This window comes from Medicago truncatula, chromosome 4 (assembly GCF_003473485.1).
Source record: "Medicago truncatula cultivar Jemalong A17 chromosome 4, MtrunA17r5.0-ANR, whole genome shotgun sequence".
Taxonomy (NCBI): domain Eukaryota; kingdom Viridiplantae; phylum Streptophyta; class Magnoliopsida; order Fabales; family Fabaceae; genus Medicago; species Medicago truncatula.
The window spans coordinates 1480640-1535945 of record NC_053045.1 but is presented as its reverse complement, the minus strand read 5'-3'; the positions used below and the strand labels follow the sequence as shown (position 1 = coordinate 1535945).

Here is a 55306-nt window from a genome sequence, read left to right as displayed (position 1 = left end):
TAACAACTTGGTCAAATAATTTCAATTTACTTTACTTGTTTTAGTAATCAACTAATAGGGGTATGAAGTAATTTGGTGAAAATGTGGAGGTATAAGGATTATCAATGGGGGTATGAAGTAAAATTTTCTTGTAGCAAGCATATGAGGGGGAAGGACCACAAAAGATAGCATCTCCCAACCAATATCAGCCCCCACACTTGTTTTAAAGGTTTAAAAGAAAAAACCTCTCATCTCATGTAAAAAAAAAATACAAATCTTATTTTATTTATTTTTCAAAGAACGAGTACTACAATGTTTTGAAGTACTAATATGATGAAAATGGACATCGTTATCTACATGTGGATAAATTCTACAAGCCTGTAAGTAACTAATTTACTCTTTCAAGCTAGTCACTAAAAGTCTACACATATATAGCTATTAGAAGCTAGTGACCTAGTGACACGTGAGAGTTCAATTTCAAGTCTTATACAATTTTCAACTCTTTAAGCCATTTGGTATGCAGAGGACATGGATCCTGCTTGCCTTGGGCAATAGCCTTCTCAGAAAGAGCATAAAACCAACCATTCCTCCATTTGAACTGCAAACATAACATAGATATTGATTAAAACATTAATATTTTTTTTTAACCATATAAATTCTTATTTATAACAATGCACTTAATTATAAATGAATATTGCAATTGGGCTTTATTTAATGAATGAAATGTGATGAATAGGATTATTCTTTGGTTAGGCTGCCAAGTGCTAAGAGGTCTCTTTACCCTCATCTGGGAATTATAAGACTGGCTTAGCCACCTACCTCACCGGATAAAGAACAAAATTCTCTCACAATCTTTTCTTCTTTGTGTCGACTAAAGATCCTAGATCATCATACAACTATGGCAGGTACACACACCTCTAATTTATTCTCAAATTATCAGTATGGTTATATGCAATATATTGAATCGACGTCTGCAATTTGCAAATATTATAAATGTTTCATCTTTACCTCCTTAACTGCCGTGGGAAAGTGAGCAACAGCTCGGGAGTACGCACACAAACGGTCTTCCATGGCTTGTTCAAACGTTAACCCCTTTTCACTAGCTGCTGCTGATGCTAGTTCTGCTATCAGGCTACATAACTGAAAGTGCAAACATCAGTTAGTTCAGTTCTGATTGTGTTTTTCATTATGTTCAATTTTCACAGTTGCAACATGGTTCATCTGTGTTCTGTAAAGCTTTTAGATTTTATCTAAAACGCATAGGTAATCAATTTTTAACACAGGCTCTTTAGATACAAGATCAAACTCTTCAAACAGAGACCAACAAATGAATAAATAGATTGAACTTTGAACATATTTCATTTTAACTTGGTTTCACCCAAAACATAGAACCTGCTACCTATTCATTTGTTCCTTACCCTTATTTGCACACAGGAATTGATAGAGTACAAAGTAAAAACCATTTAAAAATTAAAAATATGACCCATATAGCAATACTAAAATGATAAAGAACACTGAATTTTACTTTTGGACAAAAGAAGAAAAATGTACATAGTTACATGCATCTGACCATACATGATAACACTGACACAATGTTTGTGTGTGTGTGTTGTATATATATATATATAGAGAGAGAGAGAGAGAGGTAATACGTTGACAGTAGGAGTAACTCTCAGATGATTTACTCCGCTTAATAATTCATTATAAACATTGAATTTCCCTAATCCAACTCACTGATTGCAATCTCCAACTATCTTAAATACACAATTTCAATACATGCATGTGAATGTTATAAAATTTTCTTTAATCCAACCAAATGTTGATTGACAAAATAAGCACATATTAACTTTGAGAAAATGGCAATAGCAAAGCTTACTTACTTCAAGGTGGAATTCCTTTTCCACAACACCAACAGAAACCCCTCCATGACGCGCTCCAACAAGCATGACAGAACAAATCCATATGAGCTTCTCTAACATCTGCTTTTGAAATGCTTCTTTATCCAAAACCTGGCTTTCAAGACAGATCAGCACATGACTTATCTATTTCAAGTTAATTATGAAAAAATTCTCAACAAACACTGATAAAAAAAATTAACATTTATAAATGTAAATTCTTTAAATAATAGATTTTTTGTTAAAATAAATCCCTCTAATCTTAGGAAACCAACATCTAAGATAGAAAAATAACGGATGAGAATTATCAGAGTCAGAGAAAACACTCCTTTCATGCCGTCGCTAAATCAAAACCGCTGAATGAAGATTGGATGACTCCTAATTCAAGTTTATTTTTCAAATCTGATTTACAAATCTCAAATCATGAGCCAAATGATCTTCATCTAAAGATTCTGACTTAAATGGACCCCAATGATACTCGCGTAATCAAACCAGAAAAATTGTTAAGCAATTCATAAATACAATAACACATGAGAATTAAAACACTAATATCTCCCAAAAAGAAAAAAGAGACGTAAAATATGGTTTTATTAAAGAAACCAAAACAAGAAAACTTTGCAAATGGCAAGATATGATTAATTAAAAATGAATACTACCTTGCAAGAGAGGCCTCCAGCTTGCAATCTTTCAGAAACAGCCGAAGACCACTTGCCATAAGCAGCTGTCAATCCTTCAGGATTGGTATCAGTCTTACCATCAATAGGGGACTCTCCAAGTTTTGACACTGCGAAATATGCCAAGACTTGGTTCCCATCTTTCAAACCTTTGCTCTCAAGCCACGGTTCCAACATTCCATTCTGGAAAAACACCAAATCTGCCACACCAAACAATAGTAACAACTCATTAGTACTTTTTCCAACAATCAATAGTAAAAATTAAAACTAAATCCATAATTAGTTCCTCAAAAATCCCTCTCACTTTTATGTCATTAAAAATAATAAACGATCTCTTAACATTTAAGAAGTGCTAAATTGTAGTTTTGTCAAGTGTTGACACCAGAAAAGACACAAACATCAACACAGATAATAACTTGAAAAGGTGAAATTGATTTTCTACAATCACATGTGTCGATATTGTACAAATATCAAACACTCGTACAGAACTTCCATTTGAAGTGTACAGTTTGTAACATATCATGGAGTCAGGCCTTTTTAGATAACAGATTTGAGCTTATCTACATGTATAAGCACTTGTGAGACTGTTGGAAAGCTTATGACTTGTCTGTAAGCTGGTTTCAGCTTATTTTCAAAAGCTCTCTATGATTGGCGTAAGCTGGTTTGAGCTTATTTTCAAAAGCTCTCTAAGATTGCCAATGAAAACATCTTATAAGTTATAACTTTACAACGCATAAAACAATTTGACGATACGATAAAAAAATCATGTTATAAGCACTTAATTAAGATGTTTACCCTGAAGGTTGTGATACTTATGGAACTAATGGCTTTTTTGGATTGACTTATTTGCACTTATCTACTGGCATAAGCATGTGTGTGACTGTTTGATAGAGTTTACGAAAACAACTTATTACATATTCATAAACTGTTTTCAGCTTATTTCCATAAACTCTCCAAGATAGACCATGAAAACTGTTTATAGCTTAGGTTACATTTTTTTGTAACTCAATATCTTAAATCCGTTTAGATAAACAAGATAATTTGCACCTTATAGCATAAATGCTTGTGAATAAGCTAATTCTATAAGACATTATAAAATTAAGTCAAACTGTCTTTGTATACTGAATAAGGTATTCTGAAAAGAGGTAATAATAAGTTGTTTGTTTCCATAAGTTGTCGGAAACAGTGAAATAATGAGCATTTACACGTACCTTTCCATCTGGAAAGAGGAGTGGTTTGAAGAACAGAATCAAGATCATCATTTCTAGTACAAACCAAAATAGGACCTTCAAAATCAAGAGGAATTGAATCACCACGTTTGACAAGAAGGTCTTGACCATCTCCCATACCTTCTAAAGCCTTTCCAACTCTTCCACCGCCGACAATGACGGCCGGAGCAACTTTAGTGGTGGTTACAGTGGATGCCATGACGGAAGAGACTCTGAATCTGAATTTTGGAAGCGGTGTGGCGGTGGTTGTTGTAAGAGTGGAAGAAAAGCTAAAGAGAGAGAAAGACATTGCTAATAATGCTAGTGATTGCTGTTAACAGCAGCAATGATGATGAGGACATGTTATCTCTTTTTGTTGAGTTTGTTTTTATATCAATTTCGTTATCACTCAGTATCGCATTCATATCATATAAGCCACTCGTTCGTTCGTTCTTTCTCACTTTTACTATAGTATTTTGTTACGGGGAAGAACCGGTTCTATCTCTATTCTCTATCTTTTTGCATACTTCCTTCCTCCACGTTTTCATTTTTATATTCATGCATGCTTTTCTTTATTAAATTAATTAGTATTTTTCAACAATTTTTATACAACTCATTCTCTTACTCTTACTTTTCTTCTTCCTCTTCATTGTTTTTAATCAATGAAAAGATAGAAAAAAAAATTGTTACAAAAATTTTAAAATGTTTGAATCCACATTGAATTTTGACAAATAATATGATCAAATCTCATGGCAACACACAAGCTACATGTTGTAGCTTCATATGAATATCGCGTCCAACTTACATTGGACGTGAGATTTTACATGATAACGCATATCCAAATGTGAGTGTTGGAAAAAATTTCATTGGATTAAGGATCATCTTGATTGAGCATTTTGTTTTCCCTTTACACCCATGTAAATCGTAAGGTTATGCAAATTTCACGTAAGCTAGCTCCTAGCTAATAGCATTTCATTCACGTTATTTTACTAAATTTGTCTGAATACATCACTTAGTTGGGGACCATGCATGCATAAGGTTAAAGAGAAGGTTGTTGTGGTTCTCAAATTTCCACGCTTGTTGGATCTAAAAACGTGAATAAAAGGGTCAATTAACAAATATTTAGTGTAATTTGTAAAATATACGTTTCAAATCAATTTATCATTTTTTTGGATCTATTATAGGATACGATGATAAAGGGGTTAATTGTGTTTGTCAATATTCAGAGACAACGAATCAGACTCAGCAAGCATATTCCGCCGTCACTAATAAGGCCCGTCGTCCTCCACAAAAGACCACAATTTTTAGGAAAGAAATTCATTTCATTTTATTAGGTAAAATGTTTCAAATGCATAAAGGTGCACCATCTATAATATGAAAGTTAAGATTTAATAAGGTTGTCTGAACTAACTCGTGAGCGACCTCATTGACTTACCTCCTATTAAACTCAACATGAGAGCTCTACAAACTCTGTTGTAACAACCATCTATCTATAAGCTTGTTCAAAAAAAAAAAAACAACCATCTATAAGCAAAAATTATAAAACCAAACTCATTAAAGTCATTTACATCATAATTAACATGATCAACAACTCGTTTAGAATCAAAGGCGAAATCCACGTTGTTAAATTGAAGGTCTAACACTCATTGGAGAGCTGTGTGTGCAAGGGCTTTAGACTCCCAAATTTTTTGTTCTTTAAAATTGGCCTCCAGTTGAAATAATATAGACTTGTTCCATGTAATTGACAGAAAGTACTTAATAAGTCAAGATTCGTTATAATTTTTTTTTTATAATCATCATTATAATTTATAGTTATTGTAATTTATCTTCACCATCATTATTGGCTCAAGAAATAAAATTAAATAACTCAACCAAAAATTTTTTTTTTTTTTTATTTAAAGACCTCATCTAAACTTTCGCTTTAAGACTTAACATACTACACATTTATGCACATCCCGACCCTGAATATACTACACATTTCATTAAAAAAAATACATGAATTAACTTAAAAATAGGAACCAAAAGTAGTGATTGAAAATTTTACATGGACTAAAAGTCGAAGGAAAATTTTAGAGGAATTAAAACAAAAATTTTATATATTTATAGGGATAAAAACATATTTAACTCTTTTATAAATAACAACCACATATTTTTTAAAACAATAAACTTGTTAATAAAACGCATTAAAAATCATGTTTTTTTAATGGACCAGCCCGCAAACTCGTTTACCCCGCCGTAAGGCATGACGAGATGAAATTTTGAACTTTGTTACCTAAATCGACTCGGTCCATCTCGTCTTTTTTTTTTTTTGCAGGCTTAAGCGAAACATGTCTAAACAGGACGGGCGAGCCCAACAACTCGTTAACCCACCATAAAGCGGGACGAAATAGAATGTTTGACTTTGTCACCTAAATTGACTGAGTCCATCTCATCCTGCTTTTGGCGAACTTAGGCGCGAGACAGATCTAAATGGGACGAGCCGACCCACTTTGCTATTCCTATCTATAAATGATCAAAAATATAAAAAACAAATGCATATTACAATAAATATCAAGGACTTAAGATTAATTAACTAATTTTAATATTACGTAAAATTACAATTATAGTGTGTGTATATATAAATATAATGTGTGGATGTGAGACTGACTACTAGGCACCAGAGTGTCGGTATTCGTGCCTCTATCCGTTCGAATTTACGAATAATTATCCAAACTTAAAACCATCATGTGTATATTTTGCGGGTGTCCATTATTGGACTTGGGTCGAATTGTCATCTTTAGATTTTTAGAATGTTTACACATTTATTCATGATTTTTTAGGTTAAATATGTTTTTGGTCCTTATAAATATATCAACTTTTAATTTTAGTCCATGTAAAATTGTCCTTTGACTTTTAATCCATAGAACATTTTCAATCACAACTTTTTGTCTATATTTTTAAGTCAATGTGTGTGTATATATATATATATATATATATATATATATATATATATATATATATATATAACAAATGTATTATTTAACAAAATTGGGTAGAATATTGTAAAAATCTTTTAAAAAAATAGAATTTTTCAACAAAACATGAATTAAATATGAATTTCTAATCGCCAAAAATATAAAAATTCATATTCAATTCATATTTTGTTAAAAAATTCTTATAATATTATAAATTTTTATGCAACATTGTATTGAAAAATATGAATTATACGTACGAGTTTATTTTTATTTTTTTAAAAGGACATGTGATTTACTTTAAAAATAGAGCAAAAAAATTGAAGATAGAAAACTTTCGGAATTAAAAATTGAATAATTTTTTTTTTACTAAAACAAAATGTTAATATATATTTATTCGACAAAAAACACGTTAACCCTAATTTTTTTTTTAGAATTGCTGCTCCCACATATAGTATGGTTGTGCCACACGAGTAAAATACAAAAATGCCCTTCGGCAGTTAACTGCCGAAGTTTTGAGTAAACCGGCGGCAGCATACTACTGAGGTTTTCCTCGGTAGTTAACTGCCGAGGAAATCTGGACATAACCAGAACGCAGAACCAGAACCTCCCATTTACAAAAAAACATTCAAAATTCTCAAATTCTCTCCAATCTTCACCAAATCCATTTTCACGAATTGCAAGCAAATCAAGTGCACATTATCACAAGTAAGTTGTGTCAATCATTTTAATGTTAATGTTAATTTGTTTATGTTAAGTTTTTTAAAAAAATTGAGTAGTTTGCATGTGGTTAGGTTTTATAAATGAATTGACAATTTCATCATTGCATGTGTAGTTTATGTATTGATAAATGAATGTAGATGTTGCATATGTAGTTTAAATTATAATGTGGCTTTGAATGGTGGCAAATGAACACAATTTGAATATGTTTTATACTTTGCACACAAAGTGTTCGATAAAATGTCTCAATGACAATTTTATTGATTATTTAGTTAGTTTAGTTATGGAAATGATAGAAATGATGTTAATTATAGTTTGGTTAAGTTTATTTTGATTTTTTAGTTAGTTTAGGTTACACGAGAATTATGTTCATTTTAATGTTAATGTTAATTTGTTTATGTTTAGTTTAGGTTTAATGTGTTTATGTTTAATGTGTTTATGTTTATGTTTATGTTTAATTAGGTTTAATTATGTTTTGTTTAGTTTAGGTTTAATTATGTTTAGTTTAGTTTAGTTTAGGTTTAATGTGTTTGATTAGGTTATTGAAATGATGTTAATTTTATTATTTTTTTTGTAGATATGGTCGATCAGGACCCCATTGATCCATCGAAGATGATTGGTGGTAGGCGTGCCATGACTCAGAGCCACCGCAGGGAGAGACAGAGCGGCCACATCCCAAAGAGGGGTAGAAGTCGGAGGGGAGATGGCTCAGGAAGCTCTCAGGCTACACAGCCTGAAGAGTCACAGGTTGTTGACCCGTCACAGCCTGTTCACCAGACTGGGGTGGAGTACCTGAACTATCAGGATCAGGTACAACATGATGTGACGGATGGTGGATATGACCAGGATCATATACCACATAAGCAGGATGCAGGAGACGAGGATGACATTGCAGCAGCTGCTGCACCGGAGGTGTTACCTACGGACCCTCCCTTTCCTAGTGGACCGGCTGACTTGTCCTTGCTCCACTCTTATGCCGGTCATGTGGCGTTGCCACTCTGGTATAATTCAAATAATGTAAGTGTATTTTTTTAATTGTTTTTTCTTTATGTTAAAATATTTTCTTTAATTTAAATGTGTGTTTGTTTAATTATTATATCCACTTTTATATGTGTTTTTTTTAATTGATTTTTCTTTATGTTAAAATATTTTCTTTAAATGTGTGTTTGTTTTTATTATTATATCCACCTCTATATGTGTTTTTTTTAATTCTTTTTCTTTATGTTTAATTATTTTCTTTAAATGTGTGTTTGTTTTAATTATTATATACACTGTTATATGTTTATTTTTTTAATTCTATTTTTTATGTTTAATTGTTTTGTTTATATGTGTTTTTAATTATTATATACACTGTTATGTGTTTTTATGTTTAATTATTATATCCATATTTATTTTTCTATTATTTCAGGTTCGTAAGACCCGCGTGCTTAAACCGATTAATCATGGGGCGAAGATTCTCACTCTCGGACGCCCTAACGGGAATGAGAATTGGTTTTGGGATGCGCTTCAGCAGAGCGGGCTACATGATTTGGTCTACTTGGGGTACTCCACCGTGCCTCATGCCCTGCTGCTTACTTTATGCGAGAGCTGGCATCCTGAGACCAGCACATTCCACATGCCGATGGGGGAGATGACTGTGACATTGGATGATGTCGCATGTCTCACGCATCTTCCTATTGAGGGGCGGATGTTGGATCATGGGAAGAAGATGCCCAAGCATGAGGGAGCGGCACTGCTGATGACGTATCTGGGTGTGGCCCAGCATGAGGCTGAGAAGATCTGCAACCAGGAGTACGGTGGGTACATTAGCTACCCCAGGCTGAGGGACTTCTATACCTCGTACCTTGGTAGGGCCAACGTATTGGCGGATACGGAGGATCCTGAGGAGGTTGAGGAGCTGGCGAGGGTCAGGTCATACTGCGTCCGGTGTTACCTTCTGTACTTGGTCGGATGCTTGTTGTTTGGCGATAGAAGCAACAAGCGCATCGAGCTGATATATTTGACGACCATGGCGGACGGCTACGCAGGGATGCGTAATTATTCCTGGGGAGCTATGACCCTCGCCTACCTATACGGCGAGTTGACGGATGCATGTAGGCCTGGACACAGAGCGCTTGGGGGAAGCGTGACACTGCTCACTGTAAGAAAAATGAAATTTTATATTTATGTTAACTTTATTATTTTGTGAACTTTTAATTTTTTGTTATATTTTTCCGTGCGTAATAATTTATAAATGTTATTTGTTTGGTTTGTGCAGGCATGGTTTTTGGCGCATTTTCCAGAGTTTTTCAGTGTTGATCTCAACACTGACTACCTGGAAAACTATCCGGTTGCAGCGAGGTGGAAGCTCCAAAAGGGTCATGGGGAGGGGATCACGTATCGGTCACTGCTCGATCGTATACAGTTAGATGATGTATGCTGGCGGCCGTACGAGGAGCACAGAGAGATCCAGGACTTCGAGGAGGTTTTCTGGTATTCTGGATGGATTATGTGCGGCGTCCGTAGGGTGTACCGTCACTTGCCCGAGAGGGTTTTGAGGCAGTACGGATACGTGCAGACCATCCCCAGACATCCGACTGATGTTAGGGACCTCCCCCCGCCTTCCATTGTGCAGATGTTCGTCGACTTCCGCACTCACACGCTTAAGGCGGACGCTCGGGGTGAGCAGGTAGGAGAGGATACATGGCGCGGGTGGCGGATGGCTATGTCCTGTGGTACACTAGGGTGTCTCACCCTCAGATCTTGCCACCTATTCCAGGAGATCTTCCGAGGCCTGCAAATGAAGAGTAGATCATTGCAGAGCAGTGGCAGCGGTAAGAGGCGAGAAGCTCGCCTGACACCTATGACATGGTTAGTGGCGCTGTTGCCTACGCTGATGCGCAGTTAGGCCAGAAGGAGGTCATGAGCATGACCCCTCAGCAGTGGTTTGAGGCCATGACCCATATGAGGGAGCAGATCGCGCCGATTTTGACCAGGAGGAGAGCCCAGAGGCCGAGGAGGAGGCACCATCATCAGGATCAGGACCAGTAGTACTATTTTCCTTTTTTAGGACTTATTTTTTAGTTTTAGTCTTTTGATGACATTGAGTTATGTATATTTGTATATTTGTATATTTGTATATTTCTACTTTGATGACATTATTTTTAATTTCATGGGCTTTTTTTACTTTGTTTAATGTACAAAATTGTTGGTTTAATTAAGTTGTGCATTTGCACCAATATTTTTTTGCTATTTAAACCGTTATGATGAATTTTAAACGTTTTTGTAAAAATCTGGCTTTTAAAATAATTTAGAATGACATTGAAATGTTTTTTAGAATGATGAAGATTTAATCGGCATGAAAATTAAAGTTTGTTCTTGTAACTTCATGTATTGATAATAAGCAATTTTCAATGAGACGTGATCGTTATTTTTATCCTAAAGTGTAGTAGTAGTATTTTATTACTAATGACAAAGTTTTAGTTGTCTAGTCAAATCTGAACACTACTATATGAAACATTTCCAACTGCCGAGGAAATCCTCGGTAGTATGCTGCCGCCGGTTTACTCAAAACTTCGGCAGTTAACTGCCGAAAGACATATTTTACTCGTGTGCACAGCCATACTATATGTGGGAAGAACAATTCTCTTTTTTTTTTTTTTTATATATAATTAGTTACTTGCCACGATATTTTTTACTAGTTACAGTGCGGTAAAAGACAACAGTTTCACAAACCCTCCACTCTCCTTGCGATTGCGCCGTCGCACCTTTCCCGTCCAGCGAGGCTCACCTTTCACCGTCCTCCCTCTCTATTCACCGACAGGTCTCTTCCCGATCAGCTTCGTGATTGTGTTTATTTTGATTCTTCTGTCTATTTATTTGTGAAATTTATGTTTTTACGATAAGATTAAATTTTGTGATTGATGAAAGTTGAAATTGAATTTGAAACAGTGTGTATGCATATGAACTTTTGTATAGTTTTCTATGCTTTTTTTAGCTTTCACAATTTTTATATGTAATCATCAATTTCTATGTTTATCAATTTTTATTTTTTTTGCTGACACAATTTTTATATGTAATCATCAATTATCTTTCAGTTGAATATTGGTGGTTTATTGCAACATGACGCGTATTGCCATTGTCAATGAAGACAGATGCAAGCCGAAAAAGTGTCGACAGGAGTGTAAGAAGAGTTGCCCTGTCGTCAAAACCGGTATGATTAGATACTTTGTTGTTATTATTTTCTGAAATTTTATGTTAACGTTTAATTATGTGTCTTAATTTTGATGATCAAATGATTATGCGTGTAATTATAGGAAAATTGTGTATTGAGGTTAATTCTGCATCGAAGATTGCTTACCTATCCGAGGAATTGTGCAATGGATGTGGTATTTGTGTTAAGGTATTGAGAGGTGCAGCTATGCTGTTGTAATCTAGTTGATGAATATGATCTTGCAACAATAATCTGGGTTTATATGATGAGCTTTTTTGTTTGCATTGGTGTAGAAATGTCCTTTTGAAGCAATTAAGATTATCAACTTGCCGGAGAATTTGGACAAAGAAACAACTCATAGATATGGTCCTAATACTTTTAAGCTACACAGGTGCGCCTTTTAGCTGCGTTTACCTGAAAAGTCTGTTAATATGTTCTTCTTCAAATACGTATTTTTTATTTTATTTTTATCAAGAGAATTGTGTATTATAGGTTGCCGATTCCGAGGCCGGGGAAAGTGCTTGGTTTGGTAGGGAAAAATGGAATTGGGAAGTCCACTGCCCTTAAAGTTTTGGCTGGAGAGTTGGAGCCAAATTTGGGTCGTTTCACCGTAAGAACCAAAATTAGACTCTTTTTTTGTTTTTTTATACCGTCAAGTGGACAGACATGTTTGAGGTTTTACTGCATTCACTTTTAACTCTGCTTCTGGTTTGCAGAACCCCCCTAAATGGCCGGAAATTTTGACTTTTTTTCGGGGATCTGAATTGCAGAATTACTTTACTCGCTTTCGAGGGGAAGGTTTGAAGGTGATGTTTACGTATTTAATATCGTTTTGTACATATGTAGAGTTATCTTATTGATTTAGACTTCGGTGGCTGTGTAAAACAACAATGATTGTGTTTCTCTAACCTGTAATTTTTATTTTTATTTTACAAATTGGTTTTTCTGATTTTTTTTATTGGACCATTTATCAATTATTATGTAATGTTAGAGGTTATGAACCTATAGTCTTGTAGAATTTCTTTAATTGAGAAGGGATACACTAAATCACGGTATATCATGTTGACGTTGCATTAACTGTGATATGTTGTGATTGTGATTTGTGAGCGCATTTCTTTAATTGAGAAGGGATGCACTAATTCAGGGATATGTTGTGATTGTGATTTGTGAGTGTTATGTAGAAACTACAGCATAGATAGATAATCTTTGAAGAGGCGGAGAAAAAAGCCAAGTTCAACTTTGATACTGTTGTTAACCATATCATAAAAGTGCTACAGTAATACAAATTTGAAAGCCTTGCAATGCAGAATATAAACATTTTTTGAATGCATCGTAATCCGTATTTAGTTACTACCTCTGTCCCTATGTGCAAGACCCTATTGATCAAATCACAAGCATTAAGGAAAATAGTTTTTACATTAAATCTGTCTATAGTGTTCATTCTATTTCCAAAATCATCCTTGAATTAATAAATGGGAGAAATGGTTGGTCTTTTCGTTCTTTTCATTTGATTAGGTGGGTGGTTGTGTGAAAAACACAATTAATGCATCTTGAAATTTCAAAAGGGTCTTATAAAAGGGGCAATGAGATTTTGCAAGAGCATCTCATACACAAGGACAAAAGTAGTATATAAGATTTTGTGTTTCAGTACTGATTCTGTTCTAGACTTGAAGTAAATGTAGCATTCTCGCACTCTGTAAATGTAGCATTATAACACTCATTACAGAATTCTTTATCCTTTAATTTTGAAAAACATTTTTATCTTTCAATTAAGCTGTTTTTGAAATTTGTTTTGATAAGATAGCGTGTCACTTAAAAAAGGTTCTTCCTTTTGGTTTCTAATGTGCTTATTTCAACATATGTTATAATACAGGCTATCATCAAGCCTCAGTATGTTGATGACTTTCGAAGAAAGGAGCAAGTGAATGTTGGGCAGGCGCTAGACCAAAAGAATGAGAGAGATATGAAGGAAGAGCTTTGTGCTGCTCTTGAGCTTAATCAAGTTATAGATCGTAATGTTGTTGATCTTTCAGGGGGTGAGCTTCAAAGGTTTGCCATTGCAGGTATTGCCATCCAAAATGCGGAGATATACATGTTTGATGAACCTTCTAGTTATCTTGATGTGAAACAGAGGCTGAAAGCTGCCCAAGTTGTCCGGTCATTGCTAAGGCATAATAGGTCTGTTTATTTTATATCTGTAGCTTCTGCTTTAAATATTGTCAATATCACTATGCACACTTTCCTTGATTTCCAGTCAAGATAAATCTTAATTTTTTTTTCAATTTTTTTTTTCAGCTATGTAATTGTTGTTGAACACGATCTTAGTGTCTTGGACTACTTATCAGACTTTATTTGCTGTTTGTATGGAACACCTGGTGTATATGGAGTCGTAACACTTCCTTTCTCAGTCAGAGAAGGAATTAATATCTTCTTGTCTGGCTTTGTTCCAACAGAAAATCTTAGGTTTCGGGAGGACTCTCTTACCTTCAAGGTATAAATAATCTATCTCCTAACTCCCATTTATGTAATATAAAGCCAATTTGGGTGGTAAAATGAAGAGTTCAGCACTGAGATTGATTGAGTGGTGTTTGTTTAAACATACCAACAATACTGAGATTGATTGAGTAGTGTTTGTTTAATCATACCAACAATAGAATTGAGAAAAGTAGTGCCGAAAATATTTGGTTTCTGACTGAGTATATTTTTATTCAAATAAACTCATGGCAATTATTTCCTTTTGCGATGCATCATTTATATTAGATTAAATTGTATTATGAAGTGCTTTTATTTTGTTAGAACTTTTAGATATTGGTTTTTAATTTTCAGCACCTCAAAATTAAAATATTCTTATAAATTAGATATTGGTGGTTTATTTTCATTACTCTGAATTTCAGTTCTGTTTAAGCTAAAACACGCAAATTTTATCAAATTAACCCTGCTTTAATGTTGTGTCTAGGTTGCAGAGACTCCACATGAAACTGATGAAGCTCAAACATATGCTCGGTACAAGTACCCAACCATGACCAAAACTCAAGGCAAGTTCAGGCTTCGTGTAGCTGGAGGAGAATTTACGGATTCTCAGATTGTTGTTATGATTGGTGAGAATGGGACGGGAAAGACAACATTCATTCGTATGCTGGTATTCTTTTAGTCTTATCTGTTTCTTTAACAAACTGCAATATTGCATAATTTTTCTCACATCTATTCACCACCTCCTTTTATTCAGGTTGGTTCATTGAAACCTGACACTATAGGTGGATCTGATCTGGAGATGCCTGAGTTCAATATTTCTTACAAACCTCAGACAATTACCCCAAAGTTCAAATCAACTGTTAGACACCTGTTACATGAAAGAATTCATAAATCTTATACTGATCCCCAGTTTATATCAGATGTGATGAAACCACTACTTATTGAACAGCTGATGGACAAAGAAGTTTTGAATCTTTCTGGTGGAGAGTTGCAAAGAGTTTACTTATGTCTTTGTCTTGGAAAGGTATTTTAAGTTTCATCCTTGAAAACTGCATAAGATTGCTTGCGCACCTTAATTCTAGTGTCTGCCCTGTTTTTTCTTTCCTTTTTACATTCTTGAAGCTTCATAGTTTCCTTTATGCCAGTCGAAGTTCGGTCTTTTAGAGTGTGAGTGATTTACTTAGAGTGATGTCAAAATCAAGGGATTATATCTTATGAAATCTATGATTTTTTATGATTTTGTTATGAATGTGCATCAACCGTTTAATATTTTGTCTATATAGTTGATGAGTTGTACTCTCCTACTTTAGAGAAGCCAAATCCATGTTGGTGATATCAGCTGGATTTCTTTCCATATAATGAAAATGAGTTAATTGCTCCCATGTCAAGTTTTTTGGAAACATGGATTGTTGAGATTGTTCTTTTTTTTTTTTTTTTTTATCTCGTAAGTGTATACATTTTATTTCAAAATAAATATTAATTGAATTCCTGATCCATTACGGTTCTACGACAGTAGCCTGCAGACATCTATTTGTGCTGACGTCATGGCAAGATTTTTAGAACTATATCTCTTGGCTTTGTTGTGTCTTTGTTTTGCTACTTGAGATGTGCACTCCTATTTATTTCAAACGAAATAGTATTTACAGTTTTCTAATCAATTGCTATCGTCCTACCACAACAGCCTGCAGACATTTATCTGATAGATGAGCCAAGTGCATATCTTGATTCCGAACAGCGTATTATTGCTGCAAAAGTTATCAAGAGGTTTATTCTTCATGCAAAGAAAACAGCCTTTGTGGTTGAGCATGATTTCATCATGGCAACTTATCTTGCTGACAGAGTTATTGTTTATGAGGGTCAACCTTCAATTGACTGTACTGCAAATTCTCCACAATCACTGCTGACTGGGATGAACCTTTTCTTATCAGTAAGTGTCATTGTTTTTCAATGGTTTCGTTATTTTAAAAATAATTGAAGTATCATGCATGTTAAAATTTAAAAATTATGTTTTGCTCTCGTGGTACTTGCTTGTAATAAATGTCTAATGTAATAATCGTTGCAGCATCTTGATATCACATTTAGAAGAGATCCAACTAATTTCCGCCCAAGGATCAACAAACTTGATTCAACCAAGGATAGAGAGCAAAAGCTTGCTGGGACTTATTATTACCTTGATGACTAAGTTCAGGTTTGTTTGTTCATTTTTGCATTTACTATTGCTCTTGGAACACTTTGCTTTCGCGGCAACTGAAAACTGATTCTGTTTTCTATTGTTGCAGCCTGCTCTTTTACCAACGCAACAACTCAACAATTTGAGCTTCCCAGTTTTAGTTTATTACCTTGATGACTGAGTTCAGGTTTGATTTTTATTTTTGCATTTGCTATTGCTCTTGGAACACTTTTGCTTTCGCGGCAACTGAAAACCGACTCTGTTTTCTGTTGTTGCAGCCTGCTCTTTTGTGAATGCAACAACTCAACAATTTGAGCTTCCCAGTTTTAATTTATTTGATGCCTTGACCTATAAGATAGTCCTTTTTTCCCTGTTGAAGCCATCTTTCTCAATGGATATAGAGAAGAGTTTGCTGCATGCAGAGTATATGTTGGTTGGTGCATTTGTACATGTTTCCGCAATACTTGGCGATGTTGCTCATGGCCAGTTTTGGTATGATTTCGGCCAGTGAATCTGTTTATTACACAGTTTATTCGGTCATGGTTTCACATTTGATGTTCCTCAACTGAATAACGATGCCATGTATTAAGTTTATTGCCATCTCAGCTCTCATAATTTATCATATGTGACGAAGTATACGTTCACTTTCAAGTTACTTGATTTTGGTAGATCGTTTCTTTTAAGAATATTTTGCTACTTAGAGGATTGATATTTTAATGGTTATCATATCATTTTTAGATGAAATTGTTTGTGTGTTTTGTTTTTGCCAAGTAACCTTGTGACTAGACACACACTTTTATTTAAGTGCAAAAAGTAAACATGAACATAGGTTGCATGTTCGATGCTCTTAATTAACCTAGTGGTTGTTTAATGCACTATTAGAAGCATTATTACTATATTTATTCCCAAAATGTCATAGGTAGAGATACAATTCGTTTAAAATATCTTCTAAGAAATCTAAATTGAAAGTATTTTATCAGTGTAAACAAGATTTTAATAATTACCAATCAGAATTAAACAATAAAGCAAAATATGTGCAATATTACTTATAGGAGAAAACTTAGGTACAATTCCTTAGGTGCTTTTCTTATGGTTCTTAACTAAATTCACCATGATTTTCTCAAATCCATAATTTTCTCAAAGTTTGTTATATCCAAAAAATATGTATTTTTAGTTAAGAACCATACAAAAAGCACCTAAGGAATTGTACCTAAGTTTTCTCCTTAATTTTATACTATGTGTGAAAAAGAGACTTTATTACAAATATATGTTACACTTACGGGAGTATTATTTTAGAGAAATGGTATTTAAACAACTATTTTGTCACAACTTTTTTTTTTATACTTACATTGTATTCTTACTTTCTCTCTTTATTGTTTTGGTTTTTATGTCAATCCTTACATTTCTTTGTATAGTTATTCAATAAGTTGTTTCAAAAATAGTTGTTTAAATAACATTCATCTTATTTTATGTATGCCTTTTGTGTTAAATGTCATTCAATTATGTTATGTTAATCAAGAGAGTCGCGACTTTCTTTAGTGATGCAAAGATTAACATCAATCAAATGACTAATGCTGAATGCTACTTGAAACAGTTTAAACAAAAGTGAAGAAATGAAATGCAATGAAGTTACGATTATATTTTATCCCTCAGTTATTTTATATTTACCCTTTCCTCCATGCATGGTTTTCATGATACTCGTGAGGGCATACCAAAATTAATTCTAAAATTAAAATTTGGATACTTGTGGGTACATTATTAATACGTAACGGAGATCTAATACATAAATATATATATTTGTATTTTACTACCAAAAAACTAAAATTAAGGTTTCTAATTGATTTTTTTATGATGTTAGTATGTTTCTTATTGTATTTCTTTCTCAATTTTGCAATATTGAATAACGTTTCTTTGACTCTTACAATGTAAACTAGAGTCAAGACGAGCATTAAGTTGTACTATCGAATAACATTTCTTCGACTCTTATCATGTAAACTAAAGTCAAGACGAGCATTAAGGTGTCAGTCTTTTCGTTTTTATTGACAATGAACAATAAAATGATAAAAAATAATTAAATAAAGGGTAAAATAGTAAAAAAAATGATAACGCGAAAACAAAATATTTTTAAAATTTTTGTGGCTTGTTTCTAATTTTTTTTTGTTTGGTCAGGTAACTTAATGACTAGAATTCACCTTATAAGGTGAATAAGTGGAGTGTTCAGGGTTCGAATCCCGACCCCTGCATATAATAATGTGTTGTCCTACCAACTGAGCTGTGCTTACGGAACTGACTTGTTTCAACTAATTTTTTAATTAATTATATTATAAAAAGGGAAATTCTTTGTTACCCACGTCACTATGGTGGGTTTCCTTACCCATGTGACTTGTCACACATCTAACCATCCATTTGGATTTAAACTTTAAAATGTCTTAATAGTTGCCAATTTTAAACATTCGGAAATTTACCCCAAATTCATTATCTTCTCCCATTCATCGTGTCATGTAATCCTCAATCAACCACCACGGGCATCGGCATCGGCACCGGCACCACCGCCGGTGATAATTCCTACATACCACCACCTCAAAAACCCTTCGACAACCCTCTTCCTCCACCATCACTTCCCGATTTCTCTCCCCTTCACCTCTTCAACTTGCTGCTTCCATGTCTGAAATCAAGATCAATAAGCCTGATCCTAGGCCCATGCCCAAGCCCAAGCCCGTTCTTGAGGAGGAGGATGATGAAGAATTAGAGAATGAAGGCTCTTTGAGGAAAAGAAGTAATAGAAACGTTGGTGTTGGTGGGGGTGTGGATAGCGTTGGTGCTGGAGGCGTGAATAGCAGTATAAGATTAGAGGATGAAGAAGATGAAGCTCCACCACCTTTGCTGCGTTGGTACTTTCATTGCTCATGAGGTTTCAAAGATGCTTGAGGCTACAAGATTGCATATCACTCCAATTTTGCTGATAAGTGATAATAGAGGTACTCTAATGCATTGCACCACTTGATAGTTTTATCTCTATATGGATTGTGGAAATTTGAAAATTATTTGCTTTTGAATTGTATCTCTAGCCACATCAATCTTGATATCACCACACCTCGCTGCATAATTGTTTGATGATGAACTTCTAATTTTAACTGCTAATTTTAAGACAAATTGACGGGAATGGTGTTGATTACTTAATAGATTTTACTGGATGTCTAGCTAGTTTATTCAAAAGGAAAGAATCAATCTGTGTGTCTGTTCTATGTATTTTGTCTTTTCACAAGAGGGGCTAGACTTCATTGAATGTTGCCTTGTTTGGTTATGTCATACAAAGAGAAGACATGAGCAGCCACTAGTTATTAGGGTGGATACAATAGAGGATAGTTCTAGAGTTAAAAGCAAAGGAACTATTAGAAAAATCCATAAAGAACTATTTGGGGCCTGTTTGAATGTGTTTTGATTTTTAGTTTTTGAAATCTATTTTACAAAACAATTTTAAAAACTGTTTTTAAGAAGAAAATGAAAAATAAAAGTTGTTTGGCAATCTTAGTTTTGGAAACAGTTTTAAATACGAGAGAATGATAAAACCTGTTTGGTACTATTACATTTAAAATATCTTTTTTTTTTTTAATTATCTTTCAAAATATATTTTGAAAACTACAAAATATTGTTGGATACATATTTCAGTTTTTATATCTCATTTTAGTTCCTTAAATTGAATAACTCACTCAATTGAATTCCACGACTAGAAATAAAGGACCAAACTTTAATTAAGTTTTTTTAGAGGTGTAATTGAGTTATTATATTATCAAAACATGAGATATTAATTAGTTTTTTTGTTAGTTAAATAAATGGTCGCTGTAAACATCCCGAATTTCCTTTTTAATCCTTAAAAAATATCGTATTTTTTATTTCTTGTAACATTTTATGTCAATATTTTTAGTTCCTGTAAAAAAATTTATTAGCATTTTTAGCCCCGAAAAACAATTTCGTCAGCATTTTTGTTCCATAGAAATTTTAAAGAAAAATGTTACAGTGATTAAAAAATGCAATTTTTTGTGTGTAGTGATTGAAAATTAAATCATAGATATTTATAAGGATCTTTTACTTAATCAATATAATTTTTTTATCAGAAAGTTTAGATAAGTTAAACTACGGAGGCTCGCTAGAGATAATATATGCCTCAAGACTCAAAAAAATATTTACAGATCATCCATCAAAGAGGTCTTCACATAAACAGCGGAGTTAAACCCACAACTTTACGAATGAGTCAAATTTTATCAACTAAATCGCTCTTTGACGGTTTAAATTTTTAACCAAGAATGGAAAGTTATTTTTTTTTAAAATGTAAATAAAAAAAGTTCAATCTAGAAATGGAAGAAGGAAAAAAAATTGCGTAAAAAAAAGCAAAAATGGTTTGTAGTTGACTCATTGTACATAACACGAGGGAGCTAGAACACAAATTACATAAATCAGTTTTTTCATTCATAGAGCAAATCAACTTTTTCATCTTATATTTTCAGGTTGTACAATATTACAGAAATGCCATTAATGAAAATTGCATGCTTCTCCGTGTTTTTGCTTTTCAAAAACTGGAAAATTGAGAAGCAAAATACCTTTAACCTGTTTTGCTTTTTTAGTTTTAAAACCAATAAATAAAAAACAGTTTCCAAAAATACTCTTCTAAAATTGGATTGCCAAACAAGTTTTTAAATTTTTTATTTTAAAAAACTAAAAAACTGTTTTTAAGAAGGGAATCAAACATGCCCTTAGTTTCTCTGATTTTTGTATATTGGAACTTACTTAGCATTGGAGTTCTTGTGTTTTGGCTTTTATGTATTAGTGGTGACGTGGTGTGTCTATCTTCTAGTACAGAGAGGATATTTGTTGCAGGTTTTTTGTTTAGACTTTATAACATTGTAGTGGAGTCTGTAATTGTCCAATGAACCTCATTGTATTTGTGTTTTAGTTCACGGCCTCATGGAACTTTTGGTTGATGTAGTTTTGGTTTTCCTTTGGTGGTGTGGTTGTGATTGCTGTGGTTTTCTCCGTTCACACTTCTTCAGCTCTCCTACTTCACTTTGTCAAGGTAAAGGTTTTGTTTTCCTCTAAAATTTATTCATTTGAAGCTTTGGTTATCGGTTTAGAAAGTATCAGAAAGTTACTTGGTAACTGTGCTAACTGCTGATAGATTTTGCTTTGGTTGTTAACAGTTTTTATGTTCAGGTTTTTTTTTGTAAGGATTTTCATATACCATTTATAGTCATGGTTCAAATAAACTCCTAATAATTTAGGAAATAGTTATGTGTTGTTACTTAGTGCATTAGAATGACTGGTCCGAAGCATTTTCAACCATCAATGAAGGAGCTACTGATGGAGTTTAGAGTTGAGGTAAGCTTGAACCAAGTTAAATATGTTTGAATGTAATTTGATGCCTTCAAAGAATGAGCCGATTGATGTGGAATCTATTGTGGAGGATATTAAGGTGTCATGGAGGTGGTGTTTGACTAGACTAGAAATTCTGACTTGCTTGTATCATGAATGGAGTTGGAATCCGAATGAGTGCCTGTTGAGGCAACATTTTGCGTGAGAGTTAAGCTCTGTTGAGGGTGGCTTTATCTTGTTTCGATCCTTAACAATAGGTGTTGTGGCTGTGGTAGTTGCTGGGATTTTTTGTCTCGGGTGTGGGGTTTTTTCTCTCTCACTTTTGTGCTGCTGGTATGTGCTGCTGCGGTCAACTGTGGCAGCAGCTGCTGTTATTTTAGGACAGCAGCGGTTGGTGTTTTGCCAGGAACCTCCGACTGTTCGTACCTTGGTGTTGATTGTGAGGTAGTGGTATGCGTAAATGGTTAGTAGGAAGTAGTCTTGATTTTCATGGCTATCCGTTTTTTTCACTCATTATCCAGCCTCATGATTTTTTTTGTTGCTGTGCTGCCATAGCTTGCATGTGACCCCAACTGTAACAATTTGCTGTTATTAATGAATAATTAGGACAGTTGAAAAAAGGAGCTAAAAATTGAAAGAGAACAAAAATTTGATTCTTTATAGTCTTGCATATTGTGTTTTTGTTTACCTTGTTATTCATGTGCTCTGGTTTGTTTTGTAGACTGGTGCACTGGAGGATAAGAGAAAACAGTTTTTGCAGGCAACACCTGGGATTCAAAAATGCTTCCGTGGTCTTCAATCCCGCAGTTATTTCTGTGAACTTAAGAATGGAGTGACAACATTATAATCATGTACTGCTAGTAGCAATATTAGTTTCAATTTTAGCAAAACTATCAATTGATTGTAGGCATTATGATATTTTTCTTCATTGAAAAGAAGATTTCTAATGTAATTATCATAAATATTGCTTGAAATAGAGAGTCCTCTGCTGTTTGGCCTCTAGTTGAAAAATAAATTTGAGGATCTTATTGCCACTCATTCATTGTGAAAATTCTATACCTAGGTTGTAGGCTAAAATCATTAAATTCTTGTCACAATTGGTTGTTCATAACCTTGGTTCTAGTTTATTTCTAGATTTCTAATTGCTAGTTTGTTACATTGCAGTTATTTGTGGAGAAATTACACGAAGGAAACGTGGTGTTTTGATGAAATTTTCCATAACAATTTATTCTAAAAAAACTTGAGGAGATTCTTTATAGTCTTGAAGGAAACCAAACCTAATATTATTATTGTTTAAAAGAACCAAAAACAAAAACCGAACTACATTGTAAAAGAACCGATTGAGAGATTGAATTTGATGGTTGAGATGCAAGGATATTGTACTGTATCATATCTCACATGTGTCCTTTGATTGATCAGGACCAGATCTCCATTTTGCTTTGCTTTTTAACTTTTCACCTATTGTATTGTTCACAATATGAAGCATGTGCAGAGCTGAACATTTTGATCATCAGAATGTTCCATTTGTTTTCACTTAGTATTATTTGTAAGACTTGTACTTGATGTAATCAATCCTAATAGTGAAAACATAACTGAAGTGCAGTAATTGCAACATCTAAGATGATATTCAAATTGGAATATTCCTAGTACTTCAATGTTCATAGTCTTGATGATCATTGAATATCCCTTTTGTCATTTAACTTTGTAAATGTCTTTATTGTTTGATTGATCCATGCAAATGTACTTTTATGGACATTTGTTCATGTCATAAGTGACTTGCATGTTCTTGATAATGTTCTTGAGATTATTGACTTGCATAAGAACAACTTTCTGACCTTTGCTTGAACATTCTGATAAACTTACTGAGCAACATTATGAACTAACTTTCTGACTTCAGAGTTAGTTCATAGAACCAAATGTCATTTGATTTCTTGAATCTTGGTATAATTTAAACCTTGTTCATGTCTTAATAAAACACTCAATATCACAAGTTAAATACCAAGGAATTAATCAAAGTCCATTAATTCCTTAATCATCAAGGTTTATTATCTTTAAAATTAATTAGGGATTTTTCCTCAACAATCATAACTCGGTTGGATCTGTTTCAATCGAATGAGGAGTGCCCTTAGATGTTGACAAGGTTTCCAAAAGGGTAGTTTATCGTATTACCTTATACGGATGATTCTGATAGACGAGATTCACGTTCCAATTTCATTTTCAGTCTTATTAGGTCATATCTAACGGTTCGATCGATTTTATTTGATATTGTGAGTCGGTTGGGTCCATTTCAATCAAACGATAAGTGTCCTTTCGTGTTGACTAGTTTTCTAAAAGGGTAGTTTCTCGTATTGACTTATACGGAAGATCTCAATAGTCGGAATTCGAGTTCCTATTTCATTTACAGTCTAATTAGATCATAACCAAAGATCCTATTGATTTTATTTGATCTCGTGAGCATGTTGGGTTTGTTTCAAATTAAGAAGAAGTGTCCTTTCATGTTGAGTAATTTTAGGAAGGGGTAGTTTGTCGAATTGATTTATACGAAAGATTCTCATAGATGAAATTCAATATCTTGTTTCATTCTTAATACAATTTGGTCATATCCAACGGTCCAATTGACTTTATTTGATACCCTAAGTCGGATTGGTCTCTTTCAATTCGAGTTCCTTTTTGTTTCTTTTCCTCTTGGTTTGGTTAATACATTTTGAGACCTTCACACATAGTTGAGGCTTCATTTTGGTTAAAAAAATTAAATATGTTAATAGTCAAAGTTAATAGTTAATGATTGACACGTGTGAAGTGGTTGACAACGACCTGTATTTAGGAACATAAATAGTATATTGTTTGTGTCAATGAAATATAAGAGTAAATTTAATCATTTCATGTGCATAATGATCGTTTTACAAAATTTAATTTAATTTTTTTTTAATTTTTTTCATGAAATATAAAGAACTACCCTTCATGACTTTTGCAATTGTGACACAGCTTAATGAACTTAAACACCAACCGTCTCGCGTCCCGTTAACAATAAAGAGCGATTGAGGACCACCAAAACTTCTCGTTAAGAAAGAATGAGACGAACAAGAAGCATCACTTGTGAATTACACTTCCTCATCAGACATCGACATTCCATAATCAATTAAAGAAGACTGAAAATACTCCAACTCCATTTACCGCAACCTCCTCCACAGACCAGACAATTCCTTGATTATACTTTTTTTTTCTTCTTCTTGTTTTTAACTCGTTCATTTTCTTAAGGATAATTTGGATTATTTCACAATTGATGAAGATGCAGAGGACATTCAACTCTAAATATCATACAACACTGAGTTAACGTCCCATACGACGGTATTTTCTATGGTTTTTAGCTTCACAAATTTGATCTTCACATTGGATTTTTTCGAATGACTTGGCATCAGCTTCATAAAAAACGGAGCTGCATCTTTGCAAAAGAATAACTTCTTGATTTGAACTACAATTCCTTTGCAAAAACTCCAATAGAGTATTCTCAGCCTTAGGGTAAATTCTACTTGAAATTTCTTTTTCAAACTTCTTAATTGTTAAGTCAATATTTTCATATTTTATAAAGACAACCACAGGCATAAAGATGTTAGAATCAAAATCTACCTTTTCATTAGCATATCTTTTGGGATCTTGATCTTCTTTAGAAGTAACCTCCACCATACACATATCGGGCTCTATGTAGTTAGACGATACATGGAAATGATTTTCGCCGACCTTCATAGGCGGTTTTGGCTTGTCTTCAAGTTGATCAACAGTATGAGGCAAACTCGACTCTTGATAATCATCACTGAAAATTTCTATTACTCAATTTTAGACAAAATCATTTGAAGTTAATTCAATTGAATTGTTTGATTTGAAATGAGTTGAATTAAAACTTCATAAAAATTTCCTATTACCTCATCCAAACATATATAAATAGTTTTAAAATCTTTACCGATATATGTAGAATCCATTCAAACGTATAGGTCTTGTCCATGTTGTGAAGTTCTTAAATCAATAAGATCACCTAACCAGATAGAGCAACCCTTTCCTGCTCCAATTGGGTCTAAGGATGTATATGTTGTGCAAGAGCAATTCCACTTGTTACCGACTTACCGTGCTGGCGGTCGATCCATACGCCAATTTTAAAACCCTCTTTTATCCTAATGTTGCTCTCTCGTCATGTTTTTTTTTTGTAACTTGGTTTCGATTCCGTACGCAGGTTCGCTGGGTTGCTCTCGTGATGAAAGTTTGTTTTGTTAGGATTGATTAGAATTGTTTCTTTTTATGTTTTACCACAATGTATCTCCGATTGGGTTATTTCTGGGTCAGGTCCAATGCCTCCAGAAATGTCATTTTTATGGTTTATTTTCTAAAAGAACCCTAATAATGTCTATGTAACATGGTTAGATTGGATGTATTCATTTTTAAATTTGTAGCAAATGAAAAATTTGATTAAAACTTAGGCTAAAGTGCACTTTTCCCCCCTTAACTTTCAAAATCTTGCAATTTTGGCCCTCTAAGTACAAAAACTACAATTTTAGCCCCCTAAGATTTAACCCCTTTGCATCTTTGGTCCTTTTGGTCAATTTTGACCGAGTCAACGCCTAAGTGGCATGCCACATGTGTAATTAATTAATTTAAAAAAATAAAAAAACTAAAAAATCAATTTTTAAATTAAATAAATGAAAAAAAATTAAAAAATCAGAAAAAATAAAGTTGTTTTGATTTATGTTCATTGTGGTTATTTTTTAATTCCTGGGTTTCATTAATGGGGTAGTGATGAACTTACTTTTGGGTTTAATTTGTGTTAATGTTGGATGATGATGATGATGAAACTAGTTTGGGTTTAATTTTTAAGTGTTGTGATTTCTGGGTGAAAAAGATGAAGGAGAAGGATAAGCAAAATCATAGAAGAACAAAACACCAAAAAACATGAAGAAAACCGTTCTCTCCCAGCACCTTCCCTCTCCTTCTGTTCTCTCCCACCACCACAATTTCTCCCTTCATATCGTTGAAACTTCCACCGTAACGGAAAATGCTACAAATGAAACTTAAGATTACAGGTTACAAGAGGATGAGAGAGCTTCGATCTGTACAGAAGGATGAAAGAGCATCGAGAAAACAGCTAGAAATCAAGCAAAATCGACGAAAACAACGCCACCGGAGCTTCACCGGAGAGTTGGTAAATCACCGGAAAAAAGCGGGCGAGGAGAGAGAAGAGCATGAGAGTTTGTGATGAAAGAGTTATGGATTTTTAGGTTCATTTTCTGTAAAGATGATTACGAGGATTTTCGGTAACACAATCACTATTGATTTTGGATTTAGGAGAAGAATTGAAGAACGGTGATGGTTCTTCTTTTCCCAAAGGTTTCAAAACAAATCAGCAACGTGCCATCCTTTTTCAATTCCTTTTTTTCTTTGTTTTTCTTTTTGTTTTCAATTTTTTTTTTAATTCAATATATACACGTGTGGCATTTTAGTTTTTTAAAAAATCAATAATTATACACGTGGCATGCCACTTAAGCGTTGACTCGGTCAAAATTGACCAAAAGGACCAAAGATGCAAGGGGGTTAAATCTTAAGAGGCTAAAATTGTAGTTTTTATACTTAGAGGATCAAAATTACAAATATTTGAAAGTTAAGGGGGGAAAAGTTCACTTTAACCTAAAACTTAATACTACGAGTCTTCAATTTCAAAAACTAGTTTCACATTTTTCAAACATAGAAACCAAAATACACTTGGCTCGTTTTTCATTCACTCACGAAACAAACAACGTCGTAGAAGCTCATATACCCTTGTCAACACTTTCATTATCAAATCAAATACCCATTTCATTCATTCACTTTTCTCAGAAACAGAAGAAAAGAAAAACGGTTTCAGAATTTTCTTCCGATCTCCAACAATGGCTCCATTTCTTCGTTTCTTCGTTTCTCCTTTTCTCCCGCCAAAACCAAAATCCGATAACGCTGAAGGTACTCTCATCACACACTCATCTCTCTCTCAATTTTTCGTTTCCTTTCATAAACCTAACATTTTCGCTCTTTAATTCAATTTTCAGCAATCGTGATGAACTTCGTCAATGAGGTAAAAATTGTTTTCACTTTCAATTAGTTTCTATTGATTTGGTATTTTATACTGTGTTTATGGTAAAAATTTGTTGAATTATTGTGTTATTGTTTTGTTTTTGTGATTTGGGTAGCAAAATAGGCCGCTGAATGCGTTGCAAAAGTTTAATCCGAAGAAAACGGTGATACAGAAAGCGTTGGATACTCTTCAAAATGAAGAGCTTAATCAGATGAAGAAAAAGAATCCTGATTTGCAGAAGCAGCTTGAGGATATTTGCGAGTTTGAAGCAGGTATGGTTAAAATGTTTTGGAAATGTAATTGAATTGTGTGATTTAATTGATTGAACTCGATGCTGTTCGGTTACTATGAATTTTTTTATAGTGGAGCAAACGAAGCTCAGCCAAAAAGGGAGGACCATGGCTTCTTCTCCAAATCTAGAGAGCTTAAAATTGATCTACACTCTGGTCCAAACCTAAGACGGAGCTGGTCAATCTCCTCGGCTTCCTTCCAGGTCAAAGATCCAACTAGATCTCCATCTAGTGATCCATATCATCAAATTGCTGACAGAGCATCTGACCAACAGCTCAAGGTGTTGACTATTGTTGCTAACCTTTCTTGTATAGGAAATTTCAACTATTGATCTTGAAGAGGAGCGTTTGGTAATAAGTTTACTAAGACAGAAGTTGCACTCTCAAGAGCTCAAGGTGTTGACTATTGTTTCTAACTGTAGAATTTCATGTTAGACTGTTTGAAGAGTTGAAGAATCTTGAACTTCAAGTTTGTCACCAATATTGAAATTTATCTGACCAACAGCTCAAGGTGTTGACTATTGTTGCTAACCGTATTTTCTTGTTCTATTATTGTAACAGATGTTGGAGATGGATGACCATATAAGCTGGCTTCAAATGCAATTATCCATATTGAGGGGAGTGGTGGAAGATAGAGATCAACTGGAGGAGAAATGGATGCAAAGCCAAGAGGAGATTAAGCTGTTAATCTCAAAAATCAAGCAACTACAGGAACACATTGATATGCTTGAGGTTGATCTGGATTTTAAGGATGGTCAAATGTCGATCTTGCAAGACGAGATTCAATTTTACAAGTATAATATAGTTTAAGATAGTTTGAGTTACGGTTTAGCGGACTTGGTGCTGGTTGTAGCGTGTTTCTGCTATTGTGAAGTAGGCCTGCATTTTACTTGCATATTTGGCTTATTGTATGGTCATGTATAATGGCGAAAAGGTTATTCTTATTTTAATTGAATTATAGGTGATATCCTGGAGTTATAGTTATTGGTACTCAGGACAAAGCTTGATTCATTCCTGGTCTTGGTTATTTAGAGTTGTAGTCAGATCAGATAGGCTTAATTTTAATTAGTAGTTGGCTATGACCCATAATTAATGAGAAAAAGAATCACTGAAGCTATATATTTGATTGTTATTTTTTAAGAGAACATGTATGCTGATGTCATTTGTTAGAAACATGAATTTTTATAAACTATTCTAATTTACTTACACTTGATGCTGCTATATATTGAGCAATTTTTCTTGAGCAATCTATAAATCTTACAATTGAGAAGTCACCCTTTTAACTGTGCGATACGCTTCCAGCTGAATCCGGCCTTCTCCGCGTTTGGCGCTGACTACCTGCCGTATTTCTGCGTTCTGTGTGTTTCTAGGTGGTGGCTACGGCTGATGCTAATTTTTTGAAATTTTAGTGGGTTTGCAGGTTTATTTTGTCCTCCTGGAATCCCTTTTCTGATATTACTGAAAGGTGCTCTTTTACCGTGCGATACGCTTCCAGCTGAATCTGGCCTTCTCCGCGTTTGGCGCTGACTACCTGCCATCTTTCTGCGTTCTGTGTGTTTCTAGGTGGTGGCTACGGCTGCTGCTATTTTTTTGAAATTTTAGTGGGTTTGCAGGTTTATTTTGTCCTCCTGGAATCCCCTTTCTGATATTACTGAAAGTTGCTCTTCTCCTGTCAGCGCTCGTCTGTGATTTCGCCTCATTGGTCAGGTTTGCAGATTTTTCCCCCTTTTTCATTTACTTTACCCTCACATTGGCTGGTTTCACTTGGCTATAAATTCATCCTCGCAGTGTTGTTGCTCCTCACATTTCTCATTCCTGATTCTTCATCCTCCTGATTCTTCACCATACCTATCACTTTTTCGTGCAATCGTGCAAAAGCCTATCACTTTTGAAACCGCAGTCAATCGTGCAAAAGCCTCACCAGATCCAGACTTCGTGAAAGCCAACAGTGGCAGCCGAGGCACTCTCTGGTATGGTCATGGTACCTAGAAATAGCTCTGTAAGTATTTTAATGAGTTATGGTTTTGTGGATCAGTTGCTATATTATGTTCGACACGGTGAAGTTTCGATTCAAGAGTTGGCTTTGAAAGTGGCATTTAGATTATCTGGAACATCCGAAGAAGCTAAGAAAGCAATGGGAGATGCCGGTTTTATGGCAGAATTTGTTAAGTTTCTCAATGCGAAATCATTTGAAGTTCGTGAAATGGCAGCTGAAGCACTCTCCGGCATCGTCACAGTACCTAGAAATAGAAAGAGGTTTGTTCAAGATGATCATAACATAGCCCTGCTTCTGCAATTGCTTGATCCAGAAGAGGGAAATTCAGGTAACAAAAAGTTCTTAATCTCTATCTTAATGTCATTGACAAGTTGCAATAGTGCACGGAAAAAGATTGTTAGTTCTGGTTATGCCAAAAACATAGACAAACTAGCAGAGGCTGAAATTTCTTGTGATCCTAAAAAACCTGTCAAGAAATTATCCACAAACAAATTCCGAAGTATGTTGAATGGAATCCGGCACTCATGAATGTAATTCATCAATTATTTTTATCTTTTTTTAAAACTGTATATTACTTTAGTGTCTTACAAATTTTGCTAATTTGTTTATCCCCATTCAATATGCTTTCTGTTTTATTTCATTGGCCTTGTCTATGACAACAGTAGGACATACCATTAATTATGTTGATTGTAATCAGAGTTAGCGATGATACCATAGAATCTTTGTTGTAGATTTTCATGAAGATACTCTCTGCCATTGCTGTGAGAATATTAGCTATGGTAGATTGTACCTAAGAAGGAAACAATTATAATATATTATACCAAAAGAAACAAAAAAAGAAATGAAGGTTGGTGTCACTGTTGGCTGTCACGAAGTCTGGATCTGGTTTGGTCCATTTGGAATGGCGAACGCAAACCGAACAACGAGCTGGGAGGGGTTGAAGCGGATCTGAGTTAGGTGCTTGAAGGGTAGCACTCTGGAACTCACTGATGTTGTGGGTTGCTTTCTGGATTATTTCTTCCTTAGGTAAATATCTATCTTCAAAAATGATTAGATTCTTAGCAAACCAAATGTTGTATGCAATGGCTGCAATTTGTATCAAAACATTTTATGATTTGTTGAGTATAGAGTCAATAATCAGGCCAAGAAAGTTAACACTTTGATCAGGCCTGATGGTACAAAGAAAGCCTATGTTCTGTTGACTCCAGATTATGATGCATTGGATGTTGCCAACAAAGTTGGTATCATCTAAGTTGTACCGCTTATTTGAGCATAGGGAATCCTTCACTTTTAAGATAATTGATAGATATCACATGTTAGGACTTCTTTCTCATCCTTACATATTTGCTTAGGTGTATTGAATTTAGGGGATATTTTCATATATAGTTTATATTTTGAAGTAAAAATAAAATAAAAAAATAATACAGTCTGAGACCAAACCATGTTTTTTTTTTTTTTTTATCCTTCGTTGAAGTATTATTCATTTTTCTTATATATGTATATTTCGTTAATTCAAAATGTAGGAAAAAAAAATTAAATTTAAAAAGTGATAATAAAGGAGAAAATTTAAAACCAAGTTAATTAGATCGTGAGCTAAAATTTAGCTCCACCACTCATACGTGTGCAAAATGGCTTGAATTCATGGGAAAACATTTTACATTAAAAAAAAAACAAAAATTATACATTGGGCGGGCATCCCTCTACTTTTAGCATGCACACACACGCTGCCTCACTCTTACCTTCACCTTCCTTTCCTCACAACTTCACTCTTTGTTTCTGAAGAGGTAAAACCATTTTACTTGATCTTCATTTCATTACTCTTTATTTTTTTGAAGAATTCATTTTCATTTCATTATTTACTTTGATAATTATAATGATAAAATATTTTAAAGTTCTTATATAAAAAGACATTTGCTAAGATATAGAGAGCAATTTATATGTGTGTATGAGTCAATTGTGAAGAAGATATGAGATGACTATTAGAATCTATTTCAGATTCTTGTTTTCTTTTATATATGTGCATACTTTTCGCGCTAGTTGACACAACAAAAATATGTGTATAATTTTCATTCAGCCATAGTTGAAATAAAACGCCGACGAACGGAGGTTTGCAATGGATCAACTATGTCACCCTCTTCAGACAAAAAAAAGGAGCAGTTTTTTCAGGGAAGACCTTTTGTGAATTTGGTACCAGATAGGTACTCATCTTTTTCCTTATAATTGTGATTTGTTTGTCTATTATTATTATTATTAAAAGTGCAATATCATATTGCTGGACCAATATACTGATTTATCTTATTTCCGTTAAATTTAAACTTGCGCAAGTGCTCGTTTTTTGTTGAATTTCCCAACTTATATTACAAGAACTTTGCAATGGTTGTGTTCAGTATAATATGTCCATTAGATAGTTTTTTTGCAAGATTTCGGCCTCACCGATACTTTGATCAATTTCCCAGCTTATATTACAAGAACTTTGTAATGGTTGGCGCTTTATGTATGAACTGCTTATATATTATAAATTGCGGTCTCACCGTAACTTTGATCAATTTTCCTAAAACTTTATACGTGTGACATATCTGTTTGTTAGACATTGTTTTACGGTGGGTTATCATAAAGGGTCAGACACCGTACAAACCAGCCTTTTACATGCGCATGTCGTATTTGGTGTGAAATTCGTGCTGATCAATCGAAAACATTAGGATCGTTCTGTGGTGCATAAAATAGTTATTAATTGAGTGTAAACAAGTATACGCAAATGGATGTTGAGCTTGATGTACATAACCTATGTCGTTGAGCTTGATCATACAACGCGTCAGAAAAGGATTATATCGTTAAAAATATATCAGCATTTTGATGTTTGTAGTCATTTTATATTTTAAATTGGGGCGTTGCCGCAACTTAAATTACTGTTTATGTTCATAATACTATAACCCTGTAGAATTCTTAAATCATGTTAGCAATATCTTACAATGCATCAGACGAGAATGATGGACGTTTTGTAGTTTGATCTAATTCTATAATCTAAATCAATAAGTTGTTGTAACTTTCATCAAAATAACAGGAACTTTATATATATTTGATGACTCTTAAACGTTATATACATTCTTCACCAGTTCATATATATTTGATAATCCTAAAGTATTGTTTATGTTGAATTGATTTATCTATGTAGCATGGGTAAAAGTTATTATTATTATTATTATTATTATTATTATTATTATTATTTATTTGATTGGTTTTTATTTTGGTAAATATCTCTTGATAATTTAACCCACATGTACCTTCCTTTCCGAAAAAAATAGCCACATGTACCTTTGTTTTGTTAATTTTGACTTAGTATTTTTCTCAAAAAGCTTATGTGTACCTATTTTTTAGCTCTTTTTTTCTCAACTTCCATTTAGTTGTTGACCACGTGATTTTTTTGTAATGTTGAGCAACACGTGATTATATATATATATATATATATATATATATATATATATATATATATATATATATTTCAAAGCAAGTAAGTCATTTATCTTATTGATTGAATTTGCAGTGAAGAAGACATAAATATGGATTCAAACAGAGGAAAAGAAATATCAGAAGATTGGAATCCAACATGTGAATATGAGGTAATTCATTTGTAGTATCAATTCATACGGTTTATCTTTCTTATATGCATTTCACATGTAGTTATGAAAAATTTTCTGACATGTGAACAGGAGCTAAAACAAAGAATGACTAAGATGGAGCTATCCTTTGAAGAGATGAAAGGGATTTTGAAGAACCTCATGCACCAACCAAATCCGATGTCGTGTCAATCCTGATAAGGAAGATGGCAATAAGGACTGCGAACCAGTTGACAAGGAAATGTTTCGGAAAGTGTTTTTACCATCAGGTAAAAACAAAAATGGCAGCAGCCCTCTTGTCGTAACCAGCACTCCAACTGGGTTCTACATTAGATCCCAAAAAATCCAAGACATTCACAGTAAATTATATGGACCTTTTATTCCTAATGTAAGTAATTTACCTTTATGTTACTCATTTGGTATAATTGTTATTATAGTTTTTCGTCGTTAATTTTTTTTATGCCATATGTTCATGCAGTGGCTGTCTTCGGTATTTAAACCAGTGAAGGCAATGACTTTGAACTCTGACGAATGTGATATGGCATCTTATTTGTTTGGCCGTTCAACTGATGAGTTAGTCATACATTTAACATTTCATTTAATATTATTGTTTTTTAGAAAAATATAAACATTAGGAGTGACATAAACTGTTCATTTTTTGTATTTGCAACAAGCAGGTCTTGATTGTCTCAGACATACCATACTGTGAAGGAACAAGAGAGGTTCTACAGTGTCTGAAGCCTAGAGAAATGCTTGACCAAGACGTAGTAATCTTATTTTTGTTTTTAACATTATTTCCATTTGCTATTGTTTTCTTTCTGAAATTTCAAATTCAGTTATTTTTCTTCCTGTATATGGTCTCAGTTTCTATCTATCAAATATATATATTATGGTATTGAAATATGACAATGACAGATGAAACAAGATCTTATAATTTTTTTGAAACATTATATTACTAGTCTGAATCATGAAATACGTTGGCATTTAAATGGAGTATTAATATAAGAACTTATTTATTTGATTTGAATATGCTTCAATATAATGTTTTGTACAGACTGCACATTGAACTGAAAGTAAGCAATTCTTTACTATAGTTCTGTATAACGTTCTGCATGTAATTTTATCGGCATTTTCATTTTTGTACTGTCATCATGATTTAGTTAGGTGTTGCATTAATTCATGATTATCATCATATGATAACTTTTATGATTAGAAAATCATGTTTTGAATATGCATATTATGGTAGATAGATGAGAACTTGATATACATGATTGAAAATTTATTTCTGAGAATGACTAGAAAGTGTATGAGATTACGTGAATATTTTAGTTTAATGCATATATGTTGCTTTGAAAACTAATAAGGATTTTAAATGAAAGGTAATGCATGATCTAATTATTTTGTATTCTTCAAACCAAAATTAGTAATTGTGTTGTGTATCTTCTATAAGAGTGATGCATATGTGAAAAGGTCCAAATACAGTTTTGTTAAAAGGATGAATATTCTTCATTGGAGCAATTTTTATTTCAAACATGATGTTTGTTGTCTGACTGTTATGAACCATCTAAATGTGAAAATGCTTGGCATATATGATATACATTTTAACATAATATCTTCACATTGTTGCAGGTAATAAATCTAGCTGTGTGTATGTTGACTTATCAAGCAAAGAATGAAATGACAAAAAGAGGAATTTGGTTTTTGCCGACCATTTTCTCGGTACAAACTCACATAATTTTCTATCGCCTATTAATTTAATTAGATTTGTTTTATTATACTACTTCACATATATCTAATTGTCACTAAAAATATTGTCTATCATAGCAATATGTGCTGGCATGGAAGGCACAAACACAGGACATGTTGAAAAAATACCATAACAAGTTTATGGGGACCTTCGATAAGATTTCAAAGGTAATTTACAAAACAATATCATTACACGACACATAGGTATAATATATTCACCTAAATATTATCTGTGAATGTATACAGATATTTTTACCAGTGCATGATTCTGAATGCTCACATTGGTTCCTGCTTGTGATCGACTTTGACAAAAAGGAGTTAATTTATCTTGACTCACTTCCAAGTCATTCAGCCCGTGCTGACAGGATGCGAAGCATTAAGAAACTGGTAAAGTTATATCCTTATAATTATGTATGTTTATAGATTTCCTTATGCCTTCAAAACAAATTTTATATCATATCACTAACAAACATTGTTGGCTTTAGGCTTTGTATATGGAAGAGTTCCTCATGGACTCCTCTTTTTATATGACTTGGACAAGAAATAAATCGAACATATCCGAATTTAGCCTAGTCACTCCGAATAATTTGGGAATGCAAGCAACTAACTCGTACGTAATTCAAATTTATTTTCATTTTTTATTTTTCTTATATGTTATCTAATCATGAAATTCAATGTTAGGAATGATTGTGGAATATGGGTCATAAAGTGGATGATTGAAAAAGGCACAAATGAGTATCAGATTTATGTATGAGATACTTCCTTTTTAATTGCTTTTGTATTTTAGCTTTTACGTAAATTTTACTGATAAATATGATATGTATGTTATAGGTAGATGAAGGTACAAGACTCAGGATAGCATTGGATTTGATATTGGATCCTTCAAACTTATTGAATGAGACAACTTTGGCCGTTGCAAAACAGTCAAGGAGGGTCGAACAAATCAACTGAGTCACTTGTAGTTGTTGAATTCAACTTTATTTGTTTTTTTAGTGTGGTACTAGGATTTTATTTGTTTTCTACAACTCTGTATAGTTGACTAGTTTCTATTTCGACTTTGCTTTCGTCTTATTTTTGACAGCTTATTAATGTCAAATCTCCTTTTTTTATTATTAAGTAATTCGTTGGTTCTGATTTTGCGTGAGTATTTTCAATCAATTTTTTTGTAATGTGAGTGACGTGCTTTAATCACCATGTCATTGGCTAGTACATTTCATATGAAAGTAAGTAATATCTTAAAGTCTAGATTGGGTAAGATTGGAAATTATTTGAAACAGGAAGAAAAAAATACTGCTTCTCCAATCATTGATGATATAAAGAGCAAAGTGTAGGTTCTGCCTTGTTTTTGCTGTTGGATCTGCAGTATAGAGCACATACTTTTATGATTTTTGAGGTGTTTCTGGCAGCTATATTGGTTTTTCTTTAGTTTTGAGGCTGGTATGCCCAATTTTCAGTGCAGGGTTATGCATTTTCCTTGTGATTTTTTAGGTCTCTAAAGTTTAGGTGAAGTTGGAACCTTTAGAATTACGGTTTCATTGCATACATGCATCATAACAGATTAAGTTTTCTACATAATTTAGAATACAATTACATATTCAGTTTTAGATTATTCAATTTATCTCAAATGTTGTGTCATAATTTAATTTTCGATGTAAATTCCGGTCTGCTTGAATGTATTGTATGAGCATATGATTTGATGGATCAAGATGTTTTGTATACTGAAGTCCTTTGTTATTAATCTGATACTTATGTCCTGTTATCTGTAGAAAGTTTTAAAACTTGAATTTATCAATTGTCACTTTTGAAAGCCAACTTATCATGATTTTCGTTGAGTATTGTATCCAACTAATGACTATCTCCTTTTAGTTCTCTATGAGAGCAACTAATTACTATCCATTAGAGCATAAGTGAGCAAACTACCACTGTCATGAGTAGTAATATAAGAATTATTCAGTGGTTCTTGTTTATGACCTTTCTAAATGCTAAAAAAATAATTATGCGAGACAAGTGATGATGAGACACTATTAGAAGTTGGTGTACTATCATGGAATTTTCAATTAATAAAAGAATATAGAAGCTATAAAAAAAAAAAAAAAAAAAAAAAAAAAAGACTTTAGATGATTTAAAGAATGGTTCAAAACATTCTCTCAGAATATTTTTAATTCTATATGGACCACAAATTGAAGACAGAAGTTAGTGAAATTAAAAAGGTCTCAATCAGTTTTGTTGGATATAAGTGAACTAATAGAACTAGTGTTGGAAGCATCTGGTGTAAACAGACTGCAACCACAACTAATATTATTATAAGGGTCAAACATTTTGCGTCTGTCCAACTTCAGCTTATATTTTCCTTCATCAGTTCAGCCCATAACATAAGCCCAATTTCAGCTACAGCCCAAAGATATATATCATTCAAAATAGAAAAAAAAACCCTAGTTTTCTCTGTCTCTTCTTCTGCTGCGCCGCTGCTCTCTAGATCTGAGGGTGAAAAGACCAAACCTTCATCCATTTTCCATCATCTTGCTTCACAAAACCCTTTTCCATTTACATAAATCGTAAACCCATACCATCCCTTACCTTCAATCTCCTGCAAATCGTGTTTCTTTGAAGAACTCTGAAAGGTTTGTTGCCTCTAATCATGTTTCTTAGCTTCCTGAACTGGAATGGTTTATATTCAACTGTTAGATACTTGAGTTTTGTTAGTGATATCTGTTTCTATATGGCACAAGCATATATTCCATGGATTTTGTGATCTTGCAGAAGATTAAAGCCGATTAAAGCCGCCCGCTTTACCGCTTAAACCGAGTAGACCTTGGTCGAAAATGGTTCTAGGAATTGCAACCGTGGGTTTCTGCGGTTTCAGGTTTTGAGACCGATTTCCGACACCGCTGTCCAGCCGTAGTTTGTACAACTGAAAGTTGAAACGGCACTGAAAGTCTGAAGTGCAATCTATCATTGTGACTCACAAATCCCAATTTTTTTCATATTCTTTCTCATCAATGGCTTCTTCATCTTCTGCTCCGCAGAATCGAACGTCAGTTTCACCTGAACTTCATCCACATCTCTCCCCTGCTCGTAAGTCATCAATTTTTCTGGGTTTGTCTCAAAATTTCATTTTTGTTCATTTTCGGTTTGATATGAAATTGGGTTTGTTAAAATCAAGATAACCTTTTTGGATTGTTTTTATGAATAAAATGAAATTGACAAAAAATAGTTTTCTGTTTTGTAGTTTTAGCTATGATTCTTTGAATGTTTCTGTATTTATAATGGTATTAGTTTGATGAAGTGGTTTTTTTATAGGTTTTTATGGAAATTTTGTTGATTTGATGATAAATGATCAAGCTATGATTATAGTGTTTTTTTTTTCTTTTCTTTTTCTAACTATGAATATTTTTGTTGTTATCATGATAAATTTTCAAGCAGTGAATAATTTTGTTGCTATAGTGGTTTTTTTATAAGCTATGATTATTTTTGTTGTTAGAGTGGTATTAGTATGGTAAAATGGTTTAGTTATAGGGTTTTGTGGAAATTTTTGTTGTTATAATGATAAATGTTCAAGTTATGAATGTCTTTGTTGTTATAGAGGTTTTATCAGTCTGAGTATTTCTGTTGTTAGAGTGGTATCTAATGTAATGGAAATGGTTGTGTTATGTTGTTTTTTTGCAGCAACATATAAAAATGATTTGATAGAATTTGCTTTGAGGTCAAAAATGAAATCTCCTGAGTTTTTTGTGCGCAACAAGGGATCATCCCACGCACCTGCGTTTGAATCAACTGTGATGGTGGGTGATTTGTTTTTCACTTCGCAACTTACTTTCTTCCATCGAAAAGCTGCTGAACAAGAAGTTTCTCGATTCGCGCTGGAGCACCTTACCAAGAAGATTAAAGACGAGGCATACTCTATTATGAGCGAGGTTTGTTACGACAATATCGTTGATTATCAATTTTAGTAGGTGAATATTCTATTATGATTGCAATGTTGTCAATAGCGGATCGCGACAAATATTGGTTTTTTCGAATATCACTATGCTATAGTGCCATATAGCTGCTATTTGACAAAACTTTTTACTGAACAGCGTATCACATAACAATAGTGGTTTGTTCAAATTTCCCTATGATATAGTGCCGCTTTAAGCGCTATTTGACAGCATTGTATGATTGTTATGTTTGTTGTTCTGTGATGACTTTACAAAGTTTACTTGTGGTTGACAAACTAACTTGTGTCTTGTGTAATTAGAAGAATTTGTTTTCATTTTTTTTAACATGTCTTTTATCCCTCTTTAGAAGCAGGTTTTTTTCATTCTTTATAATGAAATTTCTCAATATATCGAAAAAAACATTGTCGGAAGAGTTGACGTGTTTTTACTAATATGTTACCCATTGTTATTGTTTGCCAGGATGGACCTTGTCTGTTTTAATGGATTATATGCAAGATTTTTTTTTTTTTTTTTGCCTTTTATGTTTTTGTTGGATATATGCCTCTCTTTTGTGACAACATTAAATTACATCCTTTTGAAGATTCTTTAAATTTGCTGGAATGAAGGAATAACAGATAATATAAGATGTTTTGATTTAAAAATTCATAGTTTTGCTAAAAAGAAGTATATTTATTAGCATTATATTTTGTTGCCCATGGTACCGGAGTTTCCATCACTGTTATCAATATCTTATGCTTTCGTAAATAAGTGATGACTGCTGGTGAAATAACACTTCTGAATGATGGTTTAAGTTAAATTTATTGGCTGTTTCAATTGGCATGGTCTTGTATTATCATTCAATACTATTTTCTTTTTAAGAATCTTATGAGACTTCTTGTATGCTTTATATTTCAGGCAGTGACATTTTGCAAGGCCGTGCTGAATGATTATGCTTCGAAGCTGAGAATACAACTACCTACATATAACTCTGTGGAGTACATAGAGGTGATTCCATATTTTCTATGTACCCTGGATTTGAATGGTACAAGTTACACTGGAGTTGCAGCTAGAAGAAAAAACGATGCAGAGGAATTAGCAGCTCGTGCAGCTATTCTTTCAATCCTCGGTATCCTTTCGACTCCTTTACTGCAAAATTATAATACTAATGTTAGATTTAAAGTTAGGCATGCAGTTTTTTTACTAATCAAATATCCAATGCAGGTAACTCTAACTCGGGGGTTTTGCTTGCTCAGATAATCAAGACAAAAGCCGAACTCTTAGATTCCATCAAACCAAAAGCCTTGCAATCTACATGTGATAGTGTACTTGTCTTACCCGAGGAATCTTCTGAACGTTCTTCTTTGCTTCTTCAGCTATCTGGTGCTAAAGACAAGGATGAGATTGAAATGGCATGTCCTGAGTCTGGCCCAATTATTTCCATATCCCAACAGCCTGAGATGCAAACACATGAACCAACACCTGAAGCTGCAAAGTCTTCAAATGAGCCTGAGCAACCAAGTGTTGCACTTCCTATTGATACTGGTGTGAGTGCAAAAAGGCGTCGAAGGCTAAAATACAAGGCTAACAAGAAGGCACGGATAGAAGCTGAGTAAGTATCTATTTTCTATATTTCATTTTGTCATATTATCCGGTGTTTCTTTTGCTTCCTCTGTGATTTTGTTACTTTCCTGCAAACAGAACAAAACTATTTTGCTTTGTGTGCATATTTCCCATGTCTGTCCATAATGCTTGAAGTTCACATTGTCCATATGAATCTCATTGCTTTGTCTTTGTTCAATTTATGCTGACTTAATAAGTACCAAGTATTACTATATATACCTTTTTTTTTTCCTCTTCATGATGAGGTGAACAAATATACCTCTTTCATAGAAAAGTTAATCATCTATTAATCTGTATGGGATTATCCATGCATGCTTCATTAGAGTAACTTGAGTATTGGTGCACAGAAGCTTGTGTCTGGGTAAAACAGTAAAACAAAGTTTGTGTTAATATTATGTATTGAAGGGCAATGTCCAACACATATTTTAGTGGTTGTATAATGGGTTCTGAGCGACTTAAGATAGCTGCTATATTTGTTTGTGTGGATGCTAATCTTGGTTTTTTGCCTGTGGATGCGTGCCTTATGATTAATTGATGTTCGGTTGTGAAAATTTGCAGGTTAAAAGTTTTGAATGATAGTTCTTGTGTGGCACAGTAGCAATTTGGGAAGTGTGGTGGAAAGCTTTGAATGATAGTTCTTATGTAAAAATGTAGGATTAAATTTCTTGTTCAGTGACCGGAAAAAACTTAGTAATGTGTTTGGTGTTTTAACTTATTTACTTTTGCTGGTATTAGTTAATGACTTCCTAGTCTTGTTTCTTAAGTAGTAAATGTGTAACAGTTTGGATGTTGGATCTTAGGCTATGTTGTAACAAGTTAATTTCAAGTTTTTCCTAGTTGTGGGGAATGTGTTACTGCTTATTGTTGTTAAAGTGCAGCTGAAAAGTTTAATATTGTAGCATGAATCTATCATTGTATGCTTGTATTTAGAGTGCTAAATCTATGTTTTGATATTGATAGATAAATAGAGACGGTTGCTATGAAATATAGAATGAAAGCTGCAATATTAGTGGGATCCAAATTTCATGCTGTAGAGATTCTACAGTGATGGCTTCATGTTGTAATGGATCTCAACCATAGATTTGTGATCGGATGATTGATTTCAAACACTACTTCACCTATCTTAACCACCGATTTGAGACTGGAGGGCCTAAATCAGTTACGGTGTCCTGCTGTAACTGCGGTAAATCCAATTCTGTATTAGTGTGTGGCTAGTGCCATTCAAACTAGTCTCATAAAAAATCATCTCTGGCTTTTTATTTTCTCTTTCTTATTACAAAGAACTTTACTGAAATCAAAAGATTTAACATTTAAGCAAAATCTGTGGCAAAAATGAAAAATTCAAAGTAACAATTAAAATTTTGTCTACAAGTCACGATGTCAGTTTAGTTTTGGTGAAATATTAAATACTGTTTTTGTAAAATTAGACAAAACCAACCACCCCTATACTAACACAAGAAACCAATTCTTACTCTTGTTAAAAACAAAACCAACCACCCCTATAGTAACTATAGTAACTGTAGCATCCAAAAAACAGAGTCAAGTACACAATCTTACCTGACATACAACAAACATATCAACAGTGCATGAGCCAAAGATTGTAACTATCCACATGACAAATGAGATGCCTAGACTTGTTCACGTTTTTCTCCCTAAAGAAAGCACCATGGTTCATGATGAATGTAATGTTAAGTTCTGGCATAATCTAAAACCAAAATGGTTCTCATTAGAATAAATAAATATGATAACATAACTTTTGAGATAAAGCAAGTGAAGAAAATACTTAAGTAAACTATCCTGTAGTTAATTTTATAGTGCATTTTTTATTTTATAGCGTATTTATATATGAGAAGCCTAAACTGTTCTAACAAGCAATTAAAACTTGATTCTTCAGTTTACTAAAATAGAGAAACAGTTGACACACTAGTTTTATAGTGGTTTAATATATCATTTGGTCCCTTAACTTATTTTTGGTTTTAATTTGGTCCCCTAACTATAAAGTGTCTCAATTTGGTCCCATAAGTCTTATGTCGTTTGCTATTTTGGTCCTCTCCGTTAGTATTTTGCAAAATCTGTTACCTCATTTCCACGTGTCATTTAAGATTGGTGATCAACGGTTGGATTTAAAAAGCACACATGGCATACCGTGGTCTCACAACATAGGATAACTTCTATTATCATCTTGTTCCCTTTTCATCTTCATAAAAAAATACAATTTTTTTTTTTAGTCCAATTTTTTTCCTTACAAAAATTCATCATTTCAACTTTATAAAAAATCATATAATCAAATCTTTAAATCTGGAATAAACACCACCACCATCATGTAACTCACAATCAAACTCATTTATCAAATTCATGAAAATCTTTAGAAACATTTTCCTTCTTCATCGAACTCTGTAGTGAGGTATAACAGAGAACCAATCATACCTCTGTATAGCTTCTGGTCTACTTTAGTTCCAGTATATTCTTTGCTTAAGGTGCAGGTTGGATGCATTGGAGTGTTCATCACTTTACAATCTTCTAGCTTGAACTTCTTCAGAAGCTTATTTGTATATTTTGTTTGATGAACATATACTCCTTCTTTGCTTTGATTAATTTGAATTCCAAGAAAGAACTTTAATTCTCTCATCATGCTCATTTCAAATTCATCCTGCTGATGGGATAAAACCGCAAGTGCACGGTCTTACCGAAGTAGTAAAAATAGAGTATCGTTCCGACAAGGAGTTAGGAATTCAATTAACTTTAAATAATGATTAGACTGAAGGTTTAGAAGGTAGAAAAGTTTGTATTTTTAATTAAAAGAAAATAATAAAAGAAAAGATAAAAGCCTTGGGATTATTGGTTCATCCTAACGACAAGTCCTTCTCAAAACAAACTATTAAACTTATAACCTTATGTTAGACCTAACTTCTCAAGACAGTTTCTCTTTTGTTCCTCTAGCAACCAAGCCTATTTCGTTGACTTGATTACTATTAGATTTTGGTCCTAAGTTGCAACCAAGCCTATTTCGCTGACTTGATCACAATTTAGAATCCTTGAAGTTCGAAACTATATGTCTCAAAGATTGTAAAGACTATTTCGCTGTCTTTACAATCTTTGTCTAAATTCACTTGTTCGAATATCAAAGCTCCACTTTCGTTTTATGAATTGATATTTGAGATGATGGATAAACAATTATCAAACCCTCCACTTTCGTTTCCACAATTTGATAATGGTTGATCCATGTTAAAGCGGTGAATTTAGATAAGAAATTAGGGTTACATAAGATTAAGGTTTAAAGCTTGATTTGATTAGGATTATGTCATTTAGACTTATCCAACAATCCCAAGACAAGAAGAAGTCTACTCACTAATGTTCATCGTAGACAAGGAGAAGAAGAGAGAAAGCATAAAAGTAAATAACAAGAAAATAAAAGAACTTTTATTAGAAAGACAATTGTCACATATTGTATTCCAAGAAAAGATGAATATTTGTGATGGATAGCTACTCTATTTATAGCATACATTCGACTTAAAATCTAAGCAATTACATTACTGGATTGTTCCACAAGAAACTGCGGGCTAAAATAGAGTAGCTTAAAATCTAAGCAAAAGCAGCAAAAGTGACTCTGGAGGGTGGCACGGCCGTGCCAAGCTTCTGACTTTGAGGAGACATATTTTTGTCTCTGAATCTTCCTATTTTCGTACTAAATCAGCTCCAAGTCCCTTTCTTTTGCTTCAAGACTCAATCCATCCAATATTCGTTCCTGAAATATAATAAAGTGCAATTTGTAGTAAACTAACTCAAAAAGGAAATAATACTAATATAAAATAAAATAAAATCTATTTAAAACTAAACTAAATAACATATAAAAATAGATATTAAATGACTCATCACCTGCATTAACTTAGAGAATTCCTTGCAAAGAGATGCATTAGTAGAACCAAATATTATATCATCAACATATATCTGCACAATCAGAATGTCTTTCTTAACAGTCATTCTGAAGAGTGTTGTATCAACTTGACCTCTTTTAAAATCATTTTTGATTAAGAAATTACTTAGTCTATCATACCAAGCTCTGGGAGCTTGTTTCAAGCCATATAATGATTTCTTAAGTTTGTAAACATGGTCAGGATGCTTAAGATCCTCAAACCCAAGAGGTTGTTTGACATACACTTCTTCTTCAATAATACCATTAAGAAAAGCACTCTTGACATCCATTTGATATAATATTATGTCATGATTAACTGCATAGGATAGAAGTAACCTGATTGCTTCCAATCTTGCAACTGGAGCAAATGTTTCAGTGTAATCAATGCCTTCTTGTTGACTATAACCTTGTGCAACAAGTCTAGCTTTGTTTCTGGTTACTTCCCCTTGTTCATTCAGCTTGTTTCTGAATACCCATTTTGTTCCAATAATGTTCTTCTGATTAGGTTTGGGTATCAGATCCCACACACCGTTCCTTTAAAACTGATTTAGCTCTTCTTGCATAGTTAATATCCATCCATCATCTGAGAGAGCTTCATCAACTGTTTTTGGCTCAATTATTGACAGCAACCCTATCATAGATTCTTCTTGTCTGAAATGAGATCTTGTTCTTCTAGGATTGTCTTTGCTTCCAATTATTAGCTCCTCAGGATGTGAAGATTTGTGCTTGAATTTTGATTGAACTACATGCTGAGTGTTATCTTGAATATCCTCATAAGCATTTTCATTATGTGCTTCTGGATTAGGTTCAGCTTCTGAACTTGACTCAGCTTCTGGATTTGATTCAGTATCTGGACTTGATTCATCTTCTGGATTCTTTTCAGTATCAGAAGGTTGATCAGATTCTGATGCATCTTCAGAATCATTTGTACCTGCAGTACTTTCAACTTGCTCTGGAGTTTCACTTCCAGGCTCTCTATCATCAAATTTAACATGCATAGATTCTTCAACACAATGTGTATCTGAATTATACACTCTGTATGCCTTTGACCTTTCAGAGTAACCTAAAAAGATTCCTCTTTGAGCTTTGGCATCAAATTTCTTTAGATAGTCTTTGGTATTTAGAATGTAACATGTACATCCAAACTGATGAAAGTAAGAGATATTGGGTTTTCTTCCTTTGAAGAGTTCATATGCAGTTTTCTCCAACATAGGTCTGATATAGATCTTATTTTGGACATAACATGAAGTATTAACTGCTTCTGCCTAGAAATGTTTAGCTAAATTATTTTCATGGATCATGGTTCTGGCCATTTCTTGTAAAGTTCTGTTCTTTCTCTCTACAACCCCATTTTGTTGTGGAGTTCTAGGAGAAGAGAATTCATGAATAATTCCATGTTTTTCATAAAAAGATTCAAATGACACGTTTTCAAATTCACCACCATGATCACTTCTGACTTTCAAAATTTTCATTTCCTTTTCAGATTGTATTTGAGTGCAGAAGCTGCTAAATACTTCACAAGCATAATCTTTACTTCTTAGGAATTTTACCCAAGTCCATCTGCTGTAATCATCAACAATGACCAATCCATATTTACTTCCATATAAGGATGCAGTGTTAACTGGTCCAAACAAATCAATATGGAGTAATTCCAAGGGTCTGGAGGTTGATACAATGTCTTTGGATTTGAAAGAAGTTTTAACAATTTTTCCTTTCTGACATGCACCACAGAGTGCATCTGAATGATAATCAATGTTAGGCAAACCTTTGACAAGTTGTAACTTGCTGAGTTTAGAAATTAATCTCCAATTAGCATGTCCCAACCTTCTATGCCATACCCACTTTTTATCATTCATTGACATAAGGCAAACTACCTTCTGATCAGCCAGATCAGAGAAATTGATCTTGTAGACATTCTCAACTCTCTTTCCCTTAAATGTAATGGATTTGTCATCCTTGTTGACTAGAGTGCAGTTGGTCTTACTGAACATGACATCATACCCATTGTCACAAAATTGACTGATGCTCAATAGGTTGTGCTTCAGACCATCTACTAGCCAAACATTATTTATTGAAATGGAGGAATTACCAATAGTACATGTACCAATGATTTTTCCAGTTTGGTTGCCACCAAACTTCACTTCTCCTCCATCTTTCGTGGTAAGGGTGAGGAACAAAGCTTTCTCTCCTGTCATATGCCTTGAACACCCGCTGTCTAGGTACCAGGACCTTTGTTTCTCTTTTGCCCTTAGGCATACCTCATTTTCATCTTCTGAATCTGATTTAGCTTCTGATACAGTTTCTGATGACATTGTTGCCACTAACCCCATGGCTGCTTTTGCATCATCATCTGCTTCTTCTTTATAAGAACCAGATTCACTATCCAGATCTTCCCAGGTCGCCATCAAACTCTTCTTGATTTGCTTTCTGAATTTGCTTGAGCTGAAACTTGGTTTCTTAGGTCTGCTCTTTGACTTTTCCTTCTGAAAGATCAGGGTAATCAGCAATGAAATGTCCAGGCTTCTTACAGTTGAAGCATCCCTTTTGATCTTCTTTCTTGGAGTTCTTATAACCACCCCTCTTGCTCAAAAACTTCTTCTGCTTCTTTTCCAGGTATTCAAGCTTGTTAGACAGTGTCGCGTCATTTTTTGGAGATGAAGGCTATTTGATTAGCTTTTGACTCACATATTTATTTCACGACTGAACATTTAATTTTTAAGAAAAAGGGGAAAAAAGTTCAAACTACCCCATTTTGAAAAGATTTAGGGTTCGGGGGTTAGTTACATAAAAGGAAGGTGTTAGCACCCTTTATGTCCGTAGTACTCTACGTGAACCTCTTGATTTTATTTGATTAATGTGCTATAAACTTGCTTGCTTAAAAGAAATGGAATTAAAGTGATGATTAAAAGAAAAAGAAAGTGAGACCTAATTATCTACATTTTTTTATTGATTTGGTAGGACGAGTGTCCTTTGCCTACGTACCCATAAGGGATCAAAACCTCGTAGTTCGGGGTAGAAATTGACGTTTGATTGATTTTGTGTTTTTTATTAATTTTGAAAAAGGTTTTAAAATGAAAAGCCAAGTGGCAAATAAGAATCTGTTTGTATTTTTTAATTTAAAAGAAAATGAACTTGAAGTAGAATTAAGTTGATTGAAATTTGATTAAGAAAATAAAATAAAAAAGACGGTCACTTGATTTAAGATCAAAGTTTATTGTAAAAAATATTTTTTTGTGATTTTTGTTATTTGCATGTTTTTGTTATTTTGAATGATAAATAAAACCTAAAGCTAAAGCATGAGAATTTTGTAGTGAGGTTGCATCACCACAAAATCTCTTAACATAATCTAATTTTTTTTTGCATTTTTTATAACATAAGAGCAAAATAAAAAAATAAATACCTTGAAACCGAAAGGAACAGAAAGGAGTAGAAAAAGAAGAAAGACTCGTCAACACAAGTCGAAGAAGGGAGAAGAGAGAAAAAGCACATGAATCATCAACTGTGAATTTCGGTGTCTTGAATGCATTGTGTGAGCTCTCTATTTATAGAGAAATTTCACAACTAATAAGTGAGAAACTTTGGAAACAAGTAATTCATTTAGTACAAAAATATCTCAATTGAGTACCAAAATATATCATATTGAGTACAAAAATATATTATTCAGTACATAAATATGTTATTCAGTACATAAATATATATTATTGAGTATCAAAATATATATTTCAGATCAAGCACTAAAATATATTAGATTGCCTACCAAAATATATCATATTGAGTACAAAAATATATTATTCAGTACATAAATATGTTATTCAGTACATAAATATATATTTAGTATCAAAATATATTTTAGATCAAGCACTAAAATATATTAGATTGCCTATCAAAATATTTCGGATTGTGTTCCAAAATATTCTAGATTGTGTTCTAAAATATTTTAGCAAAACATGGAGACAAAAAAAGCACTTTTTAATAATGATTAAATCAAATATTTAATTTATCATTTCCAAACAATATTTTTTCTAGTGCTTACTTCGTTCACACAATTATTTACCCCCATTATATAATCTTAGGTCAAAAATTGGGGTATGACAGACAGCATAACCATCTTCACAGATTGATCTTCATCAGAATCTCCATATGGTGATTCTTCTTCAGATTCACTGGCCTTGTAAGCTTTGGAAAACTTTCCTTTAGATGGTAGAGCAATAGATCTATTCTTCTTAGAGGATTCATGATCATTCAGACTCATTTCGTGTACCTTGAGAGAACTGACAAGATCTTCAACACTCAAAGTGTTTAGATCCTTAGCTTCCTCAATGGCAGTTACTTTGGGTCTCCATCTAGAAGGCAAGGTTCTCAGAATCTTGCTTACATGATCAGAAGCAACATAACTCTTCTTCAGTATTTGCAGTCCAGATACTAAAGTTTGAAATCTTGAGTACATCTCCTCTATACTCTCATCATCCTTCATCTTGAACAGCTCATACTGATGAACTAGCATGAGTGATTTTGCTTCTTTAACCTTCTTGCTACCTTCGTAGTTAGCACAGAGTGATGCAAACATTGCCTTAGCAGTGGATTTATCACTCATTTTCATATATTCAGTGCGTGGTATAGAAGCAACAATGATCCCTCTGATCTTGTGATGCTTTTTGTAAAGCTTCTTCTGAGCAGGAGTGTGAATCTTTCTGTCAATAGCAACTCCTTCTTCATCCAAGACCAAATCATCAACTCCATCTTCAAGAATATCCCACAACTCTTCATCTAATCCCATGATGTAGTTGTACATGTTGGTTTTCCACCAAGAAAACTCTTCTGGATCTCCATTGAACTTTGGAGCTTTTCCAGAATCTGATTTCTTGTCAGATGTACCATAATCATGACTAACATTATTGTACTTTGTAGATGTAGAAGATTCAGGTTCAGTAGACATGTTTTTCTCGGATCTTGATCTGTCACACGGTTAAGTGCTTTGATAACAGAGCAAGCTCTGATACCAATTGAAGGTGAGAAAAACACACGAGGGGGGGGGGGGGTTGAATTTTGTTTTCTTTTTCTCGAAAAAATTCTTCTTCTGATATCGCTTCAGAAGCTGGTTGAGAGTGCTTCTTATGTGATGTTCAGAATCAGATATGCAGCGGAATAAAAACAGAGCAGAGAAAAGAAAGAGAGACACAAGCAATTATCCTGGTTCCTTTCACAAACCGGAAGTAGTCCAGTCCCCCTTGCACTTCCAAGGAGATTTCCACTAAGAAATAATCACACAGATTACAGCTGCTCAATACTATCTAGTATGAGACTTCTCAAATGCTCAAGCACGCAGGCGAGAGATTTCCAATGCTCGAGCACTAAAGCAAGAGACTTCTAATCAAACAGAATTACACAGAAAATTGTTTGACCTGAACGATTGATATACAATCAGTGGTGTTCACAATACAATGCAATAACAGACTCTAGACTTAAGAATTTCTAAGATATATCAAATCAGTGCAGAAATTCAAAGTGCTTTTTAGAATCAAATTTGGCAGAGTTTTGGCGCTTTTAACTTGTGTTGATGTCTCTACCAATCTTCAAGTCTTCACTCCTTTATATAGTGGTGAGTAGAGAGACGTTGAGATTTTTAGCACGTCTAAAGAGTCGTTGAGTTACTTTGATCATCCACCAGTAATCTTTTGCCTGATTTGGGTGTAGTCCTATAAAGGATCAACTTCAAATTCATTCCTATCTTGAAGGAACAATTCTGCAGGCAGAGCTGTTATCTTGTCTTGTAGCGAGGACACACTCAGGGTCGTGGAGGTAGTGGTTGTACACTTGTACTTTGTCAACTCTTCAAAGAGGAATAAGCACCCAATGCTTTTCAACTGAACGTTGGCACTTTCCTTTTGATCCTTCGCTTTCTTAGACGAGGTTAACTTCAAGAGACAACTCTTTTGAAATTTCAGATTGAATCTTCTGAACGACTGTAGCTTCTGGTGATGATATACCTTCTGATGAAATCTTGCTTCTGATGAACTTCTGCTTCTGATGACGTCATTACTTCAGAGACACTTGTAACTTCAGAAGCACTTCATAGCTTTAGACACAGTTTTCTTCAGATGCTTTAGATTCCTTTGCTCTCTATTGTTCTTCCAAGACCTATTGAAATTGAATAACTTTGTCTATGGTCCTGTACACTTGAACAAATATTAGCGATAACCAATTGACAATTTTTAATACCTTGTTATCATCAAAACTCATTAGAGTTTATTGTAAAACACATTTTGTTCCAACAGAATGAACAAGTGCTTCATTTGGTGCCCATCCAGTGCAACCTGATGTAATCATGTAATATGTTCCCTTGTGTTTGAACATAGCCGGCGCTTCTCTTCGCTGACCGACGAAAATTCTTTTCATAACAGATGTCACATTGAGATAATCTTCAGTCAAGGGTCCAATGTGCATTACATTGTTTTCTTCAGATGAGTATATTAGATATGCAACATTGTCTTCATCTTTGAAAAGTGTCATGTCCCTGCTTTGATATCCATGAGGTCTTTGGCTCCCGAGGTATTTGAATGGACCGGTAGGAGTATCACTGAATGCTATGCCGACGGAAGCTTTTGCATAATTGGCGTTGTCGATATGCATCCACATCACATACTTTCTTGTTTTTTCATTGTAAATAACTTTTGGTCTCTCAAGCACATTGGACTTGTGTAGATCATGTGTTTTATCTGTTTTCTCTGCTGCTAATGCAATGCCCTCTTTTTTCCAAGTCCATAGATCCTTAGAAGAATAGCAACCAACTCCTATAATGTCCACCTGATGGAGAGACATTGTGAGATATATAGACTAGAGTTTTGGCCAAAACAGTATTTGCATTTGATACAACCTGAAATGACTCTTACATTTGCTAATTTATGTTCTCATTTCAAGAACCACATTAGTCATATGAAACAAGTACAATTTCTCTGCCAAGACATAGGAATTGCTCAAATGGAATGGATTAGAAGCATAACTAAGGCATCTCATCAGGAATAGTAAAAAGATGAATTAAACATGTCTAGATCATGGCTAGCTTGGGGCACAGAAGGGTTCAATGCAGATAACAAATAAAATTGTGCATCTATATTCTAGTGGATTTTTTCTTATATAGAAAACATATTATTGCTTAGTAAAAGATTCAACCATAAGAAACTTTGACTTGGATGAAAAGAACATTTAATATGGGAAAAAGCTATTAGACTCCTACAGCCAACTGGTAGAATGGATACTTAGCCCTGATTGAATAAACAACTTAATTAAGCACTTGCGCTATAACCATTTATCATAAGAGCTTATGTATAACCTATTTCTGTAACAATAGGTAAAATGTAAGTTATAAGGTGTTTTCATAAACTATCCTGAAGAGCTTATAAAAATAAGTAAGATTAAAAAGCTTATAGACATGTCATGGCTATTTCCATGAGTTCTCTCGAGTAGGCTGACTAGTAATTATGTCAACAGATAAGTTCAAATAAGTCAATTTCGACAAAAACTTACTTAATACAGTTAAAACAACAAATCATTCATTGTTCAGTTAATGAAAGTGACTTACCCGAGCAGGTCCTTTGTTATTATGAAGGTAAGTAGGGCCATCTTTATATTCACCATACCAATAATAAGTACTTGAATTTTCATCATATAGAATGCACCCTCCATGAGCTTGAATAGGATTTCCATCAGTATCCAACCAAATTTTCCCAGGGTAGTAGCAATTATAACTATCATTCTTTCCTTTCCCTATAGTCTTCATTGGATCAATTGTTTTATGAGGAAAGAAAACATGTCTAAGTGATGAATCTTGATCCAAGAATTCATCAACCAATGGTGTTATTGATTTGCTTTGAGGTGACCTCTTTTTGTTTGGTGGGGGGATTTGGAAGTTCTCCTTTTCAACTTGTTGGAGTTGATGGAAATGAGAAGGAAGAGGAGGAGGATGAATGATATTCAAGGAGGTGTTATTATTGGAATATAGATGAAGCAAAAGTATCCATCCTAAGATTAACAAGGTCCATAATATTACAAGTGATATAGAACAATATCTACTCCAACTACTGCAACGTAAATTAGTAATTGGTTTCTTGTATAGATTCTTCATCCTCATTTTTCTCAAGCTCTACTCTATATGTTCAAAATAATGATGAAAATTGTAAGTAATGAATGTAAGCAAAGCTATATGTGTAGCGTATACTTGATTGAAAAATGAAATAATCATTAGAAGACACACTCACCTGGAACTATATTGGAGAGAATGAATGAGTTGGTGGGGTAGTCAACTATGGTTGCAATTTGGATTGCGGATTGATCTGCCCTCGGGTTTGATGACATTCACTTTGTAATGAAATAAAAGTAATGTCCTTATGAAGGGACCCTTTCGTCTTTTACTACTATCGAATCTGCTGAACTTTCCTTAGACGACTCACTCAGTTGCACATTTTTGAGGGCATGAGAGCAATATTCGTGTCCGTGGGTATTTACTAGCTTTCTCTGATTTTAAAACACGGATGCGAGATGCATAACTAAATATTTATCTGAATTCATACTCAAACATGTTTCGAATGAAAATTGATATTTTGGCTATATGTTAAGATGCCATTTTTTCAAAGGTTAATATGCATGTTATTAGTTTGATAATTGTCATGTTATAAAATATGTTTTTGATATTTGAAGGAGCAAATAAATCATTTGATCGAGGTTGAGGATATGTAAAAGTGAGCAAATGCAATACAACATTGCCCTCAAAGTTGGAATAAACTTCTTTTTTTATAAAAATATTTTTTTTTTTTGTCAAGTATACTTCAATATTTTTGAGTTATTAATGCAACATTTCCAAGCAGAATGGGTGAAATTTCACATTCAATAATAATAATAAGCATATAATTCATCAAAAACATTTACAACTTAAACTTCATCAATTAGTAATATTAAATCTTCTTATAATATTTCATTAATAACTCAATCAACTTCTAATCATTATTAACTTCATATTCATCGCATTATATACATCATCACTTAGCATATAATAATCAAATCATAACCATCATCATATAACATCATAAATCATCACATCATAAACATCATCTTATAACATAAACGACACATCATAATCATCATCTCATAATAACATAAACAACACAACATAATGATCATCTTATAATAATATAAGCAACACAACATAATCATCATCTCATAATAATATAAACAACACAGCATAATCTTCATCTCATAATAATATACACAACACAACATAATCATCATCTCATAATAATATAAGCAACACAACATATTCATCATCTTATAATAATATAAACAACAACATAATCATCATCTCATAATAATATAAACAACACAACATAATCATCATCTCATAATAATATAAGCAACACAACATATTCATCATCTTATAATAATATAAACAACAACATAATCATTAACATTTCATGGTTTGTCATCAACAACAACTTCAACGATTCAACGACGACAACGTCAACCTGTCAATACAACTACGTGAGAGTACACCACCTCTTATGAAACAACGACATCAGAGTACACCACCTCTTATAAAACAACGACGTAAGAGTACACCACCTCTTATGAAACAACGACATAAGAGTACACCATCTCTCATCAAACAACGACGTAAGAGTACACCACCTCTTATAAAACAACGACGTAAGAGTACACCACCTCTTATAAAACAACAACGTAAGAGTGCACCACCACCCACAAAACATCTGAACATAAACAGTCATCAACAACAGCTTCAACTACGACTTCAACAACTTAGTTAACATCAACAACTTAAGACTCCAATACTTTGGAACGACAACTTACAACTTAGACAACTTAAACCAACATCTGCAACTTGATCAATATTCAACAGCAACAGAAACAACACAAGCAATTCACAACATAACAATATTAATGAAAAGCATCAACAACTTAAACATCATATATTTTCCACATAAGACATATAATTATTTCACATAACCAACAACATTAATCATCTTAATTTCAGACTCTCTTAAGAACATTAATATTATAAACAACCTCGTTTCTACCCCAAGGACCAACTCACAACATAGGTTAAATACTCTTAAACACCTTAATTGAACTCGTAGTACTTCTAGTTTTGAGGTTTGGAATTATCCCATAAGTTTTGGATTAACTTAGAAATGGTTATGCTGAATTTTCATAAGATTTCACTAAGACCTCCTTGGAGTATTTTCATCATATCTCAAACACCAAAAATCATTTTCAAGTCAAATCAAAGCTACTGGAAAGCTAACACGATTATCTACAACTTTCATGTTTACACCAAAGGCCAATTCAAAACATAAACGTGTGAAAAAGACGCAAGAACGCGAAACAGTGGATGCTGTCAAAATGCAGCTCGCGAGGCGAATAAGTTTACTCGCCGTGGCGAGTTGCGACGGACAAATCTACGGGAACAGACCAGTTTTCACT

At 33.6% G+C, this 55306-nt stretch overlaps 7 protein-coding genes and 1 long non-coding RNA gene across 16 annotated transcripts; 6 read left to right on the top strand and 2 right to left on the bottom strand.

The window, feature by feature from the left end:
* Positions 1-238: 238 nt before the first annotated feature.
* On the bottom strand, positions 239-4226 carry LOC25491224 (uncharacterized). Its single transcript, XM_013599106.3, has 5 exons — positions 3760-4226; positions 2531-2748; positions 1860-1988; positions 988-1119; positions 239-577 (listed from the first exon to the last, which is right to left on the bottom strand). Exons 1-5 carry the CDS (start codon positions 4064-4066, stop codon positions 464-466), a joined length of 900 nt encoding a protein of 299 aa, XP_013454560.1. The 5' UTR covers positions 4067-4226; the 3' UTR covers positions 239-463.
* Positions 4227-8138: 3912 nt separating this feature from the next.
* On the top strand, positions 8139-10371 carry LOC112421301 (protein MAINTENANCE OF MERISTEMS). Its single transcript, XM_024782480.2, has 3 exons — positions 8139-8444; positions 8836-9567; positions 9685-10371. Exons 2-3 carry the CDS (start codon positions 9043-9045, stop codon positions 10312-10314), a joined length of 1155 nt encoding a protein of 384 aa, XP_024638248.2. The 5' UTR covers positions 8139-8444; positions 8836-9042; the 3' UTR covers positions 10315-10371.
* Positions 10372-11080: 709 nt separating this feature from the next.
* LOC25491223 (ABC transporter E family member 2) lies at positions 11081-16947 on the top strand. Its single transcript, XM_013599105.3, has 14 exons — positions 11081-11229; positions 11504-11619; positions 11723-11808; positions 11913-12010; positions 12112-12229; positions 12336-12425; positions 13493-13797; positions 13915-14110; positions 14576-14758; positions 14846-15115; positions 15773-16018; positions 16154-16279; positions 16371-16448; positions 16540-16947. The coding sequence occupies exons 2-12, from the start codon at positions 11529-11531 to the stop codon at positions 16271-16273; spliced, it is 1803 nt and encodes a 600-aa protein (XP_013454559.1). The 5' UTR covers positions 11081-11229; positions 11504-11528; the 3' UTR covers positions 16274-16279; positions 16371-16448; positions 16540-16947.
* A 1741-nt stretch (positions 16948-18688) lies between these two features.
* Positions 18689-23129, top strand: LOC25491221 (uncharacterized). 8 transcript variants are annotated; one of them, XR_005645940.1, is made up of 4 exons: positions 18689-19239; positions 21246-21634; positions 21729-22091; positions 22350-22722. XR_005645940.1 is itself a non-coding variant. In XM_039833785.1 (4 exons), exons 1-3 carry the CDS (start codon positions 19116-19118, stop codon positions 22473-22475), a joined length of 312 nt encoding a protein of 103 aa, XP_039689719.1. In that variant the 5' UTR covers positions 18692-19115; the 3' UTR covers positions 22476-22479; positions 22793-23129. The 8 variants fall into 8 exon arrangements, 3 of the variants coding, with proteins under 3 accessions (XP_039689719.1, XP_039689718.1, XP_039689720.1); XR_005645941.1 differs by having other exon boundaries at positions 18690-19239; positions 21246-21332; positions 21457-22091; XM_039833785.1 differs by lacking the exon at positions 21729-22091 and adding an exon at positions 22793-23129 and having other exon boundaries at positions 18692-19239; positions 21271-21332; positions 22350-22479.
* A 4216-nt stretch (positions 23130-27345) lies between these two features.
* Positions 27346-29211, top strand: LOC120580260 (uncharacterized). Its single transcript, XR_005645960.1, has 5 exons — positions 27346-27607; positions 27694-27719; positions 27835-28212; positions 28325-28405; positions 28571-29211. It is a non-coding gene; the product is annotated as an uncharacterized lncRNA (long non-coding RNA).
* Positions 29212-33562: 4351 nt separating this feature from the next.
* LOC25491217 (ubiquitin-like-specific protease ESD4) lies at positions 33563-36499 on the top strand. Its single transcript, XM_039833610.1, has 9 exons — positions 33563-33622; positions 34098-34196; positions 34297-34383; positions 35249-35338; positions 35444-35533; positions 35612-35752; positions 35851-35975; positions 36047-36113; positions 36197-36499. Exons 1-9 carry the CDS (start codon positions 33563-33565, stop codon positions 36314-36316), a joined length of 879 nt encoding a protein of 292 aa, XP_039689544.1. The 3' UTR covers positions 36317-36499.
* A 1277-nt stretch (positions 36500-37776) lies between these two features.
* LOC25491216 (double-stranded RNA-binding protein 3) lies at positions 37777-41811 on the top strand. Of its 2 annotated transcripts, XM_024782241.2 has the most exons (6): positions 37777-37986; positions 38126-38440; positions 39032-39279; positions 40198-40408; positions 40504-40891; positions 41461-41811. In XM_024782241.2, the coding sequence occupies exons 2-6, from the start codon at positions 38365-38367 to the stop codon at positions 41498-41500; spliced, it is 963 nt and encodes a 320-aa protein (XP_024638009.1). In that variant the 5' UTR covers positions 37777-37986; positions 38126-38364; the 3' UTR covers positions 41501-41811. The 2 variants fall into 2 exon arrangements, with proteins under 2 accessions (XP_024638009.1, XP_039689539.1); XM_039833605.1 differs by having other exon boundaries at positions 37777-38440.
* A 9167-nt stretch (positions 41812-50978) lies between these two features.
* Positions 50979-53233, bottom strand: LOC120580028 (uncharacterized). The gene is made up of 3 exons (XM_039832922.1): positions 53071-53233; positions 52395-52960; positions 50979-51619 (listed from the first exon to the last, which is right to left on the bottom strand). The coding sequence occupies exons 2-3, from the start codon at positions 52941-52943 to the stop codon at positions 51062-51064; spliced, it is 1107 nt and encodes a 368-aa protein (XP_039688856.1). The 5' UTR covers positions 52944-52960; positions 53071-53233; the 3' UTR covers positions 50979-51061.
* Between the last annotated feature and the right edge of the window lie 2073 nt (positions 53234-55306).

Coding starts and splice junctions, on each gene's coding strand:
- LOC25491224 (XM_013599106.3), bottom strand. CDS start 4,066: ATGTCTTTCTCTCTCTTTAGCTTTTCTTCCACTCTTACAACAACCACC. Junction 1,989..2,530: donor CTGGAGGCCTCTCTTGCAAG/GTAGTATTCATT, acceptor CTTGAAAGCCAG/GTTTTGGATAAAGAAGCATT. Junction 1,120..1,859: donor AAAAGGAATTCCACCTTGAA/GTAAGTAAGCTT, acceptor TTGCACTTTCAG/TTATGTAGCCTGATAGCAGA.
- LOC112421301 (XM_024782480.2), top strand. CDS start 9,043: ATGCCGATGGGGGAGATGACTGTGACATTGGATGATGTCGCATGTCTC. Junction 9,568..9,684: donor GAAGCGTGACACTGCTCACT/GTAAGAAAAATG, acceptor TGGTTTGTGCAG/GCATGGTTTTTGGCGCATTT.
- LOC25491223 (XM_013599105.3), top strand. CDS start 11,529: ATGACGCGTATTGCCATTGTCAATGAAGACAGATGCAAGCCGAAAAAG. Junction 13,798..13,914: donor TCATTGCTAAGGCATAATAG/GTCTGTTTATTT, acceptor TTTTTTTTTCAG/CTATGTAATTGTTGTTGAAC. Junction 14,111..14,575: donor AGGACTCTCTTACCTTCAAG/GTATAAATAATC, acceptor TGTTGTGTCTAG/GTTGCAGAGACTCCACATGA.
- LOC25491221 (XM_039833785.1), top strand. CDS start 19,116: ATGAAGAAGATGAAGCTCCACCACCTTTGCTGCGTTGGTACTTTCATT. Junction 19,240..21,270: donor GCTGATAAGTGATAATAGAG/GTACTCTAATGC, acceptor TTGGTGGTGTGG/TTGTGATTGCTGTGGTTTTC. Junction 21,333..22,349: donor TCCTACTTCACTTTGTCAAG/GTAAAGGTTTTG, acceptor TTTGTTTTGTAG/ACTGGTGCACTGGAGGATAA.
- LOC25491217 (XM_039833610.1), top strand. CDS start 33,563: ATGGATTCAAACAGAGGAAAAGAAATATCAGAAGATTGGAATCCAACA. Junction 34,197..34,296: donor GCCGTTCAACTGATGAGTTA/GTCATACATTTA, acceptor TGCAACAAGCAG/GTCTTGATTGTCTCAGACAT. Junction 35,339..35,443: donor TTTTGCCGACCATTTTCTCG/GTACAAACTCAC, acceptor TGTCTATCATAG/CAATATGTGCTGGCATGGAA.
- LOC25491216 (XM_024782241.2), top strand. CDS start 38,365: ATGGCTTCTTCATCTTCTGCTCCGCAGAATCGAACGTCAGTTTCACCT. Junction 38,441..39,031: donor TCCACATCTCTCCCCTGCTC/GTAAGTCATCAA, acceptor GTTTTTTTGCAG/CAACATATAAAAATGATTTG. Junction 40,892..41,460: donor AAGGCACGGATAGAAGCTGA/GTAAGTATCTAT, acceptor GAAAATTTGCAG/GTTAAAAGTTTTGAATGATA.
- LOC120580028 (XM_039832922.1), bottom strand. CDS start 52,943: ATGAGGATGAAGAATCTATACAAGAAACCAATTACTAATTTACGTTGC. Junction 51,620..52,394: donor ATAACAAAGGACCTGCTCGG/GTAAGTCACTTT, acceptor TCTCTCCATCAG/GTGGACATTATAGGAGTTGG.